The sequence below is a fragment of the Lithobates pipiens genome, unplaced genomic scaffold, assembly GCF_037356315.1.
Source record: "Lithobates pipiens isolate NorthernLeopardFrog02 unplaced genomic scaffold, aLitPip1_a1.2 Scaffold_16, whole genome shotgun sequence".
Classification (NCBI taxonomy): Eukaryota; Metazoa; Chordata; class Amphibia; order Anura; family Ranidae; genus Lithobates; species Lithobates pipiens.
In genome coordinates this window covers 651,928,111-652,000,199 of record NW_027507748.1, presented here as the reverse complement: position 1 = coordinate 652,000,199, position 72,089 = coordinate 651,928,111, and the positions used below count along the sequence as shown (strand labels likewise).

The window sequence follows — 72,089 nt, the reverse complement described above, 5'->3', positions numbered from 1 at the left end:
TGAAAGGCACCATTTTGGCACTTATTTTCTAGAATAAAATAGAAATAGCATGAAGTAAAAATGGGTTGAAGGGGGGTGCGTTATGGTATCAAATGTTTTGTATTTGCTAGCACATAAGTGATTGTCTAAAAAGAAAAGGAAAGAGAAAAGGGAAAATATATATATTTTTTTGTCACATGGGTATGGCACCACTTGGGTACTTATCTCCTAGAATAAAATAGAAATAGCATGAAGTAAAAAATTTATGGGGGGGTGCATTATGGTATCAAATGTTTTGAATTTGCTAGCATGAAAATTGATTGTTAAAAAGGAAGGGGAAGGAGAGGGAAGGAGAAAGGGAGAGAGAAAAATAAAGAAACATTTATTTATTTTTTTGTCTTCTTCTCGCCACATGTTAATTGCATCCCCATGGTATTTATCTTTTAGATTAGGAATGGCACGAAGTAAAAATAGGTTAAGGGGGGTGTATCATGGTACCAATTATTGTTTTGAATTTGTTAGCATGTAATTGATTGAATTTTTTGTAATAGTATGATCGAGCCAGGCTCGTAGATGGACACTGCACGAGGTTTGGAGTGGAGGGGGGTGGGGTGGGGCACTTTGGAAACTGTGTGTGAAGAGTATAAAAGAGCCACAGGAGAGACCCCCAGGGGAAGCCCAGATGGTCAAGGGTGGGGTGTGGGGGGAGGGGGGGTGGTTGGGCATCGTATACTACGAGTATGGGGAGTATTGGGACGTGGCGGGGTATGGGGGTGGGGGGGTGATGAGGGACGGGTTGGTCCACCAATAAGTGGTGGGGCTGCTCCTCCCCCCCCCCCATCCTCCTCCCCTGCACTGTTTTTAATTTTATCTATGCAAATTAATAGAGAAAGCATAGCCTCGTGGAATGTTCGGGGCTTGAGTGACCAAAATAAAAGAGCAATGGTCCTGTCAGAATTGGAGGGGAGGGGACCCGGCCTAGTGTTTTTGCAGAAGACACACTTAACCCCAATTACAGGCTCACAGTTAACCAATTGAAAGTACCAGGCTTACTACCACTCCTTTTTCTCCTCCTATTCAAGGGGAGCGAGCGTCTTTGTCAGGAAGGGAGTGGATTTTCTTTGTAGGGAGTCTTCTATTGACAAAGAGGGTAGGTATGTATTCTTGTACTGCCCCATTGGCAAACAACCATATATACTGGCAAACATTGATATATCCCCCCCTTTTAAATTAGAGATCCTGTATAAGTTATTTGCATTTGGCCTGGATAAACCAGGAATTCCAATACTACCTCTAGGTGATCTTAATGAAGTACTAGACAGGAGTCTGGATAGAGTTCCCAGGCCTGATGGGCTTAAGGTAGTGGGGGTGAGTCGGCTGCAGCGTCTTCTGTTGGAATTAGGATTGAGTGACCTATGGCAAACATGGCATCCACAAGAAAGGCAGTATTCTTGTTTCTCAAGCTCCTATCATACCCTTTCTAGAATAGATACGGTGTTGGGGAACGGGGAGCCGATTCCATTACAGGATATAGAATATGGCCCAAGAGGAGTCTCAAACCACTCACCTCTGACTATTACTATAAGCGCAGGGGGTAAAACCTGCCCGGGGGAGTGGAAGATTAAGCCCTGTTGGCTGAAACTGATCGATAATTCTAATGTATTGATAGATAGGATAAGGAAATTCCTGCAAATCAATGGGGGTACAGCGTCACCTGGAGTAGTTTGGGACTCCCTGAAGGCTTAACTTAGAGGTCTGTTAATCCAGCAAGTGGCAATAATCAAGAGAAATCCGAAAGAGCAGGAAAGGGAAATAAGAAAAAGAGTTGCTCAAGCAGAGAAATCATACATAGAAGACCCGACTTCTGATAGACAGAAGGAATGGTTAAATAGACAACAAGCCTATAAAATGATAATTATAAAGAGGGAGGAGAACAGGCAAATATTCCAACGGCAGCATTACCGTATTTATCGGCGTATAACACACGCCGGCGTATAACATGCATCCCAAGTTTAGGAGGGAATTTAAAATAAAAAAACTTTTAGGAGAGAAGTTTAAGGAAAAAAACTTTCATTTAAATGCCCATCAATGCAGCCTTGTCTGTCATTTGCAGCCTTCCATTGCAGCCTTGTCAGTCATTTGCAGCCTTGCATTTAGCCTTGTCAGTCATTTGCAGCCTTGCATTTAGCCTTGTCAGTCATTTGCAGCCTTGCATTTAGCCTTGTCAGTCATTTGTAGCCTTGCATTTAGCCTTGTCAGTCATTTGTAGCCTTGCATTTAGCCTTGTCAGTCATTTGCAGCCTTGCATTTAGCCTTGTTAGTCATTTGTAGCCTTGTATGTGGCTTTGCCATTTAAAAATGGCGCCGCTGAGATATAGAGCGGATGTCCTGTGTATCTCAGCTGCGCTCGGTAGTTCTTGGCCGCTCTTGGCGGCCTTCAGGTATTTTCGGCCGCACTCGGCCGTTCTTGGCTATTTTCGGAAGTTCTCGGCTATTTTCGGCCACACTCCGCCGTTCTTGGCGGCTTTCCGGAAAAGCCGCCGAGAACGGCGGAGTGTGGCCCGAAAATAGCCGAGAACGGCCGAAAATAGCCCAGAATGGCCGAAGATAGCTGAGAAAGGCCGAGTGCGGCCGAAAATACCAGGAAGCAGCAGAGAGTGTCAGAAAGGGTTAGAAATAGCGGGGGATCAGCGTATAACACGCACCCCCGATTTCCTCCTGATTTTAGGGGGGAAAAGTGCCTGTTATACGCCGATAAATACGATACTTTGGTGAAGGGGAGAGAGTTGGTCGTACCCTCTCTCTTTTTATTGAAACCAATAATTCCCCCACTACGATTCAGGCGATTAAGATGCCAAATGGGGATCTTACTACCAGTCCAACAGAGACAATGAAGGTACCCGGCAATTACTATGAAGTTTTATATAGGTCTACTAAGAAGGGGGGCGAGACAACAATGGTTGATTTTTTTACGCCAACTGACAATTCCAACTTTGTCAGAACATGAAAAAATAGACCTTGAAGCACCAGTTACACTAGAAGAGTTAAAAATTGCAGTAGCAAGAATGCCCAACCAAAAATCTCCAGGCACGGATGGGCTGCTAATAGAAATCTATAAGCGTTACGGTGAAGTACTATTGCCTGAGCTCTTAGAAACATTGAATTGGGCACTGGAGGTGGGCAAATGCCCTACCTCGATGTTGGAAGCTAATATTACTTTAATACCTAAAGAGGGGAAAGACCAACACGAGGCTTCCTCGTACCGGCCAATCTCCTTGTTATGTTCCGATGTTAAAATCTTAGCCAAAGTCTTGGCGACCCGATTAAATAAATATATACATAAATTAATACATCCAGACCAGTCAGGGTTTAACTCTGGCAGGACAACTAGTACCAACATTAGAAGAGTTTTCCTAAATGTTCAAATTCTAACTGATAACGAAAGCTCCAAGGATTCTACTAAAGGCTTTGATAGCCTGGAATGGGATTATTTATGGGGAGTGATAGAGCGATTTGGCTTTGGCCCTTTATTTATTAGATGGGTAAAATTATTTTATAATGAGCCTAGGGCAAAAATTTAAATGGGAACTGTATTTTCTCAGGCATTCCAGCTAGAGAGAGGGATGAGGCAGGGATGTCCCCTGTCTCCCCTCTTGTTTTTTTTTGCCAATGGAACCCCTGGCGATCCTGACGAGAGCTCGTTCGGATATCCAGGGGTTCCGGCGCAATTCAGGGGAAGACAAAATTGCTTTGTTTGCTGATGATGTCTTGTTTTTCATCGGGGATATAAATTCCATTTTAAACACGGTGATACAAATGGTGGGAGAGTTTGGACAACACTCTGGTCTAGTGATTAATTGTAATAAGTCAGCTCTACTACCACTGACCAAACCTGGGGATCAACCTTTCCCCATAATCCCTTCCTTAGATATGGTATCTAAGTAGAAATACCTAGGTGCCTGGATTTCTTGGGATGTGAATCACTATGTTAGTGACAACTTAACACCATTACTAGTGAAACTGAAACAAAAGGTGGATATTTGGTGTCGCCTCCCTCTCTCCGTGGCAGGACGCTGCAATTTAATTAAGATAATTTGGCTTTCGCAAGTATTATACATTCTCCATAACGCCCCAATTTGAATTAACCAGAAATGGTTCAAGAGGATTGAATCTTTCATTTCGGGATTTGATTTGGAAGAAAGGCCAAGCTAGGATTGGCTTGCAAACATTACAGATTCCCACCAGGAGGGGAGGAGTGGCTATTCCACACCCGAGATTATATTTTTTATCAGCTCAACTCCAGCATCTGGTGGGGGGTGGGATTCTGGGGAGTGAGAGCCCTAGCAATAAAATGGCGATCGAGGGAGCACCCCACAATCTACTTGTTGAGGTACTGGAGGCCAACTCTTTTGCCCAAAGGTGTCCCACCATCGACTTAACCACTTCAGCCGGACCAATTGTCAGCCTAAGGACCAGAGGTCTTTTTACAATTTCGCACTGCACTGCTTTAACTGGTAATTGCCCAGTCATGCAATGTTGTACCCAAACGAAATTTGCGTCCTTTTCTTCCCACAAATAGAGCTTTCTTTTGATGGTATTTGATTGCCTCTGCGATTTTTATTTTTTGCGATATAAATGGAAAAATTTTGAGAAAAAAATATATTTTCTACTTTTTGTTATAAGAAAAATCGAACAAACTCAATTTTAATCATACATTTAGGGCAAAATTTATTCAGCCACATGTCTTTAGTAATAAAAATGTCACTAAGCATATATTTATTAGTTTGCGCAAAAGTTATAGCGTCTACAAACTAGAGTACATTTTCTGGAATTTACACAGCTTTTAATTTATGACTGCCTATCTCATTTCTTGAGGTGCTAAAATGGCAGGGCAGTACAAACCCCCCCCCCCCAAATGACCCCATTTTGGAAAGTAGACACCCCAAGGAAATTGCTGAGGGGCATGTTGAGCCCATTGAATATTTTTTTTGTCCCAAGTGATTGAATAATGACACAAAAAAAAAAAAAGTTTACAAAAAGTTGTCACTAAATGATATATTGCTCACACATGCCATAGTTATATGTGGAATTGCACCCCAAAATATATTCTGCTGCTTCTCCTGAGTACGGGGATACCACATATGTGGGACTTTTTGGGAGTCTAACCGCGTACGGCACCCCAAAAATCAATCACTGCCTTCAGGATTTCTAAGGGTGCAAATTTTTGATTTCACTCCTCACTACCTATCACAGTTTCGAAGGCCATAAAATGCCAAAATAACACAAAACCCCCCCAAATGACCCCATTTTGGAAAGTAGACACCCCAAGGAAATTGCTGAGGGGCATGTTGAGCCCATTGAATATTTTTTTTTGTCCCAAGTGATTGAATAATGACACAAAAAAAAAGTTTACAAAAAGTTGTCACTAAATTATATATTTCTCACACATGCCATAGTTATATGTGGAATTGCACCCCAAAATATATTCTGCTGCTTCTCCTGAGTACAGGAATACCACATATGTGGGATTTTTTGGGAGTCTAGCCGCGTACGGCACCCCGAAAACCAATCACTGCCTTCAGGATTTCTAAGGGTGCATATTTTTGATTTCACTCCTCACTACCTATCACAGTTTCGAAGGCCATAAAATGCCAAAATAGCACAAAACCCCCCCAAATGACCCCATTTTGGAAAGTAGACACCAAAAGCTATTTAGTGAGAGGCATGTTGAGTCCATGAAATATTTTATATTTTGCCACAAGTTGCAGGAATATTACAATTTTTTCTTTTTTTTGCACAAAGTTGTCACTAAATGATATATTGCTCACACATGCTATGGGCATAAGTGAAATTACACCCCAAAATAAATTCTGCTACTTCTCCCAAGTACGGGGATAACACATGTGGGGGACTTTTTGGGAGCCTAGCCACGTACGGGACCCCGAAAACCAAGCACTGCCTTCCGGATTTAAATTTAAAACGCTACCAAAAAAAACTGTTAGCGATCGCAGGGATCAGGCCCGACTCTGCGAACGCTGCAGTTATGTGTTTAGTGTTTTGTAAGGGGCAGTGATCGATCGATACTGCACTTGGGTGGTCTGGGCGGAGGGGCAAAACGCAGGTGCTAGCAGGTATCTGGGCTGATCTCGCTAACAATGCGTTTTTTTGGAACCCTAAACTGCTGGGGACGCTAGTATAGATCTGATCAGTCAGATATTGATCTGTTCAGATACTATACCACTACGGGAGGTTTATGCTTTACGCGTGGGTGTTAGCGGTACTGGCACTAACCTAGCGCTGCCTGGGGTGACACAGACCCTGACCCTATAACCTAATTGATATCACCCGCCGGGTGATCAGGGGGTTAAACCTTTATTGGGTAATAAATGGTGGGTGCCCTGATGCTATAAAAAGCAAACTAACTAACCAGAGTCACCCGTAACACTTATACGGTGATCACTGATGAAAGGGTTAACTAGGGGCAATCAGGGGGTTCAAATTTTTATTAGGTAGTATATGGGGGTCCCTGGCGCTATATAAAAACCTGACGGGGAACCTAAATAACTAACTGGCTAGCCAGCGTCACCAGTGACACTTATACGGTGATAGCTGGTGACAGGGTTAACTAGGGGCAATCTGTCACAACTGACACTAAATGCAGTGATCAGTAAATAAATGATCACTGCAATCAGTGACACTGTGACTGGGAGGGGGGATCGGGGGGCGATCGGGGGGTGATCCGGGGGGATTTGTGTGCCTATGTGTGCCTACATGTCAGTGTAGTGTTGGTGCACACTTACTTTCAGTGTTCTCCTCGTAGTCCGGTCAAAAAGACCGCCCCGAGGAGAATGACATCACTTCCTCCCTGCCTGTGTTTACTATACACAGCGGGGGAAGCTTCTCCCTGTCTGTGTTTACTATACACAGCGGGGATCGCTTCACCAGGAGCGATCGAGAGGGGATGGCCAGAAACCAACGGCCATCCCCTCATCCCGGATCACTCCTGCAGCGAAACGGACCGCCGCATCCGATCGGACCCCCCACCCGCTGGAAGGCGAGCACGTACATGTACGTGCTTGTGCCTGTCGGTGCCATTGCACCGACGTACATTGCCATGCGGCAGTCCTTAAGTGGTTAATGAGTAAAGTGTGGCAGGTAACAAAGTCGCTGATTGGATACACTGGTATGACTGAGTATACTCCTCTATGGTACAACAAGAACTTAGTTGAAATAGTAAGTATAGAAAGACCTCAAGAATGGGAAAAGCAGGGAATTAGAAGGTTGATTCAACTATACTAAAGTAATCTTATGAAGCCATTTGAAGACCTTTAATATTTAATATAGGCGAGAATTTAATATTTCAAGCAGGGCGTTTTTTAAATACCTACAGATTAGGCATGGAATTCAGGCCCAATTTAAGTCCTTAACTATCAAAAGGGTAAAAACTCCTACTTCAAGAAATTGTTGAACAGAGGTCAGCGAAAGGCCTGATTTATAAATTATACGCCAAGTTGGGGGATAAAATTCTAAGTGGAAAAGGGCCTGACAAGAGTAGAGAGCGGGGTGGACCAGAGATATAGGGGCAATAACTCAGGAACAATGGGGAAAGATCTAGAACAAGGGAGCCTGGTTTCAATATCCCCCTCACAAAGGGTGTCCCATCTACTTTTTATCTATAGAGCTTATTACACTCAACAAAAAATGTCTAAATTTGGTGTGATACCTAGGGACGAATGCCCTAGATGTAAAGCACCAGGGGGTCTTCTCCATATGGTATGGAAATGCCCAAAGCTGTTTAGATATTGGTTGGAAATAGTCGAGAGGATAAACAGAACTTTTAAGACTACACTGAAGCCAGAGGCTAAGCTCTGTCTTCTAGGAAGCCTTGAGGAGGGTAGAATCCCACCCCCAATAAAGATTGCAGTATTAAGATGTTTATACCAGGCTAGGCTATTAATAGCGTTGAACTAGTCGGTTAAGACATGTTTTCACAGCCCCCCAACTGCCCCCCCCTTAATCTGCATATACACATGCCACAGCTGCATTGCATTGAGACACGGCATGGTAAAAAATATCTCTCTTGACACTTTTGTTGCAGCAACGTGTTTTTCACATTGAGAAAGCCCATTTGGCTGTCAAAGAAAGAAAAAAAAACGGCATTCAGAAGCTGTCAGTATCCTCTTGCTGCTTTGTGAAAAATGCAAACGCAAGTGTAATCAAGCCCTAATACAGCAATGTATGAAGGGCAAGAGTGAACAATGTGCTTGAAAGGCTACATTCCTTCTTTGTGAGACCAGTAAAAATATATCTATAAAAGAAAAGAAAAGAAAAAAAAAACTAGTAACTTATCAAAACATAAATAAGTGATAGAATGGTTGCTAATCCCTGTAAAATTAATAATATTTTCATAGATTGAATGTTAGCAATTATGTCTACAATGAAATAACTAATATTTCAGAGCTGTTTAAAAGTATATATTTATTCCTGCTACATGTAACTAAGTAACATACTGTATGATGAAGAAAAAAATGCAGGGAAATATCAGGTAAATAACTGTTATCACAAATAGCTGTTAATATTGTACCTGGAAATAACCTCAAAGTATTTATACATCTATGTTTTGCCATCATTGCAGCTGTCAGTGACTCAGTTCAGAACAGTTCCGAATGACGTAGACATGGGTTACACTCCTCAATGAAATTTCGTACTAAACTGTGAAATACACTATACTTCACACAAACCAGATAACCCATAGTATGCACAAGTAGGCACACTAGTAATATAGCAGTTTAGTAAATTTATTAAAAAAAAACAGAGTACAATAACTTTTAGCATCCAATTATACTTTAGTTTTATTTATTTTTTGCATTTATGTAGCCCACAGAACACCAGAGTTACAGAAAACTACAAAACAGAATTTTTAAGAACTTAAATCACAAAACCTGATTTAATTATAAAATATGGTGTATATACGTTGTGCTAAAATGTAAAATTACACAGAAAGAATTTATTATTAACTAATATATTATTTATATAATTAGTTATTTTTATTTTCTAGGATCAAAGGGCATAATTTCAGTTTAACAAAGACCTTTCCCAACTCTTTTTCAGGATATCTGTTAAAAGGCAAATAATAGATCTTCATCCAAAAAGTGCCTACAAATAAAGATGATATACTTGATCAAATGACACATTAAATTGATATGATGTATTCATTTTTTTTTTAAATCTAAATTAACACAAATTTGTGATTTGAATTTCTTTAAAATGTGTGGGGTGTTTGAAACAGGCAGTTTGTCTGAGGAAACCAAAAGATATCTTGCAATGCAAGGAATTTTGCATGGAGAAGTGATCAAAAAAATGAAGACTCAATCTCAGAGACTATTGGGTGGTTACACAAAATGCCTACAAGATGTCATAACTGCTATGGAGGCAGTGCGAGCTTCTGAGGCCGCAGGATGTACTTACTTAAGTACACCATTACATCTAGTAATAATTTTGTTGAACAAAAGCATGAAAAGCTCATTTCTAGGGTTGAGCGAACCCGAACTGTAAAGTTCGGGTTCGTACCGGACTTTTGGGTTTTTGGGTCCATTGGGACAATTTACTGTATGTTCGGGTTCGGTAATGTAATGACGTTTTTTTAACAGCTGCAGGGCAGCCAATTAACATTCATTTAACTTGTGTGCCCTTAGAAGCCATCACAGCCGTGCCTACTAATGGCATGGCTGTGATTGTCTAGTGCAGCATGTGACCCAGACTCTATATAAGCTAGAGGCACACTGCACAGCATGTCACTCTGCTTAAGATAGTGTAGGAAAAGGTTGTTGCTGCTGCTTTGAGGGAGAGAAGAGTCCTGATTCAGAAATCTAATTACTCAGCGATCTACCTTGATTTTCTTGTGTGGATGCAGTGCACAATCTTTTTACCCTGCCCTGAGCCCAGTGCCAGAGAAAAGATAGATAGTATAGGGAAAGGTTGCTGCTGCTGTTTTTAGGGAGAGAATTAGATAGGAGTCCTGCTTCAGAAATCGAATTACTCAGCGATCTACCTTGATTTAGTTGTGTGGGTGCAGTGCACATTCGTTTTACACTGCCCTGAGCATAGTGCCAGAGAAAATATAATTTTTATCCGTCTATTAGTTAGGTTGGCATTGGCAGGCATTTTATGCAAGCTCAGTGCACCAGCACTGCATATGTTACTGTGAGATACACCTTTTAGGTACTGTTGCTCTTATCTGCTATTCTAAAAACACACATTTAGGGCAAAAAAAATATTTTACAGCGTTTTCTGCATATCTGTACATGTGAAATACACACTTTAGATACTGTTCTTCTATTCTGCTATTCCCCAAAAAATTATTTAGGGCAACATTTTTTTTTGAATAGCATTTTCTGCATATCTGTACGTGTGAGATACACCATTTGGATACTGTTGCTCTATTCTGCTATTCTAAAAAAAAACATTTAGGGCCAAAATAAATATTTTACAGTGTTTCCTGCATATCTGTACGTGTGAGGTACACACTTTAGATACTGTTCTTCTATTCTGCTGTTCCAAAAAAAATAATTTAGGTCAAAAATGTTTTTTTTGAATAGCATTTACTTCATATCTGTACATGTGAGATACACCGTTTAGATACTGTTGCTCTATTCTGCTATTCCATTTAGGGCAAAAAAATATATTTTGCCGTGTTTCCTGCATATCTGTACGTGTGAGATACACACTTTAGATACTGTTCTTCTATTCTGCTATTCCCCAAAAAATAATTTAGGGCAAAAATATTTTTTTTTTAATAGCATTTACTTCATATCTGTACGTGTGGGATACAACATTTAGATACTGTTGTTCTATTCTGCTATTCTAAAAACACCCATTTAGGGCAAAAAAATATATTTTGCAGCGTTTCCTGCATATCTGTACATGTGAGATACACACTTTAGATACTGTTCTTCCATTCTGCTATTCCAAAAAAAAATAATTTAGGGCAAAAAAATATTTTTTTTGAATAGCATCAGGCTTCCTCCCTGATGGTGGCTTGCATGTGGATTTTGTGAACACAAGTGGATTTGTGAACTAAAGTGGATAGTTAATAACCAGGCTTTGAAAACAGAAGTTAAGACAGGAGTCTCTAACCTCTATCCTACCTCCATCCCCCCCTCCATTTTAAAGATCCCACTGCAAGGGGCAATCAGACCGCTCTCCAGAAACGTCAGGCTGACAGCAAGCCAGATTCACTGGAACCAGACTGTTTAACAGGGACCACCACAGCCAGGTAAGTTTGCACCTCCACTCCCCCCCAGTGATTGTTCCAGGGACTCCGTCCGACCGCCTACGGGGGTCAGGAAGGAATTTTTGCCCCACTGGCGCGTTTGGCTGCTACTGCCAGGGTTTTTTTTCGCCTTCCTCTGGAACAATCAGGAACAACCTTAGGTTAGCATACCCCTACCTCCGGCCTCCATTCCATTTTTCACTCTATCCTAGGACGACTACTCCAGATCCAGACTTCTTTTCTGAGCGGGGACCTTCACCTCAAGTTAAGGTAGCCGGAACAGCCAGCAACTGAATACAACAACTCCTTCCGCATCCATAGGCATTCCCTGATCAACTTGCGCGCTAATAGCCTCAAGCACGGTGGCAAGTCTGATACCTAGCCCCTCCTTAGCATCAATACCCTGATCAGGATCATCATCTTAGGCCCATAGTACCATCAACAGCATCCACAAACCATGTGCCACTTCAAATACTCAGCTGAAGTTCTGCACAGACTGAGGAACATCAACACCACATTGCCATCTTCCATACAAAAAATACTTCAAAGAGAACAACTATTAAAAACCAGACGAAAAGCAACTCCCAACCACAGGAAGACATCTACTCAACCACTACAATTAGATTGCGCCTTGATTAACGCCAGGTCTGCAGTCAAACATAGACTGGAAGTACACAACTTCATCATCGAGAACAATGTAGACTGCCTCTTCATCACCGAAAGCTGGTTAACCTCTGACTGCAACACCATCCTCACCGAATTGGTGCCGGAAAACTACAGGATCCTAACGAACACTGGATAGGGAAAAAAGGAGGAGGCCTAGCAGTGATCTTTAAAGGTCACCTGGATCTCACTAAACCATCATCTCAGAACCCAGTGCCTTTTATGGAAACCCTGACGCTACATCTTCAACCAACACCCCATGACACCACTCATATTCTACTGTGCTACAGACCACCAGGACCAAAGTCCAATCTTCTTTCACCCCTCACGGAATCCTTCGTAATGCACACCCTAAAATTCAAAAATTTCCTGGCACTCAGAGATTTCAACCTTTGGGCAAACGAGCCCAAAGACTCCCATCACGACTGCCTGCATCAATCAACTAGAAGAACTGGGTCTCCAGCAACTGATAAAGACTCCCACGCATGGGTCAGGACACACCCTGGACCTCATTTTCAAACAGAACATTGACGTCAACATAATCGACAACATAACACTGCCATGGATGGATCCCCACGCCATCAAATTCAAAATCGCTACCAACATCACCAACGAAAAACGGAATCCTGTAACAACAACGCAGTGGACCAGATCGCATAAAAAACTGTACTCTGAATCCTTCAAATCCACTCTGTCCAACAAGATAACTACAATAACCTTAAACCACTCTACGGAGGAAACACTCAACTCCCTGAACAGGGCATTGCTGCAATCAGCAGACTCGGTAGCACCAAAACGCAGGGCTCTCATTAGGAAGAAAAACTCTGGATGGTTTAATAGCTCCCTCACCGTACTAAAGCAAGAACGCAGAAGAGAGGAAAGAACATGGAGAAGAAATCCCACCAAGGAAAACCACTTTAACTACAAAGGTCTCACAGAGAATTATCGGAAAGCAATCTTCAAATCCAAAAAGGACCACTTCTCATATACAATCTCAACGCCCGCAAACCAACCACAGGAACTGTTTAAACTGGTCAATTAATCAATGAATCCGATGTGACTAGAACCCCCAGAAAGTGAATCCCAGGATTACCGTGACAAACTGTCGGGTTTTTTCATTGATAAAGTCAAAACCATCAGGGAAACAATTTGTCAGAAGAAAACATCCGACCTCAGCCAGCAAATACATAAAGAGGATGTCTGCACCAACATACCGCAACCCCCAAAATTTTCACTATCCCCAATTACCGTAGACACCACAAAAAACATCATTAATAAACTGCGTGACAGTACCTCACCTATTGACATCATCCCCACAAAACTACTGAAAGAATGCTCCGACATCGTGGCTCCAACCATAACCCACCTCATAAACCGATCATTCCACGAAGGGATTGTTCCCAACATCCTCAAACAAGGCATAGTCAAACCTCTACTCAAGAAACCAAATCTGGACCCTCAGGACCCAAACAACCGTAGGCCAATTACAAGCCTCAACACCATTTCTAAGATCATGGAGAAAACTGTAGTACATCAGCTACAACTCCACCTGGATACTCACATACTCCTGGACCCGCTGCAATCAGGCTTCTGCCCGGGTCATGGAACAGAAACAGCTCTCCTCAAGATATGGGCCGACGCCCTCGAAGCAGCAGATGATGGAGAGCCGTGTCTCCTCGTACTGCAGCGTTTGATACAGTAGATCACAATACTCTACTCGTCCGCCTCACAGAAGTAGCCGGAGTCCAAGACATAGATCTCCAATGGTTCGCGTCCTTCCTAGGAAATCGGTCACAGACAGTGAAACTAGGAAAATTTCTCTCCGAAACTTGGGCAGTCACCTGCGGAGTCCCTCAAGGCTCTCCTTTGTCACCCGTTCTCTTCAACATTTACATTCGCCCACTCCTTCAAATCATAAGATGCTCAGATCTCTGCTTTCACTCTTACGCTGACGACACGCAACTTTATTTATGGATCAATGGAAAAAAGATCACCAACAACAACTTGAAAACTGCCTCAAATCAATAGAGGACTGGATGACCACTAACTCCCTCCAGCTGAACGAATCAAAGACAGAGCTTCTTATCTTACACCCAAATCATAAGCCCGCAACCAAAACCTCCTGGTCTCCACCAACCGTCTTTGGGCAGACTATCTCCCCAAAGACCAAGGCCAAGAGTCTCGGGGTTATTTTAGATGCACAAATGTCAATGGATGCGCAAATAGGAGCAGTAGTCAGTGGATCTCACCATCTGCTGCGCATGCTTCGCAGACTCATCCCTTTTATCCCAAAGAATGACAAAGCAGTGGTAGTTGGAACAATCATTAATTCATGACTGGACTACGCAAACTCGCTTTACATAGGATTACCACAATATCAACTTGCGCGATTACAACTGATCCAAAACACGGCGACAAGGCTGATAACAGGAAGAAAACCCTGGGAATCCATCTCTCCTTCGCTGAAGAGCTTACATTGGCTAACCGTAAAAAATCGGATCACGTTCAAGACCCTTTGCCTCACCCACAAATGCGTGCATAGAGAAGCTCCGCAATACCTAATGGAGAAAATAAATCATTACACACCAAACCGCAGTCTTCGATCAGCCAACAAAAACCTCCTCCTCGTGCCCAAAGCCCGGTATAAATCCAAGGGGGATCGGAGATTCGCTGTCCAAGGGCCTCGGCTATGGAATGCTCTACCAATCAACATCCGCCTGGAAGAAAATCACCTGGCTTTTAGGAAAAAACTCAAGACCTTCCTCTTTTAGCAGATGATCAAAGCTCGCCACAGCGCCTAGAGGCGATTCAGTTTGCATTCTGCGCTATACAAGTATTTCATTCATTCATTCATTCATTTACTTCATATCTGTACATGTGAGATACACCGTTTAATTACTGTTGCTCTATTCTGCTATGCTAAAAGCACCCATTTAGGGCAAAAAAATATATTTTGCTGTGTTTCCTGCATATCTGTATGTGTGAGATAGGCGACAGAGCCTACAGCGGTATTTGGTCGGGGCTAATGCGGCTCTACGAATGTTGAGGCCAGGACAAGTACAGGCGATAGTAGATTGGGTTGCTGACAGTGCCTCCAGTTCCTTCACATTGTCTCCCACACAGTCTGCTTCTGAAAGATCAGAGTTGGCACTTGCAGCCGATGTCCATCAGTCTTTCACCTCACCCCCTTGCAAATCAGCCAAGCAGTCTGATCCTCAAATCATGCAGCAGTCTCTTCTGCTTTTTGATGACTCTGTTAGCAGGGTTTCCCAGGGCCATCCACCTAGCCCTGCCCCAGAAGTGGAAGAGATTGAGTGCACCGATGCCCAACCACTTATGTTTGAAGATGAGTACATGGGAGGACCATAGCAGCATGTCTCGGATGATGACGAAACACAGGTGCCAACTGCTGCTGCTTTCGCAATTGTGCGGACCGACAAGCAGGGCAGGGGTGAAGACAGGGTGGAAGATGATGGGGAGGACAATGAGGTCTTCGACCCCTCATGGAATCAACATCATGCAGGTGACCTGTGTAGTTCGGAGTTAGAGGCAAAGTCGCACAGAGCCACCAGCACAGCAGAAGTGGGAGCAGGGTGCAAAAGCGGAGCGTCCGTCCCCTAGACAGTACGCTTGCTACTGCCCAATGCAGCCAGGGACAGAGCACACGAAAGCCAGGTCCAAGGAGCTCCCTAGCGTGGCAATTCTTCAGACAATGTGCTGATGACAAGACATAAGTGGTTTGCACGCTGTGCAATCAGAGCCTGAAGCAAGGCATAAACATTCTCAACCTGAGCACAACCTGCATGACCAGGCATCTAAGTGCAAAGCACGAGCTGTGGAGTAGACACATCAAAAACCAAGAAAGGTCTCTGGCTCCTCCTGCTTCCTCTTCTGCTACAGTCTTGGCCTCTTCATCCACCTCTGTGGTGACAGTGGCACCTGCCAACCCGAAAACAGAGGGTCTGCCAGCAACACTACCATCTGGGTCACCAACCATCCCCACAATGTCCCATGGAAGCGTTCAGCTCTCTATCTCCCAAACACTGGAGGAAATACCCCCCTACCCACCCGTGATCCCTGGCCCTGAATGCCAGCATTTCAAAATTCCTGGCCTTTGAAATGCTGTCATTCCGTCTGGTGGAGACGCAGAGTTTTAAAAGCCTGATGGCATTGGCTGTCCCACAGTATGTCGTGCCCAGTCGCCACTACTTTTCCAGGCGAGCCATCCCTTCCCTGCACAACCACGCGGGGGAAAAAATCAGGTGTGCACTGCGCAACGCCATCTGTGGCAAGGTCCACCTAACTACGGATACGTGGACCAGTAAGCATGGTCAGGGACGCTATATCTCCCTAACAGCACACTGGGTAAATGCAGTAATGGTTGGGCCTGAGGCAGATAGCAGTTTGGCACATGTCCTTCCACCACCGAGGATTGCAGGGTGCTTCAGTTTGCCTCCTGTTGCTAACGCCTCCTACTCCATTTCCTCATTCTCTACCGCCTCCTCATCCGGTCAGCGTAACACCTTCACCACCAACTTCAGCCCATCTGGAGCTCTGGTGAAAACCGGTTAGTACTTAGACTCCGCACCTCAGGTGAGCCTGTGTCATCTGCCAGGGTGACTGCCTGTGTTCCTATCCTGCTGGTTAGTGGTAGTCCTGCAACTGCTATAGCAATTGGTCTTCGAGCCTGACCCCTGATCGTGACAGGGAGGGTGGGCGGGAAATCCTTCCTCTCTGGCACTCCCTCGCTCTGCTGCCCGGGAAAACCGCACCCCCTTAAATAAAATCGTCCCCCTCCCCTCCTGCTCTCTTCCATAGTCTCCCCCCCTTCCGTACTCCTTCCAAGTTAACCCTTTCCGTGCACCCTTCTTACGCCTGTCATGTGGGCCCTCTGCTCAATTTCTTTACACTACACTCGCTCCCGGCCCCTTCTTTAGGATGATTAGATGCATATTTTGAGCTCAATGTTTAGAGGCAGGAAAAAAAAACCTTCTAATGTCCCAATGTGACCCTAGTGCTGATGCAGAGGGGCAAACAAGAATGCTATGCAGGCACCCGATGTCCTCTTCATCAGCCGATGATGTCATAGAAGGTTGTAAATGGTTCACAATGAAAACCTGTGGCTTTGTGTAACTAAAAGGCAGGCTTGATCCACCCACAGGCTTGTATACAATTTTTGGGCAAATTCTAGGCATTTTGCCAATGCCCCCCTGAAAAAAAATAAAGGCACCCCAGGGTGATGGAAATGGCTGTACTAGATCAACAAATGTACAAATGTACACCCTTACAAATCATTGAGTTCAGGTTTACAGAACCAGGTCCATAAAGAATAAGTTTGACGTAGAAGAACATGGACTGCACAAATTCCTGACCCCAAATTTCGACATCTCCAGAGCCTCCCCCATCCTCTAGAACTGCTTACTCCAATCTGTCTATCTCCTACTATGCCCACCTTTAAACATTTCCTAAAAAAAAACTCTTTTCAGGAAGGCCTATACCACCTCCATTGAAAACGGTATTTTTACCTTCTCTATCAGTTCATCCCTAAAGGTTATTTACCTTTTGTATCACTTGACACCCCCCCCCCCCCCTAGCCTTTTAAATTGTAAGCTCTAACGAGAGGGCCCTCTGATCTCTCTTGTACTGTACCTGTACTCTCTTGCTCCATTTTGTTTTTTGCTGCACAAACTGTTGCCACTATATATGGCAACAGTTTGAAATACTATATATAGTAAATTTGTAATACAGAAATTTTACAGGAAGACCTGACCTTACAAAATAATGGAGAGGGCCAATACATGGCAAATAAGGTTTAATGTGGAGAGATATAAAGTAATGCCCTTGGGGCAAAAGAAATTAATGTAAATTTCTCACGAGGGGGAGAACCTTTGGAGGAATCAAAGATGGAGAAAGATCTGGGGGTCCTAGTAGATGACAGATTGAGCAATAGCATGCAATGTCAAGCTGCAGCTAAGGCGGCAGAATATTGGCATGCATAAAAAAGGGGATATACTACAGAGATAAAACGATAATCCTACCACTTTATAAAACTTTGGTTAGACCACATCTGGAGTACTCTGTCCAGTTCTGGTCACCAGTCCTCAGAATGGATGTGTTGAAACTGGAGAGGGTACAATGAAGCGCAACAAAACTAATAAGGGGTCTGAAAGACCTCAAATACACCTGCAAGCACTACATTTATTCTCACTGGAAAAACTACGCTTAAGAGGAGATATCATAGCGATTTACAAATATCTCAATGGTGAGCCCAGCATAGGAAAAAAAACGATTCAGTCTCAAGAACTGTAAGCCCTTGTACACACGGTCGGAGAATCTGTCGGAATGAGTCTTATCGGACCGCGTCGTCAGATAATCCGACTGTGTGTGGTATGCATCGGACTGATTCCGTCCGAATCTCCGTCCGATCCAAATTTCCAACATGTTGGAAAGATTTCCCGACCAACTGGGCCGGACGGACCTAATCCGATCATGTGTACAGCATTTTCATCGGACCAAGTGCCACGCATGCTCACATTCAAATTCCGACACGGAAGTGCTCGTTCAGGTAAAACTACTGCTCGTAAGCGATATAGCACATTCGTCACGCTGCAATGTTAAAAAAATCAGTCATCAAGCGCATTCTCTTGATCTTTAACAATGCTGCAAGAACGAACTTCTTTTGATGCTCAAAGTCACACACACTTCTCCTAAATGGATTTCATTACTCTTTTTTAACCATTTCAGTACTACAAATTTTATTTTGCGTCACATCTACACAATGTTTGTTTTTTTTTTGGATATTTTTGGGATGTTTTTTTTTTGGGGGGGGGGGGGGGGGGCTTCCCTAAAAATATCCTTTAAAGACACTTTGCTCATTTATCCTTATTTTTGTTTTTATTTTGTGTAAACTTACAACAACATTATTTTATTTTTGCAATTTTGTTTTTCTTTTTTAATCTACAGGAGGTTGTTTATTGTTAACACCCCTTGTTATTTATTTCACTTTGTTTTTTGGAAATGTGCCTGCCTGCTCACAAATAAACTGGCCTTTTGGAAGTAAAACACATACACAAGTATTTCATCCAAACAAAAAATACCTTTATTTCGGTGTCAGTAACAGATAAAGAGGGAGGCAGCAATGTTGAAACTGGGGAGATTTGTGAAGCCTTTGACCCCCAGGGCACACAGCAAATATTTCAAAGCAAAAATTGGTGGCCTGAGGAGTATATATCTGAGGGAGAGAAGTCTGGTCCTAAAGCCCATGAAACCCGGAACAGCAGCAGATGACATCTATGTTCCCAGGCTGTGGTACTACAACAGGATGAATCTTCTGGCAGACCAGACTGAACCGAGGTCATCACACTCTGGTCTTCCTTCCACGCTTCCTTCCAGGCTGTGGCTGTGGTGCTGGAAGTGTGGCAGAAGGAGGAGGAGGAGGAGGAGCAGGGGCATGGGCCAAATGACACAAGTGTGATTCTCGTGTCATTTGGCCCAACAGCCCCGTGTTGAGGGTGTGGATAATAACCTCCTCACACAAGATCTGTTGCCCCTGCTCCATTTTCTCCAGCTTGCACACAATCAAGGCAGCCAAGGCCTCTTGGTGTGTTGTTTTTGCTTGTAGTGCCGCAGAAGCCTCACCAATCAGCCTCAGTGCCGACTCCTCCACATTCCCCTCCTTTCTCGCCCTTCTGCGTGGAAGGCGGAGGGGAGGGACCTGGCATTCGGTGAGGCTCCTTTGGCTGCCCACCGCCTGGCTGCCGCTTACCCCCGCCTCCTCCTGGCTGCCACTTTCCACAGCCACCTCCTGGCTGCTGCATTCCACACCCTCCTGGTCCTGGCTGAGTTCTTCCTGTGTATGAAAAAGGGACATTGTTTGAGTTTTTGGTTCATCAAACACACACAATTTTTACATCAACACTGTTGCAAATTGTTAACCAATAGAAAAGACTATCATTCTGAGCCCAGCATTTTTCTTTCTTGTCCCAAAGGTTTTGGCCACTACTGTCTATTGATATGTGAAACACTTTCTAAAATCAGTAATTAGTGAGCAAAAATCAAGTTAACATCATTCATTTTGACTCCACAAATATGTACAACAATACTATACCTGGCTCAAGCTGGGCTCCCCCAGTTCTTCCTGAGTGGAAGGCCCAGGTTGGGCATTGGAAGACCCAGCGGGTGGGGAATGGAGCATAGGACGCGTGGAAGGAAGAGTAGAGAGGGATTGTCTGGCCTCAGCCTGGTCTGACAGAAAACTCATCCTGTCATAATACCACAGGGTGGGAATATAAACCTGAGTTGCTGAATTTCCTGATTTCATCGACTTCAGCACCTTATTCCTCTCCTTCAGATATGTACTCCTGAGGTTCCCAATCTTCTTTTTGATATATTTCTCATCTTCCCTGGGGACCACCGGCTTCACAAACTCAACCAGTTCCATTATTGCTGCCTGCCTCTTTGCTATGCTACTGTATAAAGGATGTGTGTTTTGCCACAGGACTGGCAGGTCTTGATATTTATCGATAAATAGAGGGAGGAAGCTGTAATCATTAAAGCCGTCCATGTCTGCAAGACACAACACAAGACAAACACTAATGTCAGGCTAAACTCCACTAATGCGGGCCTCAATCTAGAAGCAGTGTAGCCTAGTGATGTGCCAAGTTCAAAATTGTACCTTTGTTGGCACGTTCGTTGCCTCAGCTTCTCCCTCTGTTCACAGATCGTACGGATGACACACGCGTGTTACGTTTTATATACAGTGCGCATGCGTGCAACTCCGCCCGCCCCTGACGTTCTTTCCAGACTATTCCCCGCCCCTTCGCTTCCGGCGCAGTGGGCAGAGCACACAGGTGCGCAATAATAATTACACTAAACGAGGAGGAGGGTGAGGAAAGGCCGGAGCTTGAAACGTCCCGATCCAGGAAGACAAGATTTCAGGCCGCAAATATGTCTTTTGGAGAGATGTTGGAGATGGTCGATATATTGAACAGGACCGACTATGATGGGAAATATGTACCTTACCCAAACCCAAATATCAGAAAGGCCAAGATCATGAATCAAGTTGTGAAGTGTCTTCTGCCTAATTTTGGGTTACATCCATGGATCAACTGAGAAAACGCTGGTCAGACCTGAAACTGAGGGAGCACGAGCAGTACATAAGGATCAAGCGTGTTCTGGACAAAAGTAAGTAGTTGTGTGTTCATATGATTATTCTTGCTTGCACACATGCTCCATGTGCTTTGAGTTCATGTTGTGCATTTTAAAATGGCCACTTTCAAGTTCATGGTTTCATTCATTCGTAGGAAACATCGTTATGCAGATAAGTATTCAAGCTGAACACAGTGTCCCCAATAATGTTCTGACCTTGAAGCTCGGCCAAAATAAACCATTGAACAACATTTCCAAACAATGTTTCATATTGTTAATTATGCCCTCTGTGTGATAATTATTTAATTTTTACAAATCTCATAGGGGAGAGAAGACTCGGCAAGTATGAGGACACCAGGGACCCCACCCCTCACAAAGAAGGACAACTTCCAAAAGAACAAACAGAGGAGCAGGAAGAGGAGGAGGAAGGAGAGATCGTGCAGGATGTGCAAATTGTCACCACAACAGGTGAGTGTCGGAGAACACAGTTTCCGGTAAGCTCATCAATGTATGTCACCATATTTAAATTACATGTTTTTTTCTTTTGTTTTATAGGTGATGTGGAAGACGATTTCCGTTTTACCAGTGAAAGTGCCCAGATCAGGGAGATGCAATGGGTATTGGGAACATATCCTGCAAAACATCAATCATGTTAATTTAAATTGGAAAAACATCATTGATGTTTTGGGGAGAGTGAGAAACACCCCAAACTAGATAGGGTCTTAGTTTTGGAATTTGAAGAACAAAATGTGGTAGTTCTCCAAATTCGACATTTGGAAGATGCACAGAGTGTGTAAACATGCATTATCTCCCATCATGGGGGATCAATGTATGTGTTTGGTGTTTAGTGTCTGAGATGAAGGGGTTGCAGCCCCAAAGCATGTACATTGATCCCCCATGATGGGAGATAGCACATGTTGACACACTGTGTGCATCTTCCAAATTGTGATTTTTCTGGGGTGACACCCCATGTGATGAAGGCAAGATCAGGCCAGTTTGTACATACTCATGTCTGATATTGTCTTCACTTTTCAAAGTGGAACTTTGTCTGTTCCTGTGTTCTGTATTTTATAGTTAGATATATGCCTGTTTACACCCAAACAATAATTAAAACAATTTTTTAATTAAATAGATTTTGAAAAAAAAAAATTTCTTGGTTGGTTGTACAAATCTTTTCAAAACGCACATGTGAATGTGGTTGGATTAAACAGTTCAATTAGCAAAAATGTGTAGCTTTTTTGTTCATGGCACCAAAAATGTATTTGTAGTAGAATTTAAGTTTATACTGAGAAGGAGTGTGATTTACTAAAAGCAACTCCACTTTGCACTCCCAGGGCAGTTGCAGGTGTACTTTTGCAGTGCACTTGTAGTGCATAGTGGATGTGCCTTTACTAAAAAAAAAACACCCACAGTGATGTGTAAATTTGGTCAATCATGCCATTTTCCTGCCATGGTTATGAAAATGAGCACGATTTGGGTCACTAATGCACTACATACATTAGTTACCAAAAAAGAAGGTGTGTGTGTAGCAGACCCACAACATAATAACATTATCTGAAGAAGAGACTGTCCCCTCATCTCGCGCAGAACTTGGGTTTGCACTGTTGGTGAAAAAGGCACAACTTTATCAAACATAATTATACCTAGGAGACACATAAAACCAAGCCAAGCAGTAAATGAAGGAGTTTCATATAAAAATTTAATTTTAAAATGCTGCTCAGACATTGTCGGGCATATCAATGGCCCCCCTACCCACAAAGTAGTCCATGTATTGTGTTCTAACCTCACGGGCGCTTTGGAGGGGCAAGCCAGGATGAGCATGTTGAAGGCCCGTGAGGTTATCTGCATTGTCCATCAAGTCTGCTTCTTGTTGGCCAACTGAGACCGCATAGTTAGCAGAAACTTTTTTCAAAAAATTGTGCAGAACACAGCACACCAGCACTATATGATTGAGTTTGTATTCCGCCATGTGAATAGGCATAAGAAAAAGGCAGAATTGGCTGGCCAGTATACCAAAAGACGAAGACAAACGGGAGTCCTTCCTGATTCTCCTCTGGGGGTGGCAAGCCCAGACTGCCACTCTGGAGACGCCAGTAGAACTCCGTCCGTGAGAACACTCCACCATCCGACATTCGTCCATTTTGGCCCACGTCCACATACAAAAACTCATATGTCGCAGACACCACCGCCAACATCACGATACTATGAAATCCCTTATAGTTAAAATAGTATTGGGTGGTGGAACGATGCGGACATGCTTCCCATCTATTGCTCCTCCACAATTGGGAAAGTCCCAACGACTGGCAAAGTGGGAGGCCACAGTCTGCCATTCCTGTGGCGTTGAAGGACACTGTGGATTGAAACAAGAACAAAAATTATTAGTTTGACCAATCAACATTCCAAGCAGATTACACACAAACATTTTGGGACAAAATTCCTTAAACATTTTGGGAGCTGAGTATTTAAAGCCTAAAGTCTAATGTCCCCTTATGAGAGTCATCACCCCCCCCCCCCCCATCTGATGGGCCCTTGATAAAAAATGAGTTGTGATGTGATGTTTAGGACAGGTAACCCTCTCCACTTGATTGAGAGCTGAATGGCTAAATAATGTGTGATACTTTGGGAAACCCCTCCTTACCTACACTATTGGCAGCCCACCGGACAGGTAAGAAGTGTCAGAATAAAAAAAAAAAATGTAAGCATTTTTGGACATTCTGCTATTACATATCCAGATAATTACCGTATATACTCGAGTATAGGCCGACCCGAATATAAGCCGAGGCCCCCAATTTACCCCCAAAAAACTGGAAAAAATTATTGACTCGTGTATAAGCCGAGGGTGAGACATGCCTGTCCATCCCTGTGTGTCCGTCCATCCCTGTGGGTCCATCCATCCCTGTGTGTGTGTCCATGCATCCGTGTGTGTGTGTGTGTGTGTCCATGCATCTGTGTGTGTGTGTGTGTGTGTGTGTGTGTGTGTGTGTGTGTCCGTGCAGCCTACCTGTGTCCAGCCTGCCTGTGTCCGTCCAGCCTGCGTCCCGTCCAGCCTGCGTCCCGTCCAGCCTGCGTCCCGTCCCGGCCCGGCCCGGCCCGTCCCGGCCCGTCCCGGCCCGGCCCGTCCCGTCCCGAGCCGAGCCTCCGTCCTTCAGCTCTTCGTCGGCGGCCATTCTAGGATTCAAAAGCCGCGCCTCCGTCGGTGATAGGCGGAACACTCAATTTCCCACTGACTGCTGTTCCGCCTATCGGATGTCCGTGATAGGCGGAACACTCAATTTCCCAGCAGCCTGTGTTCCGCCTATCACGGGCATCGTCTCATCCTCGTCCGTAGTACGAGGATGAGACGATGCCCGTGATAGGCGGAACACAGGCTGCTGGGAAATTCAGTGTTCCGCCTATCACAGGCGAAGGCGGAGCCGGAGGCGCGGCTTTTGAATTCTAGAATGGCCGCTGTCTGTCTGCTCGACACGCTGATCGAGCGGGCAGACAGCGATGACTCGAGTATAAGCCGAGGGGGGCACTTTCAGCCTCAAAAAAGAGGCTGAAAATCTCGGCTTATACTCGAGTATATACGGTAATAGGTTAAAAGCCAAAATATATAAAAAAAGTATTGAGGCAGGCCCTTACACTACATGCTTAGGTGAATTCATCCATAAATGTGAGCATCAAAAAGGTAGGTATAGTGTGTATTGGGTTTGGTAAAGTCATCAGATAGAGGATTGCTATCAGCTGGCCTAGCAGTTGGGGGAGGGGGGTTCCTAATGATTTGGGCACAACCCCCACCCCAAAAAAGAAAAAAAAAACACTGCATGAATTGAAGCACACACATCACATTTGTAGACATTTTAGGGTAAAGCAATACTATGGAGCTGACAAAAGACATTGTGAAGTGACTAGACTATAGTTTTAGGGGCCAAGAAGAGCATGGTGGGGAAGTTAGTGAGGCAAATATGCCTGAGGACAAAGGGGCAGAGCATCTAAATTAGAGCATATTGCAATGATGGTAATTAGGGAATGAGGAAAGAAATGCAAGACATTAGCAATCATGAAATACATAGAATGTGATGTTAAAGGATAAAACTTACCTTCATATAGTCCTTCTGCAGGACCTGAATGATGGCAGAACAGGTCTCTGGAATAATGAGCCCCAGAGCCTGGGGGGGGATGCCTGTAGAGAACTTGAGGTCCTGAAGGCTTCTCCCTGTCGCCAAGTAGCGCAAAGTGGTGATGAGCCTCTGCTCCGGAGTGATGGCTTGCCGCATGCAGGTATCCTGCCTGGTGATATAAGGGGTCAGCAAAGCCAGCAGACGGTGAAAAACGGGGTCCGTCATCCGGAGATAATTCCTGAAATCATCAGGATTATTCTCCCGGATCTCACGGAGCAAAGGCATGTGCAAGAACTGGTCACGCTGGCGCAACCAATTCTTGGTCCACAAACGCCTCCCCTCCCTGTTCGTGGACCGGGCTTGTGTCAAAGTAGCAACCCCAACACGAAGCCCCTGCACAGCAGAAACTCTACGACGAGTACGTAGAGGAAAAATGGTTAGAAAACGGTCGGCTGGTCAGAGCGGACAACAGAAAGCACAGATAAACAGCAAAGCCTGAAAGAACAACCTGAATAGCAGAAGCAAGCAGACAATAAGAATTATCTTTCAAAGCGTACTATACCAAGATATAGTCCACAATGATCAACAAATACTTACTGACTGCACGCACTGATTATCAGATACGCACCGACAAGCAGAAACTGAAGAGCTGTAGCGATCTGAATCACAAATCTGAAAAGCGTGAATCGTCTCTCACCAAACTTCTACTAACACGCGATAGACACGAGATCAGCAGAAGGAGCCCAAAGGGTGCTGGACGTGGAGATGAACTTCCTTTTTCTAGTCCCGCCGTACACGGCTTACGTCACCGCGTTCTTGGCCACCTGCGAAATCAGACAACTTGGCCCGACCGTGTGTATGCACCAGTTTCGGACAAGATCTGACGGACAAAATCGGACGGGCAAAATCCCACGGATTTGGTTGCCGAAATCTCCGACCGTGTGTACGTGGGCTAAGAGGACACGGGGCCACACAATCAGATTGGAGGAGAAGTGGTTTAATCTTAAGTTTGACAGGGGTTTTTCCCCTGTCAGGCCAGTAAGGATGTAGAACTCCCTTCCACAAGTGGTGATGTCGGCAGAGAGTATGGATATTTTTAAGAGATTCTTTGATCTGCATCTTAAAGAACACAACATATAGGCCTATGGGAAACAATTATAGACATTGACACACGTACACCTACACAGGTTGAACTGGATGGACTATGGTCTTTATTCAACTTTACCTACTATATATTGTAACTATATATCCTCTACAATAAAATAATAATAATAATTATAATGCAATGATAATAGGTTCTTACATTAAGTAAATTGTGACTAGTTCTTTTGCACTGTTGCAGGTTTTAGGCTTAATTTTCAAAATGTCTGAAATAAGGCCTTGAAATAGTGAATTATACATTTAAAAACCATCCTACCTGATTAATAATTAGTAGAGGCAACACAAACAGACTGATTTACAAGCACTGAGCATCCACAGCTGAATCCATTTCTTTTTGTATTTCACCTTGTTGCTGATAGCAATCAAAGCATTATATGACAGTGGAATTTTGAGCCCAGTAAGATACAACTTCTACTTGAAGTTTATACTACTTGGTATAAAGGAAAATGTGTTTTTTTTCAGAAAAACTCTTGTGCATCTTAAAGCTTCCAATGTGACTTTGATGGCATACATGATTTTCTGATAGGTTAAAGAAGTTGATTTAATGCAACTATACTATCCATTTGGTTGCTTATAACATAGAACTAAAATTTAAAGACAGACTATCACTCAGGTTCATTCAGTAGCAGCACAAAGTTCCCCAGTTAAGTAAACTTAAAGTCTAAGGCCGCGTACACACGGGCGGATTGTCTGCCCAACTAAGTTCGTCAGACAATCCGACAGACAGTCCGTCCAACTTTTGAATGAACGGACTTGACCACACATGACGAACAAACAGTCCGCTGAAAGCTTGCGCGATGACGTATGGCACGTACGACAGGACTAGAAATAGGAAGTCCAAGACACAGCAAAGCACCCTTTGGGCTCCTTCTGCTGACTTTGCGTTAGTAGAAGTTTGGTTAGAGACGATTCGCGCTTTTCAGACTTCAGCTTAATTTGTCCGTTCACTGTGGCGCAGTCTACCTGTGAGGTTTGTATCTGTCTTTCGGTACGCGTGGATCAGTTGTACCTGTTATTAGGCGCTTCTGGTCCGCTCGTTTCTGGGTTTCAGGTCGTTCTTCATAGGTCTGGCTGTTCTTCAGTGCGTTCAGTTGAGCTTGTTTGTCCAGCCGACCGTTTCAAAGCCATGGAGAGTGGACGTACTCGGGAACGAGTTCGTGCTATATTGGGGCTTCATGTTGGGGTTAATACTTTGACCCGAGCCCAGTCTGTGAACAGGGTGAGGAGGAGTTCATGGACAAAGAATTGGTTGGCCAGCATGACCAATTCTCACATATGCCTTTACTCCGTGAGATCCGTGAGAATAATCCTGATGATTTCAGGAATTATCTCAGGATGACGGACCCCGTTTTTCACCGTCTGCTGGCTTTGCTGACCCCCTTATATCAGCAGGCAGGATACCTGCATGCGGCAAGCCATCACTCCGGAGCAGAGGCTCATCGCCACGTTGCGCTACTTGGCGACAGGGAGAAGCCTTCAGGACCTCAAGTTCTCGACAGGCATCTCCCCCCAGGCTCTGGGGATCATTATTCCAGAGACCTGTTCTGCCATTATTCGGGTCCTGCAGAAGGAATATATGAAGGTAAGTTTGTTCTTTTAATATTGCATTATATGCATTGTATGTTTGTATTCATTTCATCATGAATTTTAATATCCATGACAGGAATATGATGTGAATGTCCCCTTTATATGAATGCATGCATTTTTTTTTTTTGTTTTTTTTTTGTTTTTTTTTATTTATTTATTTTGTTTTTTTGTGTCATTTTTTTGAGCTTTTTACCTTTTTGTGTCCCACGTGCATATTTGCTTTCACTAACGTCCTCAGCATTCAATCCTGGGCCCCTATACACCCACAGCCGAGACTGTTCTTCTCTATAATTCATATTGCCAGCTCCATTGTACTATTTTACTGCCCCCCCCACCCTTTGTATACTCTTTGTATACACCCTTTGTGTGTGTGTGTGTGTAGATATAGATATAGATATAGATATATAGATATATATAGATATAGATAGAGATAGATATATATATATATATATATATATATATATATATATATATATATATATATATATGGATTGTCAACTCATTAACTAGTCACCCCACTCAAATTGGTTCCAGGTATTGTCTACTCATTAATTAGTCCCCCCACCCCACTCAAATTGGTTCCAGGTATTGTCTACTCATTAATTAGTCCCCCCACCCCACTCAAATTGGTTACAGGTATTGTCTACTCATTAATTAGTCCCCCCACCCCACTCAAATTGGTTACAGGTATTGTCTACTCATTAATTAGTCCCCCCACCCCACTCACCCACCTAACTTATGTCCCCTGGTCCATCAGAGGGCTGATTAATCTGTGAATTGGGCCGCCTATTTTTTATTTTTTTTGCAGAAATTTTTTTTGCAATATTTCTGTTTAACTTTTGTTCCAAAATGTTTTTGAGTTTTATTTGTTATGAATTGTTTTTATTTAATGACTAATTTTTTTTTCCCTGTGTTTGACTCCCCAGTTTCCTTCCACACCACAGGAATGGCAGACTGTGGCTTCCCAATTCGCTGCCCGTTGGGACTTTCCCAACTGCGGAGGGGCGATCGACGGGAAACATGTGAGGATTGTGCCCCCACCCCATTCGGGGTCCTACTATTGGAATTATAAGGGGTTCCATAGTGTGGTGCTAATGGCGGTGGTGTCGGCACAATGTGACTTTCTTTATGTGGATGTGGGGAAGAACGGCCGGATGTCTGACGGAGGAGTCTTTAGGCAGACCGAGTTCTGCCACCGTCTCATCACTGGTGGCCTGGACTTGCCACCAGATGCCGAGAATGTGGAGGGTCTACCGTTTGTGTTTCTAGCTGATGAAGCGTTCGGTCTGAGTGACCATCTGATGAAACCCTTCCCCCAAAGGACCCTCACCCTGGAGAGGAGGGTTTTTAATTACCGGCTGGCCAGAGCAAGAAGGGTTGTGGAGAGTGCCTTTGGCATTATGGCCAGCCGGTTCCGTCTGTTACTGACAGCGATCAACCTAGCAGAATATAAACTGAACTATGTGATTCTGTGCTGCTGCATTTTGCACAATTTTCTCCGCAAACTTTCAGGGAACCAGTACCTGCAGCCTATTGGGCCTGAGGCCGGACTAATATTTCCAGAACTCACAGGGCTGGATCATGCCCTTCCTGGCTTAGCCCCCCAAACAGCACGTGAGGTGCGTGACCGCTATGTCAGCTATTTTAATGGTAGGGGGGCTATTCCAATGCCAGCTGAGCAATAAAAATTTATTTTTCTTGAAATATGTATTGTCTGTTCAAATTTTTAAGTTTGGTTCTTGTTTGCTTTTCACGGTGCTTGTCTCCTACATTCTCCTAATTCAGGGATATGCAATTGGCCAACCTCCAGCTGGTGCAAAACTACAAGTCAATCATGCCTCTGGGTCTCATGCTTGTGGCTGTCAGTCTTGCTATGCTTCATGGGACTTGTAGTTCTGCAACAGCTGGATTTCCACTAATTGCATATTCCTGTCCTAGTGCATTTGTATTGCAAAGTGGTTTTTGCCAATAGTAAATAAGGCCCTTTGTGACAGAAAACACAAAATGACTTCCCAAACTGGTATTGAGTATTGAAAGAAGTAGACACACACACACACACATCTTTTTTTTGGATTTTTTAATAGTGCACATTCCAACCAGTGCCTCTTTTTTAGATATTTTTCTTTTTGTTTTTTTTGTTTTTTGTAATTTTTTTTTTTTTTTTAGGAAACATAGAAATATATAGATATATCTATATATAAAATACAATTATAAAAAAAAAATACATAAAATCGCATTTTTAACTATTTACAGAAAACAAGGGGTAAAGCCAAATTTTGAAGATGCACACCAAAAATTGGTAATGTCAACATGTGCTATGTACCATCATGAGTGATCAATGGACGTGTTTGGTGGGTGCAATCCCTTCCTCTCACATACTAGAATGAGGAAGGGTTTGCAAACACCAAATGCGTCCATTGCGATCCTCTGATGGCACATAGCACATGTTGACACACCGTGTGCATCTTCAAAATTTGGCCTCTAAAAACAATGTTGTAAAAACATTAAAAAAATTTTGGCAAGGAAATGAAGAACATGATCTTTCGTTTTAGGGAAAAGGGGCTTAGATTCTCCCTAAAACATCGATCATGTTCTTCATTTCCTGCCTCATAGTGACCAGTTGCTGTTGCATGGCATGGATTTGGTGTTGCATGGCATGGATGTTGTTCTCCATTAAATCCATCCTGCCATTCCAGGCCATGATCTGCCCAATTAGCCTCTGGGCACTGTCGGTCGTAAATGGCTCTGCAGCTTGTTGTCCTTCCACAACCAGATCATCACCTAAAAACATGTGTAGATAAAAAATTGGTTAACATATACAGCCATTAATTGTTTACCTTAAGCTGGGTTGTCAGACACTCACTTTGTGGGGTGTGTATCTCCACCACCTCTTCCTCCTCCACATCTAGCCCTGGGCTGGGCTGATCCAGCTCGGACACGGGGCTTGGCTGCTCCCTCACGGACACGGGGCTGGGCAGCTCCATCACGGACACGGGGCTTGGGCTAATTGCCCAATCAGGCTGGTGAGGTCGGGGGGTCCTGGGCTGCTCCGCCTCTTGTCTGAGTCTTTGTTCCCCTATGAGAATGAAAAAAACAAAAAAAAAAGGTATACTTAAAAGCATAGTGATATTTGAGTTCAGAAATTGGAATATGAAACATTGGTTTGAAGTGGTGTACAATTATTAGCTGGTTATAACAAGCTCCTAGTTTAATACATCATTAAAATGACATTTTTTTAGTTAGGCTGTGTTCAGACTGCTGCGATGTGCGAACGCTGCAAATCTACTGTGGTTTCACGCATCGCATGCCTCCCGGAGGCAGTTCACACTGCCCTATGTGACCTGCTGGGAGTGTCAGTTTAAAGTTTTATTGACACCTCCAAATTAGTTCTCATATCACAGTGCAATCTTTAAACTCGGACAGGAATCGGACCACATGGTGTGAACACCCATGTGATCCGATGCGGCTGTGGACTAAAAAAAGGGCCATGTACAAGTTTGGGCCGGATGCGATGCGAATTCAGCCATACTATATGTATGGCTGAAATCACATCACACAGAGATCACATGTGATTTGCACTGCAGTGCGGTGCAAATCACATTCGATCTCGTACATTGCAGCAATGTGAACCTAGCCTTTAACCAAACTGCGATACTTTATATCTTTTGTCCAAGTTTCACAGACGGACACACTCAAATCATCCCCTGGAGTACCTGTGTGTGATTATGTCAAAAAATGTTCTATGATGTCCCAAACTACACTAAATGATTCCCAGTCCAGATGTTGAACCAGCATTTTATCTATCTATCTATCTCATTTTTTTATTGAGACTACATTACACTGAATAAATTTATGAAACTTTATGAAAAATTTATATCCTAAACTTAGGGTGGCACAGTGGTGTAGTGGTTAGCACTCTCACCTAGCAGTAAAAAGGGTCTCTGGTTCAAATCCCAACCACGACACTACCTGCCTGGAGTTTGCATGTTCTCCCTGTGCCTGCGTGGGTTTCCTCCGGGTACTCCGGCTTCCTCCCACAATCCAAAGACATGCAGGTAGGTTAATTGGCTTCTGTCCAAAATTAGCCCTAGTATATGAATGGGGACCTTGGATTGTGGGCTCCTTGAGGGTAGGGAACAATTTGAGTGTTCAATGTACAGGGATAGGGGCAATTGTAGACACTCACTCAGGTTGAACTGGATGGACTGGTGTCTTTATTCAACCTTACTAACTATGAAACTATGAGTGTGACAATTCAGTTTATCATGAACAATACCAAAAAATTAATAACTAATTAAAATCTAATCAAACAACAGATAAATTTACACCATATACAAATCCATGCTATTTACGTCCACATATACGAACAAGCATATTCGCTCATTACATGAACTATTAACCACATGAACGATCAAATTCGCCAGATTTACAAATATGTCGTATACCTATACGAACGATTATGTCCGACAGTCACGATAAACGCAGAGTTTACTTACTTTTTTTCAGGGCCTTTTTGATGCGATGATATTGGTCCGGCTCCCTGGACTTGATGTCGGACCATCGTTTCCGGAGCTGATCCTTGCCTCTTCGTACCCCAAATTTGCTCTGCAAAGTTGTGACGACCATATCCATGATGCCGCTTTTGCGGATATTGGGTTTGGGGTACGGGCCATTTTCCCCATCATAATCCTCCCTTCTCAATATAGCCACCATCTCCACCATCTCTTCAAAGGCCATGTTTGTGGCCTTATATCTCTTCCTTGCTCCGGAAGCATGGGGTTCAGGGCTTTCCTCCGCGCTGCTCATTGAATTTACGTCCGCCATTTTCACCTATCAATCTCCCACAGCGGAACGAGGGTAAAAGGGGCGGGGAAATACGGTCACACGGAACGTCAGGGGCGGGCGACGCAGGCAGAGCTTGAACACATGCGCTGTATATAAAGCGTTACCGCGAGGCCGTACGCTTGTCCGAACGGAAGCAACGAGTACTACACGCGACGGTAAGATAGTTATCTTTTTATTTTATTTTAATTTTAAGCCTGCGTTAGGAATGTATATAGTGAAATTTCACCTTATTGATGGTTAATTGATTTTTATGTGGGTTGGTGGTTGAGTGGGGTTGGTGTTTTGTGTGGTAGTGTGGGGGTGGGTGTATGGGGGGGTAGTGTGTGTGTGTGTGTGTGTGTGGGGGGGGGGAGGTGGGTGTATGGGGGGGTAGTGTGTGTGTGGGGGGGTAGTGTGTGGGGGTACTGTGTGTGTGTGTATGGGGGGTAGTGTGGGTGTGTGGGGGGGGTAGTGTGTGTGTGTGTGGGGTAGCGTGTGTGGTAGTGTGGGTGCGTGGGGGGGGGGGTAGTGTGTGTGTGGGGGGTAGCGTGTGTGGTAGTGTGTGTGTGTGTGTGTGGGTGTAGTGTGTGTCTCGCCTACATTGTCAAATAGTGTGCATTTGGTCTGACATTTTTTTTTTTTTATTATTATTATTTTTTTATTTATTTTTTCAGAAATCAAAATGCAAAAGTATAACACAGACCCCTTTAAGGAGGAGGCCTTCCTCTCCACATTTATTGATCTAATAGAATCACACAGGAGCCTTTGGGATTCCAAACACCCACAATATTCCAGCCGTCCTGGCCGGAGGAAGACACTGGAGACAGTTTTGATGTTTGTGAAAACCCGACTCCCCCAGGCAGACACTGACTTTGTGAACTCCAAAATTCAGAACCTGCGTAACGTGTATAGGCGGGAGCGCAGAAAGATCCTAGAGTCCCAAACATCAGGATCAGCAGCAGGTCAGGTCTATGTACCTAGGCTGTGGTATTATGACAGGCTGCATTTTCTGGATGACACGTCCGAAGCCAGGCAGTCACTTTCCACTCTTCCGTCTACCCGTCCCTCCACCCTTACCTCCACCTCAGGTGAGCCATCCCTGGAAGATCCAGACCCTTCCTTGCTGGACGAAGTTGATGCGCCCAGCTGGAGCCAGGTATATTTTAGTTTCTAAAGTTTGGATTGCTCAAATATTAATGATGTAAAGTTCAATGTTTGAATTGCTTCCAAATCTAGGATTTCATCACAAATTAAATTAGATATAAGGATACAGTAGTTTCCACAAATGTGGCTCAAATCTTGGTGAACTGAAGGAAAAATGATGGTGTCAAAATGATAGCCTTTTGTATTTCAAGACAAATGTATTTGCAAGTGAGAACTGTAAAATTGTTAGTGATTGATGATTTCAAAATATAGACATATTTTATTTATTGATTTCTTTGTTTTTTTACACAGGATGAGCTCACCCAGGAGGAGGCCGGGACCAGTGGTATGGAGGAGGAGGCCGGGACCAGCCACACACAGGAGCTAGCTAGGCCCAGCAGGAGTCGGACCGAAAGCCAGGTCCCTCCCCTCCGCCTAGCCAGCAAAAGGCCCAGGAGGATGACACGTACAGAGGAGGAGTCCTTGGCACTTATACGCCAAGCCACACAAGTGCTGAGCAAACCCCCCAATCCTGAGGAGGCCTACGGTACTTATTTAGCAAGCAGGTTGTTAGAAATGGAGAAGGCACAGCGCAACTTGTGCGAAGCAATTTTTTTTTATGCCATTCAACGGGGTCTGAAGGGTGAGCTAACACCGACCACCAAACTGTATAACACAGACCCTACTGCTCCTCCTCCTCCTCCTCCTACCACAAGTCCACCACCAGAGGCACAGCCTCCAGCGACGCGTGGAAGGAAGACTAGACGGAAGAGTCGGAAGTGACTGCCTGGCTTCAGTCTGCTCTGAAAGAAGACGCAGGCTGTTGTAGTACCACAGTCTGGGGACATAGATCTCATCTGCTGCTGTTCCTGGTCTTTGGGATTCTAGGACCATGTTGTGCTCCCTATTTACATGTTACACAGGTTCTGAATTTTGGTGGCCACTCACTTGATGTGTGCCTGGGGGACAAAAGGCTTCACAAACGTCAAAATTGTCTCCAGTGTTGCCTCCCTCTTGATTTAGTTTTGTTCTGATGAAAAATAAATATTTATTATTTCCAAAAATATTGTATGTTTTTTTTTGTTATTTTGGCTTAAAAAACAGAGTTTATTTGTGAGTAGGCAGGTACATGTCAAAAGACTCTGGGGGTTATTTACAAAACACACGTTCATGTTAATATAAATATCTCTACTTACATAGTCCTGCTTGGCCAAAAAAAACGCAAGTCCATCTTGTTTCAAACCCCCCCCCCCACAAAAAAAAATTAAAAAAAAAAAAAAAAATTTTTTAACTGACAATAGTAGTTCCAAAAATATATAGTAATAGATAAATTCTATAATTTTTTATAAATATAAATATATATATATATATATATATATATATATATATATTTTTTTTTATTATTTTTTTAATATATATATATATATATATATATATATATATATTTTTTTTTAATATATATATATATATATATATATATTTATATATATATATATATATATATATATATATATATATATTATATATATATATATATATATATATATATATATATATATTTTGGATTTTTTTTTGTTTTTTTTTATTTATTTTTTTAAATATTTTTCTAAAATTGGAAGATTAATCATAGGATGAGGATGAATAAAAACATTTGGTATAACTCTGTGTGAATATAAGCAGCAAAGCTACTTCACTTTTCTTGCATTATGAAGAAGAAAAGAATGGGCTATATTAAAAAACCACAAAATTAGCAGCATGACGAATATGCTAGCTTCAATACGAACACTAGTTTTACAAGACCGAGCGCTTCCGCCCTGTCCGCCCTGTAAATCCTTTCTGGGCATGCGTCATACTTAGTCCGTCCAACTTGCCTACTCACGAGCGGACTGTCCGCTGAAACCAAGTTTGGACGGACAAAATTACGGAAATTCCGAAAGACTTAGTCCGTCAGACTGTCCGCTGAAAAATTCCGCTGAAGCCCCCACACGAGCGGATTGTCCGCTGAAACGCGGTTCAGCGGACTAAGTTGGGCAGACAATCCGCCCGTGTGTACGCAGCCTAAGTAAACCCCCCTATTGTTTTTAGCCAAGGAAGCTGCCATCTTTGCCTTTGTTTAATCTACAACTGCCATAATGCTGCACATGTGATCAGTTATGAAACCAGCCATTGGACGGTTTGACAGTTTGGTTGAGAACACAACCAATGGGAGTGTTACATTTCCGGCACATGCTGGAAATGAAACTGTTTTATGGATGGGTTTACTTCTGCTTTAACCAGCCACAATCCTCTCTGCCTCCTGCTGCAATATCCCCACCTGTCTAAGCTCTGGTGTAGATTGATGTCAGAGTTTAAACAAGGGGGGTGACATCATGGCACCACCCCAAGTGACAGTGTTCGGGCCAGGTAATTGGCTGCTTCTGCAGGGTTACAGGTGTGCAGGTACTCGGGGAAGGAACTGCACTCCATGCCTAGGGCATGGGCTGTGTGTAATTTTGCCCTGAATGGGATAAGTAACCATTTCTCTTTAAAAATATTTTAACGAAAGGACCATAAAAAATAAAATACAATATAAAATTGAATATTCAAAAGTGGAATACTAGTGACATCCAATATTACATAAACAAAAACATGCACATATTTGGAAAATGGAAGCGATTTACACAATATTTAATTTTGATGTGTTACAGAAGTGTGTTTTATTAGCTGCTTTAGAAGAAAGAGGGCTATGGGAATACTGATGGTCAGCAAAATATCGGCATCCACAATGGCACTGCTATATATGCTCGGTTAACAACAAGTTCTCAAAAATTTTACATATTTATTTTTTGTCTCATCCTATAATGTGTTTTCTGCCATATATATATTGCATAGGCTACTGTGCAATGTATTTGGAAACAATTGGGTCTTGTTGACAGGTTTGTTTATGCTGATGCAATTTTACATCTTTCATATGATTTCCTATGTTCTCTTACAACGCTTTTTGTAATAACTCTTTTGGCTCTGTCTCAACATCCAATCCAGGAGCTGGATTTCACAACATTGACCACATCTTCTTTCTCAATGTCATACTTGTATGCTTTTGGGCATGAGAAGAAGTAAATGTATCCTGAAAAAGGAAGGACCACAGTCATTAAACTAATATTCTCATATAACAATAAAAAAAAAGAATGATAAGGGAATTAGGTTTTCCCATTGCAATGCATATTTTTATTGAAAGGTAAAGTTTAAGCATGGGCTGTTTTACATAGTTACATTGGTCCAGCTTGGACCAATGAAAGTATGTACACTATATTACCAAAAGTATTGGGATGTGCCTTTACACTCACACAAACTTTAATGGCATCCTAGTCTTAGTCCATAGGGTTCAATATTAAGTTGGCCCACCCTTTGCAACTATAACAGCTTCAACTCTTCTGGGAAGGCTGTCCACAAGGTTTAGGAGTGTGTCTATGGGAATGTTTGGCCATTCTTCAAGAAGCGCGTGTAGCACTGACCACCGAAGGACCTGCTGATTTGAATTGGGCCTGGACTCTACTGAGAACCCCCCTTCTGTATGACTCTGTCCCCTTGGCAAAGCTGTGGTGCAATAATAATACAGTACAGTGTAAAAAGTATAATGTACATGTGTCTACCCCTGAGGATCCTCTGGCTCCACCTGGTGGGGAAAGACAGCAAACCACACACTTGTACTCTTAAACAGAAATACCTTTACTGAAAATATAGCAAATAGGTGGTTACAGAGTTTGCACTGTCATTCCAACGTAGAACGTCAGCACAACATAAGTCAACAATCAAATACAATAAACAGCGTGCAAGTATGTTATTATCTAGACCTAGGAGCTCCCCTTATTTAAAGTCTACGTGAGGCCTCACTTAAGGTATTTCCTCCTTTATCTTCTTTGTTCGCTAGCTTAGATAGTTCCTCAGATAATTGTAATCCAAAGGGGTAAGCAGAGAAGTTAACTTAGAACACTCCAGGTATAACTCCAGAAACTTGTAATCACACTTAGGTACTAAAGTGAAACGGACCTCAAATCTATTAAGTGTCAGTTGCTCAATTATGCTTCCATGGAACAACAGGTTCCAGCGAGGCCTATTAGTAAGTCTAAGTACGTGTAATAGATTAAACGGTGGGCCACAACCCGCTCACCATTCGGATCAGAGTTCTGAGTGATGGCTTGAGTCCGACAACTGCAGCTTGCTTCCGCTGACTAGGCCAAATGCTCCGTGTCACTCCACCGTGGATCCGGCTCTCCGCTGCTCCAACAAGCGGCTCCGATCCCCGTCGATCTGATCACCAGCTCTTGTCTCCATCAAGTCACCCAGCAAACAGTCTGGTTTGCACTCCGCGGCGACTATCTACCGATGCGTCCGAGAACCTTGCACACAGTTCCGCACAGGCAGGCAACGTGGTTCCAAGAGACCAAATATGGCCGCTACAGTCCCTTTTATACCCTACCCAGCATGCACTGCACATCAGAGTGTTCATGGGTAGGTCACACAGTCTCCTGGGTGGATAAGGTCAAATGACCAAAGTAAACACCATCACTTCCTGTTATCTTTCCAACACCATGAAAAGGTCATCAGTGTCACATGCTATCAGTGCCATGTATCAGTGCCACATGTCATTGTTCTGGTGCTCCAGGGCCTTCAAAAGTGTAATAGGTAGTCAACAAGTTAGATGTGTCATTTATGCTCTTAGAATCCGTGATAGTGCTCCCTGCATGTTTGGCCTCTCTAAGTGGCCAGGCTGTGAAAAAGTCCCACACATGTGGTATCGTAATACTCAAGAGGAGTAGCCGAATGTATTTTGGGGCATTATTTGGGATATACGCATGCCATGTGAGAGAAATAATCTATTACAATGACAATTTTGTGGGGGAAAAAAAAAAAAAATAACAAAATCTTAATTTTGCAAAGAATTGTGGGAAAAAATGACAACAGCAAAAACCTCACCATGCCTCTTACTAAATACTTTGGAATGTCTACTTTCCAAAAAGGGGTCATTTGGGGGGTATTTGTACTTTCCTGGCTTGTTCAGGTTGCAAGAAATGAGATAGGCCACCAGTACATCAGGTGTGATCAATTTTTTATGATTTGCACCACAGTTTGTAGACTCTCTAACTTTCACAAAGACCAAATAATATCCACTTATTTGGGTTATTTTTACCAAAGATATGTAGCAGTATAAATTGTGGCCAAAATTCATGAAAAAAAAATATTTTGCAAAATCTTATCACAGAAACAAAGAAAAATTATTTTTTTTCAAAATTTTCGGTCTTTTTTCATTTATAGCGCAAAAAATAAAAAACCCAGAGGTGATCAAATACCACCAAATGAAAGCTCTATTTGTGGGAAAAAAAGGACAAAAAATTAATTTGGGTACAGTTTTACATGACTGAGTAATTGTCATTCAAAGTGTGAGAGCACCGAAAGCTGAAAATTGGTCTGGGCAGGAGGGGGGTATAAGTGCCCAGTAGGGAAATGGTTAAAAAAAAAAAAGTCCCTTTTTTATTTTATTTTTTTACGTTGTTTCCACCGTGCAATGGTATGGAAATGGGTGGGGCCATTTTCCCCTCACTCCTGCCCATACCTAACAGGAAAAAGAATGCGATCGCCCCCTCTGCTGCCGGTGGCTCCGGTAAGCGGCGGGGCCCTCTCCCGCCACCGATAAAAATTATATTGCAGCGAATCCACTGCAGAGACCACTTTTATCTGAAAGCAGACCGCCTGCTGAAGAAGAGGATACTGGTGTTATGGTAGCTAGCTGCTGCCATAACAATGATATCCCTCTTCAAAGTACCGACATATAACGATGGCGGGCGGTCCGTAAGTGGTTAAAGTTTTTCCCCCTCCGCTTCTAACATCTGTGCTGACTAACCGTGTAAGAAAGATCTACTGTATATACCTAACTATTTTCAGGCTGCTCCGGTCTGATCATGCGATCTCGCCTGTGTCAGCCAGTGGCAGCTACAGGGGAGAGGAGAGAGTGCTCAACAATGACTGCTAAAACCTGGAGTGTTGACGTCACCCATAGGCTCATATGGCCCATCCTATATCAGAGCCAGATCACAAGACCAGACCAGAGTAGCCTGAAAATAGATAAGTATTTACATATTTCTTACAAAGATTAGTCAGCATTGGTGTGAGGAGGCGAAGGGAGCATTTTGGAATTAGTTATGTGTAGCCAGGAATTCCACTGAAAGCCTGATTTATTTCCTGTTAATAATATGTGAGGCTGTTGACATGATCAATACACAATAGGTTACATATTACATTTATTATCTGCCAGCTATTACTGGAATAAGCAACTTTGTAATGAATAATTTTTAATGTTATTTTTGCCATGTCATCATGCAAAATAGCAAGACTTTTCTAAAGGCCTTGAAAGTGAGATTTATTACAGCCATGTATGCAGAATAGTTTAGGTGCAATATTAATGATTTAATAGTTGCTTAAAGTAAATTGAAAGTGTTACTAAACCCAGGACCCTGTGTTCACTATATCTGGTCTCCCACAGTACACAGAACATGGAGACACAATGATTTTAATAAATATAAACTGCTAAATACCTTTTCTCATCAGCAGTATATAGCAATCTTGCGACTTCTATCAGTGTTCAGCAGAGCACTGGGTAAAGCTTGTAGGAGGAGATCCTCTGACTGTCCTATGACCCTCTGTCTGGACAGTGCTGATTGGCTCTGTGCCGATCACATGCACTCTTCACAAAAAAAAAAAACTTTCTAGCTGTACACACCAAACTGTGCATGTGCCCCCAAAGCTCTGTTCTATAAGGAAATAGGTTGGGGATAGTGAAAGAAGGGGAGGATCGGAGAAGACACGATCAAACAGCCTTTGCGGAAAAGAAATATGGTGGCTTCCCTTACAAAGGTTAGTCGGCATTGGTGTGAGGAGGCGGAGGGAGCATTTTGGGATTAGTTATGTGTAGCCTGGAATTCCACTGAAAGCCTGATTTATTTCCTGTTAATAATATGTGAGGCTGTTGACATGATCAATACACAATAGGTTACATATTACATTCTGCCAGCTATTACTGGAATAAGCAACATTGTAATGAATAATTTTTGATGTTATTTTTGCCATGTCATCATGAAAAATAGCAAGACTTTGAGATTTATTACAGCCATGTATGCAGAATAGTTTAGGTGCAATAGACAAATGATTTAATAGTTGCTTAAAGTAAATTGAAAGTGTTACTAAACCCAGGACCCTGTGTTCTGTTCACTATATCTGGTCTCCCACAGTACACAGAACATGGAAACACAACTATTTTAGTAAATATAAACTGCTAAATACCTTTTCTCATCAGCAATATATAGCAATCTTGCGACTTCTATCAGTGTCCAGCAGAGCACCGGGTAAAGCTTGTAGGAGGAGTTTTCATCCTCCTCTGACTGTCCTATGACCCTCTGTCTGGACAGTGCTGATTGGCTCTGTGCCGATCACATGCACTCTTCCCCCCAAAAAAACAAAAAAAACTTTCTAGCTATACACACCAAACTGAGCATGTGCAGCTTGCCCCCAAGGCTCTGTTCTATAAGGAAATAGGTTGGGGATAGTGAAAGAAGGGGAGGATTGGAGAAGACACGATCAAACAGCCTTTGCAGAAAATAAATATGGTGGCTTCCCTGTGTGTAGGGTGGAATCAACTAAGAATACAGAGTTGAGAGTATGAATGAAATATTATAGTGTCAGGCAAAGATGTGAGAGGGCTGGTGGAGTTTAGAACATGCTCAGCATTTCTTGTTTAACCACTTCAGCCCCGGAAGATTTTCCCCCTTAATGAAAAGGCAATTTTTTGTGATACTGCAGTGTGTCTCTTTAACTGACAATTGCGCGGTTGTGCAACGTTGTACCCAAACAAAATTTATGTCCTTTTTTCCCCACAAATAGAGCTTTCTTTTGGTGGTATTTGATCACCTCTGCGGTTTTTATTTTTTGCGCTATAAACAAAAAAAGAGCAACAATTTTGAAAAAAACACAATATTTTGTACTTTTTGCTATAATAAATATCCAAATTAAAATAAATAAATAAATGTCTTCATCAGTTTAGGCCGATGTATATTCTTCAACATATGTTTGGTAAAATAAAATTGCAATATATTGATTGGTTTGCGCAAAAGTTATATCGTCTACAAAATAGGGGATAGATTTATGGCATTTTTTTTATTATTATTATTTATTTTTACTAGTAATAGCGGCCATCTGCAATTTTTATCAGGACTGAGACATTGCGGCAGACAAATCGGACATTTTTGACATTTTTTGGGACCATTGACATTTATACAGCGATCAGTGCTATAAAAATGCACTGATTACTGTATAAATTACACTGGCAGGGAAGGGGTTAACACTAGGGGGCGATCAAGGGATAAATGTGTTCCCTATGTGTGTTCTAACTGTGGGGGAAAGTGGCTGACTAGAGGAGGAGATAGATCATTGTTCCTACTTAGTAGGAACACACAGTCTGTCTCCTCTCCCCTGACAGAACCGGGCTTTTTGTGTGTTTACACACACAAATCCCAGTTCTCGCTCTGTCATGAGCAATCACAGGTGCCCAGTGGTCATTGCGCCCGCCGGCATGCACATTGACTCTGGGGACACGCTGCGGGCGCACGCACCTGCTACAGTTCCTTAAAGAGCCAACGTACAGGTGCGATGGCTCACGCAGGGGAGCCAACCTGGCGCAGTATAACTGTTGCGGCTGGTCGGGAAGGGGTTAAACTGTGGGGAATCCATGTTTCAGGGTAAGTAGGAACAGACTTAGCAACCAGCTGAAAAAGTTAGAGGATGCAATACTGTAAGTATGTGTGTGGGGCGAAGGTGTAAAATGGTCGGAGCTCTACTTTAATGGTCTGTAATCAGTGTGGCTTGCCCCTAGGGGGCGATGTGCTTGAACCTCCTGCTTACAAGCATGATCCTTGTAAGCAGAGTGTGATCCCAGGAAACCTGATTGGTTAAGAGTGATCCTCACTCTTCAAGTCCCAGTCTTAGTTCGTTGGGTTCAATATTGAGTTGGCCCAATCTTTGCAGCTATAGCAGCTTCAACTCTTCTGGGAAGGCCGTCCACACGGTTTAGGATTGTGTCTATGGGAATGTTTGACCATGCTTCCAGAGGAGCATTTGTGGGGTCAGGCACTGATGTTGGACAAGAAGGCTCGCAGTCTACTCTTTAATTCATCGGGACTCTGTGCAGGCCAGTCAAGTTCCTCCACCCCAAACTCACTCATACATGTCTTTATGGACCTTGCTTTGTGCACTAGTGTGCAGTCATGTTGGAACAGGAAGGGGCCATCAGAGTCCTGACCTTAACCCGATAAAGACATGGATGAGTGCGTTTGGGGTGGAGGAACTTGACTGGCCTGCACCGAGTCCTGACCTCAACCTTCACACCTTTTGGGATGAATTAGAGCAGAAACTGCGAGTCAGGTCTTCTCGTCCATCAGTGCCTGACCTCACAAATGCGCCTCTGGAAGAATGGTCACACATTCCCACAGGTACACTCCTAAGCCTTGTAGATGGCCTTCCTAGAAGAGCTGAATCTGTTATACCTGCAAAGGATGGGCCAACTCAATATTTAACCCTATGGACTAAGACTGGGATGCCATTAAAGTTCATGTACATGTAAAGGCAGACGTCCCAATACTTCTGACAATATAGTGCATGTAATAGCTCCTTTAGGTTTACCCTGGAAATGTATTTGTGGAATCGAAATGTGTGAAAGGGTTTTTCATCTAATAAAATGTAGTAAGACTTCCCCACCCACCTACCAATATTTCTCTTTCTGTCTTCTTTCTCTTTCTCTCACTTCTCTTCTCCCCCTCCTCCACATTTTTCTCCTATCTTTATGTCTGAACATCCAAACAATCGGCATCATAAATCTTCCGGCAAGCTATTGAACTACACTCCACAGAGAGGAATATATCTGTCAGGATTGAATTCACCTGCTGGTGGCACTGTTGTGCTCTGGACCGATGGCTGCAGTTCCAGTGTCCACCAGCAGGTGTCTCCCAGAAGTCACCAGGTTCTGATCAGCCACACCTGGCTCCAGCTGCCAGGTGGATATTTAAGGCTGCTCCTCCCTTTCCCCAGTGCGTCACTATCCTGTTGATTGCCCCCTTACTGACATATCCTTGTGCTTCCTGTATCCTGATCCATCCTGCACCCTTCTACCTTGCTCCTGCTCCCGTACCCAGTCGTGATTTCCCTCTTTGCATCCCTGTTACCTTTGTCACTTATCAGCTGCTGACACCAGTCACACTCCCATATGTTGTGATAAATCAATAAATAAATATTGTGCCGTGCTGTATAAGTAACTTTGCACCAATAATGCATAATTAATACTCAAACATGATTCCAATCCATTAAGTGCAAATGCGAATGAATCTCCCTGAGGAAGACACGTAACAATCCCTGTGTCGACACGCGTAGAGGAGGGGCCAAGATGGTAGAGGAGTCATCTGAGATGTTGATCTCTCAACACAGCTGCTAGAAGCACAGAACTCTTTGCCTATTGGATTGGGAATCTTGTTTATGTTTATGCTTATTATAGAGTGTTGTGCTGGTAGCACCTCTAGCATGTGAGTGATTGGCCTATTTTTATACAATAAATTCTGAGTTGAGGCGGTATCACACTATCCAGTCTATTTCTTTATGTACACGTATCGAAGACATCAATAATGAAGCATCTGAGGATTTGCAGAGTCCATTAACCTTGAGCCCAATGGTGGTTCTACTGCTTGTCTGACCAAGCTTAGCTGTGTGGTCACATTCCCTGAGGTGAGCGCAATCACACAGGGTGAGCACGGGTGTGAAACTCTGGAGCACCATCACTAGTCACTGGGGAACTTCTTTTGGAGCACTGTGTATAGCATTATTTGATCTTTTCAATGATTGAATATCATGTTTTTCACTGATGATGTTTAGATTATGTGTATTATTATTTAGTGATCATTTGTTCACATTGTTATTTTGCACATTTAGCACTGATATTACTATATACTATTCATTGTTAATTTTTCCGCTTTATGGATGGGAATCATGTTTGAATATTAATTATGCAGTATTGGTTCAGTTACTTATACAGCGTGGCACAATATTCATTTATTTACCTTTGTCACTAATATTATAGATATTGTATATAGTCAGTAGTAAATTTGTTATTTTTGTCTTTGGGGTTTTGTTCTTGTTTTCCAGAGTGGTTTGTTTTCACTGGTTGCTGTGTATGTTTATTGGTGTGTGTTTACTGTTAATAAATATCACTTTAAGGATATATAATTAGTTTGGTCTCAATTTCTGGGTGTAGGTAGGTGTCTGGTCTCCTTGCTGCTGATTCCTGACAAGTGTCCTAAACAGCCACACTAGTGCAGCCTCATCAGTGTCCTGATTAGCCATGCCAGTGCAGCCACAATAGTGCAGCCTCATTGGTGTTCTGATTAGCCACGCAAGTTCAGCCACACCAGTGCAGCCTCATTGGTGTCCTGATTAGCCATGCCAGTACAGCCACACCAGTGCAGCCTCATTGGTGTCCTGATTAGCCACGCAAGTGCAGCCACACCAGTGCAGCCTCATCGTGTCCTGATTAGCCCCACCAGTACAGTCACACCAGTGCAGCCTCATTGGTGTCCGGATTAGCCACACAAGTGCAGCCACACCAGTGCAGCCTCATTGTGTCCTGATTAGCCATGCCAGTGCAGCTACACAAGTGCAGCCTCATTGGTGTCCTGATTAGCCATGCTAGTGCAGCCACACCAGTGCAGCCTCATCTGTGTCCTGATTAGCCATGCCAGTGCAGCTACACCAGTGCAATCTCATCAGCGTAGCATTATCAGTGACCTGATCAGCCATGCCAGTCTATATACACCAGTGCAGCCTCATCAGTATCCTGCTTAGCCATGTGAGTGCATGTACAGCAGTGAATCCTCATCAGTGTCCTGATCAGCCATACCAGTGAAGTCACACCAGTGCAGCCTTATCAGTGTCCTGATCAGCCACGCCAGTGCATCCTCATCAGTGTCCTGATCAGCCATGCCAGTGCATGCGCACCAGAGCATCCTCATCAGTTTCCTGATCTGCCACACCAGTGCAGCCACACCAGTTCAGGTTCATCAATGTCCTGATGAAGCACTTTGTGTAAAAAAAGTTTTAATTTTCTTTCCATATTTTCCAAAAACTTGTGGCAAAAAATGAGATGCTAAAAAGACTCATTATCCCCTATAGAAAATACCTTGGGGAATTTGCTTTCCAAAACGGGGTGATTTTGTGGGTAATTCCACTGTCCTGGTGCTCCAGGGCCTTCAAAAATGGGATGGGTAGTCAGAAAATGAGATCTATATTTATGCTCCTTGAAAGCCCAAAGGTGCTTCTTGGGTTGTGGACCCCTCTATGCATCTAGGCTGTGAAAAAGTCTCACGCATGTGGTATCCCCTTAATCCGGAGGGGTAGTAGAATGTGTTTTGGGGTGTAATTGAATGTATGCATATGCCGTATGTGAGAAATAACTTGTTAAATTGATGATTTTTTGAAAGAAATACAAATGTTATTAAAGGTCTTTCTTTTCCAAAGAACTGTGTGAAAAAAATGACAACTTCAAAAAGTATACAATGCCTCCTACTAAATACCTTAAGAAGTCTAATTTCCAAAAATGGGTCATTTGGAGGGTATATGTACTGTTCTGGCATTTTAGGGCTTAAGAAATGAGACAGTCAGTACATTAGGATTGATCAATTTTCAGACACGTACTGTAGCTTGTGGACTCTCTAACTTTCCTACAGACAAAATAATATACACTGAGTTGAGTTATTTTTACCACAAAAATGTAGCAGATTAGATTTTGGCCTAAATTTATGAAGAAAAATTACTTATTTGCAAATTCTAATCTCATCCCTGAACTCATTAAGAAGTATAAATTCTTATCCATACTGGACATTTTTACTGCTGCTCCTAGAGGTGTCTAGAGTTTTATTTTTCTGCATCTAAATACCCCTGCATGTTAGCCTATGTGTTCATGCATACATAGGTGCTTAGAGGAGCCTAAAGGTAACGGCCTTTGGAGGAATAAATTATTATTCTGGCCAATAAATTAATTAATCTCCAAGTACCTGACGCACCTAAAAGTCTTTCTCTCGTTTACAAGCATCAAGTGTTTTTTTTGTTGCCAAACCACCACAGCCAGAAGGAAAGGTGCTTGGGAGACATAGCAAAACATCCAGTGTATGTGGGGCCTAAGAGATAGGTGGTTCAACTTGCATCAGTCTAAAGCCTCATACACACGATCGGACTTTGTATAAACTTTCCTGTGGATTTTTGTACAAAGGGCGTCGGCCGAGCTCTTGTATTGCATACACACGGCAGGACTTTTTCAGCCAACTTTCACAAAATCATGTGTTTTTTCTGCTCTTTACCGCCACCTTCGGTCAACTTCTATATTGTTGTCTGATCTTTTGCATTGGTTCTGAGCATGCCTGTTTGTACTTTGTACAAAAGTCCGATGGTTTTCTGTACACACGATCAGACTTTGCTCCATCGGACTTTTGTTGCCAGAAAGTTTGTCCGTTCGCACAGCCAACAAAAGTCAGATGAAAACCGAAAAAGTTTGTCTGATGGAGCGTACACATGGTCGGATGTTGCCTTAAAACAGCTAATTTGCATGTTTGTTTCAAAAAGTCAGATCGTGCGTATGGGCCTTAACAAAAAAATATGAGCTATTATTGGACTGTCATTTTAGATCCGCTACACACAATACAGGAGGTTCCTATGGTGGTGTACACAATAAAGATTAGATGGTCTTCAGCTGACGATAGTGTCAGAATCGAGTAAGAATTAGGAGGTCTTAAGTGTTGATTTACTAAAGAAGCATTAATTGTTCACTTGGCAAAATGAATGTTTAGGCCTCATGCACACTTGTCACACCAACGTATAAAGCAGTATGCACCCAGAGATAAATGTTTGGAATGCAGTGTGCCTGGGTTCTGGGCATTTGTTCCTGGGTGCATACCATCCTAAATGTTGGTAGCACTCGGTACACCATCCAGCCCTGTGCTGCCACAGCAGTTGTTAGCCTACCGTCAATTTTTACAGGTTGCTGGCAAAGTGGCAATGGGGCTGGTTGGTGCCCTTCTGTCTTCCACCTGCATTTAAAAGCTGCAGTCTCATGCACAGTTGCTAAATGTCCAGAGATCTTGGTGAAGCAATTTTTACTTTAATCATCCAATCATGCATATGTAAAATACCTATATGGTAGTATTCTCTTGCATATGATTTAGTTTTTAAGTTGCACATAACATCAACTTATTCTCTAAGCTTTGAGAAAATTCCCTTTCAAATGTGAAAATTCTATATTATTTTAGTAAATGTAGACCGGCAAACCCTAAAGGAAAAACATATTAGAATGTCATGAATATTTTGTCCAGTAGCCTACTGTTCCCTGATATTAGAGCCACATTGGAGGTGTGCTATGCATATATATGCATGCCCACATTTTTTTCTCCTGGATTCAGTAAAACAAGTGGCAAAGCATCAAATCAGCTAATTACTGATTATTACAAAAAAACAGACGTATATTCTCTTTGATTAAATCTTTTAATGTAAGCAGGTTTTGGATCAACTAATTAGCTAAACATACATCCAGCCAGTGTAGACAGCTCATTTTTGGGAAGGTCCACCAGTTCCTAATGTGAATGCTTCCAAAATTAGTTCTGATCCTATAAGCAATTATAGAACAATTCAATATTCAATTACATTTTTAAAGCAGCAAAATTTGGCTTAAAAGTGAAATCTTCATTAAATTTCTGTGCATGTGTCTGTTATCCGGAATGCTGATTTGTCTTTAGCCAGAGCTGACCGCCATATTTAAAAAAAAAAAACAGTCATACACACTAATCCTTAACAATGCAAAAAAAAGCAGGAATATCAATCTGTGCTACATTTTCTACCTATGTTGTAAAAATACATACAACTAAAATACAGTAAAACCTTGGATTGTGAGCATAATTCATTCCAGAAACCAGCTTGTAATCCAAAACACTCATATATCAATGTGAATTTCCCCATAAGAAATAATGGAAACTCAATTGAATCAATCATTTTATTCATAGGTCTTTAGGTTATAGCCCATATAAAAATATTATAGCAATGTGACCAGGTTGTGTATTCATAAAATTTCGATCCACAAATGGCAACTTCCACAAGGGGGTTAGAATCAAAATCCAGCAGGAGATACAGAGTATAAAATAGAAGAGAGGCGCCTCTAAATGTAGCAATATGGTTACATTTAATGAAGGTACAACATTTAGCAACTGACATGCTTGATGATTAAAAGCGACACATCTAAGTATGCAGGCATCCGGGGTAAAGCTGTCCACATAGACCATGCTCTACACCACCAGCTCTCACTGCTGTCAGTCTGCAATCGTGACTGGGAAGACTACCCTGCAGTAGAGCGATCTGAAAGCGAGGCTTGAAGTGCTCGTGGAGCACAGCATGGAAGGGATGACATTGATGTCGGTGCGGAGGATGGTCTGTGTGGACAGCTTTATCCCGGATTCCTGCATTCTTAGATGTGCCTGTTTGTACCATATTGCTACACTTAAAGGCACCCCTCTTCTCTTTTATACTCAGTTGTGATGTGACGCTACTTGTATATCAAGACATCGCTTGTATATCAAGTCAAAATTTATGAAAACATTTTGCTTGTCTTGCAAAACACTCTCAAACCAAGTTACTCTCAATCCAATGTTCTACTGTATATGGCAAAGCATGAGCATAAGTAGTACACATATCAGAAATCCTGAAAGCAGGCTCCTTTATCTGGCCTCTTGAGTTATGTTGGCCTTCTCCCATACAGTGCCTGAATCCGAGCGACATCATCTTGTGGCAAGCGGTAACCGTCTGTATTCACATAGCGGTAGGTTGGGAACATCAAAGCTGAAGGCACGTTGGAGTGTTCCAGTCCCAAAGAATGACCCAACTCATGTGCAGCAACTAGAAACAAGTTGAATCCTACCAAGAAATTAATTTAAATATTTTAAATAATAATTATACAAGAAGCATGTTTGATAAAAAAAAAGTAAAACATAGCTATTTTGATTAAAAACCATGATTGTTGGCTAGGTAGACACAGGCTGACTTTACAACATAACATTTATAATTATGTATTGCTGAAAATTACACTTACATTACGCTGCCCCTGTGTTCAAATTCCACTATATCTAAAATATATATAAGCTGCAATGAGTATTGGGGCTTTCTTCAGACTAGTAAATATTCTCCATAAGACAGCCCAAGACATATCCCACTTATCATTAAAAGTAGCCATTAGGTTTGCAGTAAATAAAGGAGCTACTAATAACATTCACAAATGTACAGGAGCAGAATGAAATTACAAGAAAACTAAAACAGAACTGTATAGTGGGGGTTATTTACTAAAGGAAAGTCCACTTTGCATTGCAAGTGCATGGAAAGTGCACTTGGAAGTAAAGTCGCTGTAGATCGGAATGGGGACATGCAAGGAAAATGAAACACAGCATTTTAGCTTACACATGATTGGATGATAAAATCAGCAAAGCTTCCCCTCATTTCAGATCTACCCCTTAGAATTATAGTGACTGCACTTGCAGTGCAAAGTGGATTTGCCTTTCGTAAATAACCCCCAGTGTGTAAATAACGTTATTTATTAGCTTTCAATGAAGTGGGGAACAGGGCAGCTGAATTCTGACTTTAGTGGCAGCAAAAGTGTTCCAGGCAAGGTTTACCCTTAATTCTATGCTGGTGCCTACTTTGACCTACTTTGCATACAGTTAGAACATACCTAAGCAGGATGTGTCCAAAGAGACGCAATGGAAGTAAAACACCTATGTATTCAGTTTAGTAAACAGAAAGGAGAAACCCCCCAAAGGGGATGGGACTTTAAGGGCAACAATATATAATAAGAAGAAATGTGTTTTATTAAAACAAATACATACATAGATACATAAATAATTACAAAAATAGTCAAGAAAGATAAAAACAAAGATGGTGATATTGGTAGGTTCTCATATAAATCCTGACAGTCCGATGCGTTTCAGGAACAATTATATCCCTTTGTCAGGGGCACTTGTCAGGAAGAGAGTCGTACCATAGCACACAGAATTGGTGTTGACTGTCAGACCAATTAGCGCAAAAGCGTCCGTGACCGCACCCGGTTTCCAGCACTGTACCCCCACGTATCCACACGATTCCTCCAATAGCACAACGTAACTAAAAAACTGTGTTCTCTAGATAGATAATAATGGTGTCTCGAAGGTCCTATAGGGGCACCACGAACACCAATCTCTGCCTAGGCTTCCGCCCAAAATTAAAAAAGGGGGAACAGGTTATAGAACACAAGACCACGGCCAGAAAGGAGGACATACAAAGGGCACCAATCCGCAGAAAGATCTTACGCAGATGACTGGACTCATACATGTATCAGCAAGGTGCACATCCGTCTCTGCCGTCTGAGCAGTGATATTCAATTTAAGTCTTTGGGATTTTGCTAACCTATACTGAACATGTGTTCCAAACTCATGTCATGTGGAAATCAGCCCTAATGCCGCGTATACACGATCGGAATTACGGTTGGACAAAAGGTCTGATGGTTTTCCCGACGGAATTCCAATGGAATTCCGCTCAAGCTGTATTGCCTTAATTTGTATTACCAAATTCCGACCGCCAAGAACGCGGTGGCGTACAACACGTACGCCGGGACTAGAAAAAAGGAAGTGCAATACCTAGTAGCCAATAACTTCCATCTTGTAGTTGAATCTGAGCATGCATGAGTTTTTGTGTGTCGGAATTGCATACACACGATCGGAATTTCCATCGGGAAAATTGAGAACATGCTCTCAAATTTTTGCTGGCAGGAATTCGGCCAGCTAAATACACAGCATACACACGGTCGCATTTTCCGATGAAAAGCTTTCATCTGTCTTTTGCTGGTCGAAATTCTGATCATGTGTACGCGGCATTAGGCTTGAACTTGCCTTTGTATGTTGAATCACAGTCCTCTGAATGTATCTCTGCTGGGCACAGTGTAGAGTTGAGGTCTGATTTTTGCTGTTGAGGCGGATGCAGAGGACACATCCTACAATAGAAGCCCCATAGTAAGTCTATGGCCGCGTACACACGGGCGGACTGTCTGCCCAACTTAGTCCGCTGAACCGTGTTTCAGCGGACAATCTGCTCGTGTGTGGGCTTCAGCGGACTTTTTCAGCGGACAGTCTGACGGACTAAGTCTTTCGGAATTTCTGTAATTTTGTCCGTCCAAACTTGGTTTTGTCTGTCCAAACTTGGTTTCAGCGGACAGTCCGCTCGTGTGTAGGCAAGTTGGACGGACTAAGTATGGCGCATGCTCAGAAAGGATTTACACGGCCGAAGGTTGCATTGCAGTGTATTGGATGTCGTTTTTCTAGTCCCGTCGTACGTGCTGTACACGTCATCGCGCAAGCTTTCAGCGGACTGTCTGTTCATCGTGTGTGGTCAAGTCCGTTCATTCAAATGTTGGACGGACTGTCTGTCGGATTGTCTGACGAACTTAGTTGGGCAGACAATCCGCCCGTGTGTACGCGGCCTAAGGGTAACGTCACTTCCCATTCAGTTCACAGCCGTTGTCGGCTGTGTCCTCTGCAGTGCTACCGCCGCTGGAGACCGGACCAGAGCGGCTTCAAAAAAAGTATGTATACTGACTTCTTCATTACAGGGCTAGATAGGTTAGTGTTAGATTGTGGATGTCTATAAATGTAGCAATTTTAGTGTTAGGCTGGACTTCCACTGTTTTTCACCTTATGCATTCTATGCCTTAACCACTTGCCAAACAGCCGCCGTCATTATACTGCGGCAGGTCGGCACAATCCTGCAAACTGTCGTAGTTATATGTTGGTCCCTTTAAGGGGGATAGCAGGCGTGCACACTTGCCCGCTGCACAGTGGGGGTGCCGATGCTCATGACCGCCGGCCACAAGCGATTGTGGGCACAAGAGGTAGAACTAGGATGTGTGTAAACACACACATACCAGTTCTGTGAGGAGAGGAGAGAGTTTGTGAGCTCCTGTGAGCTGGGAACCATGATCTTTCCTCTCCTATAGTCAGTCCCCTCCCCCTACAGTTAGAACACACACATAGGGAACACAGTTAACCCCTTGATCACCCCCTAGTGTTAACCCCTTCCCTGCCAATAACATTTTATACAGTAATCACTGCATTTTTATAGCACCATTGTCTCCAGCTACTGTCAATCAAAAGCTGTGACACGGAAGCGGGGGGCAGGGCCAAGTCCTGCTGTCTGTGCCAATGGAGACAGCAGCGGAACTCGGGAGCGAGCCCACACAGGTGCTCCTATGGAAAGCAGCTTTCCGTAGGGGCACCCGATGAAGAGGCAAGGGCCTGGAGCACCGGCGAGGATCCAGAAGAAGTGGATCGGGGCTCCAGAAGGAGTGGGTAAGTATTGGCATGTTTGTTATTTAAAAAATCAAACGTTTACAACCACTTTAAGGCAGTAGGGGAACCCGTACAGGATTTTTAATGACAGGGTTTTTAAAGGTTGATGGCTCAGTATTGAGCAGATGTGCTACAGCAGTGGTCATCAACCCTGTCCTCAGGGCCCAATAACAGGCCAGGTTTTATGTATTACCTTGGGGAGATGCAGACTAGAATACTGCAATCACTGAGCAGCAAATGATATCAACTGTGATGTATTTCAGTTATTTTGCAAACTTGGCATGTTAGTGGGTCCTGAGGACAGGGTTGATGACCACTGTGCTACAGCACCAGTTTTCTGCTCATTTTAGAGGCCACTTTCTGGGGCCACTTTGGTTGGACTGAGATTTTCTTTACATTTTTCTATTTTACATTAAAACAGTAAGGAAAAATCTCAGTCAACATGATAAAAGAGCAACAGTGCCATGATTAAGCACAGACTCAGGATGTGAAACGCGTTAGATATTGCCCCTACACCTCTGCATTGTATGGACTGATTGCTTGGATTTCATATTGACACAATAATGGTGTTTTATTGGTGTGCAGCCGTCCAGGAATTTTCTTGCTCTCTGATCTACCGCAAAGCCTGCACCTGTTTGCTCCAGCAGGGTTGGTGTGTTACAGGACTTCTACCTAGAGCTGCATTCTTTTCCTTTTTGACAAAATGAGGAACAGTGTAGAAGAAAACAAAACTCATTGACAGGGATAGCCACGGAATGTCACATTTGCTTAATGTCATTTAAGTTTGGCTCCCAAAAAGATCACACAACAGCGTCAGCACCTCTGTGACCCAGTGACTGCAAAAAAACACATATGGCGAGCATTAAAAGGAACGCACCACTCCATATAAGGTGCTTGATATTAATGCATTGTGGAATGTTTCTGTTATTTCATCCACTCACTTCATGTGCATGAAAAGTGAGATATCTGTCATTGTTTGTAACTATCCTGTACAGACTAGCATTCTCCATTAGCTGGCACTAGGCAAGTGATGGTCAATGTTTTTGATATGGGGGCTTCAAGTGCAGCTCCTGACATCGCTAAAGGGCTGCAAATAAAGCTCATTGAATATTTATTGTCAGAGACAGCAGACAAACATCAGGATAAAGTAAAGGACTGCAGGCATAATACAAAGTACAAGAGATTTTCAGATACTGTGGACATTATAAAAGAGAGGGTCAGAGACTGTGGACATAACATGAAAAATGGTCAGAGACTGCGGACATTTTCAAAAAGTTTGTCAGAGACTGTAAACATAATACAAGAGAGGGTCAGAGACTGCAGACATGATACAAAAAGATGGTCAGAAACTGTATACATAATACAGGAGATGGTCAGAGACTGTGGATATTATTAAAGAGTTAGTCAGAGACTGTGGACATGATATAAGAAATGGTCAGAGACTGCAGGTATGATATAAGAGAGAGTAGTCAGAGACTATGGATATGATACAAAAGATGGTCAGATACTACAGAAATGATACAGAAGATAGTCAGAGACTGCAGTCATAGTACAAAAATGGTCAGAGACTGCAGACATAATACAAGAGATGGTCAGAGACTGAGGACACAGGGCCGTCTTTTCACATGGGCTGTGCCAAGAGGGGTGAATGTGTGTGGAGTGGACAGAGCGGGTGATCAGTGCAGTAGGTGGAGAAATTAAATGGGACCGATCCTTTCTGGCTCTCACTGCAGCAGCTTAAAGCCGACACCTCCTGTTCCAGCTGTTGCTGAGAGACACAAAAGATTGTTTCTAGTTAAAGTGGTGTTTTCCGCTCAAAAAAAAAAATTAAAAGCCAGCAGATACACGTACTGCAGCTGCTGGCTTTTAACAATAGGACACTTACCTGTCCTGGAGTCCCCGCGATATCAGCACCACAGCTGTTAGGTGCTGCTGCCGCCATTGTAGGTAAGGGAACCCAGCAGTGTAGTTACGGCTTCTCTCCGGGAACCCTCCTGCACATGCGCAAGGCCCTGCTCCTCTCTCTTACTGGCCCAGCGACAGGGAGAGGAGGAGGGAAGAGGAGGGAGCCCCAGCGCCATGTCACAGGCCATGGCCGGACTCCCTCAAGTGGGAACAAGATATCTGTCAAAGACTGGTATCCTGTCCCCCCTCCCCCCAAAAGGTGCCAATTGTGGCACCAGAGGGGTAGAGGAGACAAATGAGCGGAAGTTCCACTTTTGGGTTATTTCCTGAACCCGCAGCGCTGATCTGGATTTAGCTCGCTGTCTGGACCCCCCCCCCACAGTGCTGCCAGCTTCCCCCCTCTCCTCTCCCGCCAAGAGCAGATGCAGACATCTTCAGGATGGAGAGCAGGAGAAGGGGTCATTAAATATGTTATTTATTTGCCCCTTACTTTTCTAAGTGAACACAGTGAGTGATCCGTACTGATCACTCATTGTATTCATTGTTTACTATAATTCAGCTTATTAATGGAGAGGAGCCTCTGCCTCCTGTTCATTTATCTGCAGTGCAGCTGAGGCTACAGAGAAAGGGACTGGGGAATGTCTCCTCTGACCCTTTCTTTTGTCTCAGAAATTAGATTTCAGGGGTTTGTTTAGAGCCCTGGTATCCCATCAAAGCCCCACCCCAACTGTGTTGTAAAAAAAATGTAAAACATATATATTGCCATTAATTAAAAATTCTAATAAAAAAATGCAAAATGGTAAAAAGATAATTAAAAATCTGTAAAAAAAAATCTGAATAAAATATCCAATCAGGCTAAAAAGCCACAGCCAATGTGTGGCATAATATTTCCACACCCGCTGTGTGCTACAGCATGCTATGCATACCAAGGTCACCATCTCCCTGGTAGGGGCCCCAGTACATTAAAATTGCCCAGGGGCCCATTATGATGTTAAGGTGGCACTGTGCAGACATACAGCCGGAGACATTGGTGGAGACTGGGGACATGCTTCAGGCAACAGTCATAGCTTGGAGACGTATCAGAACATTCAGTATAATATAGGAGTGGAATATGTCAGGATTACTGCTTTTCAGTCATGACAGGGAACCCATCATGAAAAGAACAGGTGTCGCCATTCCCAAACACCTGAATTGGGAATTCGGCCTGTGATCTAATGTGCAGGCGTGACTAAGGTTGGGTTCACACTTATGTGAATTGGATGAAGGCTGTGACCGCCTCTCAATGGTTCCAGTTCACACATCTCTGGGGTGGCTGGAGAGCAGATTTTACAGGGGTCTTGTGCATCTTTGGCTCCATTTCAGGTCAGAATTCAGGCAAAAACTCAGGCCTGATTCGCCCCTGAAATAGAGAACAGGGACGTACCGGACCCCTGCTGTCAGCCAGATCTGAATTACGTGTAAACCCAGCCTAAAAGTTCAATAGAGATCAATAGGAGAGCCATGCTTAGCTCTCCAATCCATCTTTAGTGTACAGAGGGTCTGCACTGAATCTGAGGTCTGATTCTTGCATTATTTTTAATAAATACTGTATATGCAAAGTTGTCTCATTAGTGAACATACTTGCGCTCTACCATACATTTTCTCCTAAGTGAAGAGGAAGTATACTGAGCACACTGTGGTTGAGTAGAGAATTTTTTTTCCCCTTATTTACAATGACAGAAATCTTAGTCAACAGGATGTGGCTTGGGGAATTAGTAACCAGATTTTGTCATTTAATGATGAAATGCCAGAATGATATAGGAGAATCTCTTTGAATGCTGATTAGAAATCAATATTCTTTTACAAGATTTATGGACTTTACATCTTTCAGTGCAGGAACGATAGTCTTTATTAGATGCAACTGTTAATCATAAGAATTATGCCCCATACACACGGGCGGACATTCCGACAACAAAATCCATCAGATTTTTTCAGACGGATTTTGGCCCAAACTTGTCTTGCATACACACGATCGCACAAAGTTGTCGGAAAATCTGATCGTTCAGAATGCGGTGATGTAGAACACGTACGACAGGACTGTAAAGAGGGCAGTAGCCAATAGCTTTTGTCTCATAATTTATTCTGAGCATGCGTGGCACTTTGTCCATCAGAATTGTCTACACACGATCGGAATTTAAACGTCGGATTTTGTTGTCGGAAAATTTTAGATTCTGCTCTCAAACTTTGTGTGTCAGAAAAAGTCAGATGGAGCCCACACACGATCGGATTTTCCGACAATAAGATCCGATCGCACATTTTCCATCGGAAAGTCCGGCCGTGTGTACAGGGCATTACACGTATTAGACACATTAATATCATTATTGCGACAAATGTGTGAATGCCTTGGCATTCGTATGGCAAATTATTTTAGAAATAGACCCCAAATTTGTGTTAGCCAGGGTATCCACTAATATTATACCTGTGAAGAAAAAATGAGGGTGATTCTGTTTGCTATGGTCAGTGCAAGAGTGTGTTCTGTGCTGTACCTGCACTAACCTACTAGTGCTAAAAACTACTTTGTCACCTCAAATGCTGTATTGAACTTATTTAAAATAGAGTAAAATGGAAAATAAAGCTATGAAATGCCTATAGAGGGAACAGCCCAGCTTTAGGTTTTCATTCAGGTAATGCCACAGTGCACCAAGCACTTCCATTTCCCTCCAGTAACTTAGAGTTCCACATAAACCATGATATACGGTACTTGCTCCTCTAGTATCATTGGCTACCCAGTCCCTTGTTGGAAAGGTAGGTAGGAGGCAGTTGACACTCCTGAAATGTTTCTTGTGTAAAAGAGCAGCACACTTTTCCATTTAAATGTTTTCGTTTAGATGTTCTACAAGTGCATAATTATAAAAACCTCCTTAAAGCGGAGGTCCACCCTAAAGTGGACCTTCTGCTCATCGGAACCCTCCCCCCCTCCGGCGCCACAATTGGCACCTTTCAGGGGGGGGGGGTGCAGGTACCTGTACAGCACAGGTATCTTCACCCACTTCCGGGATAGCTCTCTGCGGAAAGGGGCGTACATTACGCCCTTTTCCGAAGGTCCCCCGCTGCCTGCTGGGAAACACACAGATCCCAGAGGCAGCAGGTCCATCCTTATTGCGCAGCGCGACTCGCGCATGCGCAGTAGGGAACCGGGAAATGAAGCCGAAAGGCTCCACTTCCTGATTCCCATACCCAAGATGGCGGCGGCAGCACCCGAGAGACGATCGAGAGATCGGCTTCGGGTGCCGACATCGCGGGCGCGCTGGACAGGTAAGTGTCACTATTTTAAAAGTCAGCAGCTGCAGTATTTGTAGCTGCTGGCTTTTAAAAAAAAAAAAAAAACGCGGAGTCCCGGCGGACTCCCGCTTTAATAGATAATGTACCTGCTCTGCTGTTTGTCCATGTTTCATCTTCATCAAAGTGAGCATCACCACCGATTCCTGAGCCTGGAAAGTAGGCATGTGCTAGCACCCCATTAGGACCATCAAAAGGCCCACCATCATTGTGACCTTTAAAAAAATAATTTTTTCACATTATAAAATAATAAATACTAGTGCATTGTAAAATACATTATGCCATATTTGTTATTTGCCTTAAACAAGAATCGTTTTTCAGTCATTTAAGCTTAGCCTTACAGCCTATTAGCCTAGTGGTTTCCCTGTTTAAAAGGGTAAACAAGAGATATAACATAATTGATAAATTAATGGATTTGTGTATAATATTTAACAAAAAGTCCGCTATGTGATGATTTTTTTGGGTGGCAGATGCTCTTTAATGAGACTTCCAGGTTCTAAAAGACCCTGCATATCTCCCCTGTGCTCCACTGAATGTAATGCAATATATATCGCACTGCATTACATCCTTTCCCGGCCTTGATGGTGGGGAAAGCTGTCAACAGTGACTCGGAAATTACATTATACATCACTTCCGGGTCAACCAGAAGGGGAGGAGAGGAGACGTGTGTCCATTCTCCTCCCCCCCAGCCCTCTACCCGGCAGCACCCACTATGCTGGTCCCAGGCCCACAGATGGGCAAGCAGAGTTCGAGATACATAAGGGGGGGGTAGCAGCCCAGGTGCCAGGTCAAAACTTCTGCTCACAGTGGTAACCTGGCTTTGGGATTTGTTGAGCCCTGATCTTGACTATGGCTTTGCTTCCTGCACCCGCAATTACCTGTGCTCCACCATTTGGCACAAGTTTCAGTCTCCGTATTCCAGCAAAAAAACTATTGTCTGATCCCCCACTGTGCTAGACCTAAAGCAGACACCCGTACCATTCCTTGTCTTGCTACACCCTGTCACAAACTTCATTGTGTATTGGACTGGAGGTGTAAGGGAAGCTCTCTTGTTACCTTGACCAGGTATGTGACAATAAATGTAATACATGGCCAATAATCTAGCCCAAAATGTAACATGCACTGAGGGATAAGCAAAAAGATCTTAGAAAAAGTTTAAAGTGGTTGTAAGGGCAGAAGGTTTTTTATCTTAACGCATTTTATGAATTAAGATAAAAAGCCTTCTGTGTGCAGCAGCCCCACTCAGCCCCCCTAATACTTACCTGAGGTCCCTCTAGATCCTGCAATGTTTCAGGAATGTCTTGGCTGCCTGAAACACCTCTCCTCATTGGCTGAGACGACAGCGAGGCACCATTGGCACTTTCTGCTGTGAATCAGTCAGTCAGTCAATGAGGACAAAAAGGGGGCCGGGCCGCGACTCCGTGTCTGAATGGACACAGGAAGCTGTGACTCATCTCAGGTGCCCCCATAGCAAGCTGCTTGCTATGGGGGCACTCAACAGGAAGGAGGCGACAGGAGAGCCTAAGAGGGACCCAATAAGAGGAAAATCTGGGCTGCTCTGTGCAAATCCACTGCACAGGGCAGGTAAGTATAACATGTTTGTTATTTTTAACTAAAAAAAAATAGATTTTAAAATTACTTTAGGTTTTAAGTATACAATATGAATATATAAAAATAAATTTATACAAATATAGTTTCCAATTTATATCACAATGTACACACACCAAGTTTACAAATAGATATAGTAGTGAGGTATTGACAAAAAAGAAAAAAAATATATAGGTGCACTAAAGTAAAAAAAAAAAAAAAAGAGCAGGTAAATAAAAATGACTAAGGTAATACAAATGGTATTTTCTATAGGTGTGTTCACCAGAAACAAAAAAAAAACCAACTATTCCCTTTACTAACTGCTGCAGCTGATATTAGCGCAATATAAACTGTATGTAGCATCAACTACATACAATATACTGCCCAGTATCTCAGAAGCAGTACGGGGACTTCACGCTGCATACCCAGAACAATTCTGGATGAGCACACAAAACTTGGAGTTAGAATTTAAGAAATGCCTCCATTACCTACACCTCACTTACGGCATGATCTACCCAGGTAAACTGTGGGAGGTTGCTGGAGGAGATAAACATTTTCTTGACAATGTGACTATTGCCATTAAAGATGGTTTTGTTTTACAAAGTTGGAATCAAGAGGCCAATCCAATATGGTAAATGTACAAACAATAAACTGGTTCCTTGCAAGAAAACTTGTGGGGGTATATCAGTGACATCAACCTCTTGGCACACTTATAGGATTGGGCCTTGAAAGCCAAAGAACACATTCAATTCAAGCTGTCCCACAGCTAGGGATGGGCTCAGGCCAGGCATGTACTGGCCATCGGGACTACCGGGAGATTCCCGGTGGGCCGATGGCTCAGTGGGCCAGTCAGGTACAGTCCTGGAGCCGCTCCTCTTTGACAGTGAGTGATTGCGATTTCACTCCTGTCAGGAGGAGCAGCTTCCGCCATATGCTAGAGAGAGCATTAGGTTTTCTGCTCCCTCCAGCCTGCAGGGGGAGATAGATGGCCGGCAGACTTTCCTTCCTCTCTCCCCTATCAGTTATTATCACATGGCTAAAGAGAGGAAGAAGAGAAGCTGCCTTCAGAACTGTAAGTACACGTGGGAGGGGGACACTCTGATGTAATGGGGCTGGTGATGGGGCTCTGATGTAAGGGGGTGCTGATGGGAATCTGATGTAAGGGGGCACTGATGGGACACTGATGTAAGGGGGTGCTGATGAGACTCTGATGTAAGGGGGCTGGTGATGAGACTCTGATGTAAGGGGGCTGGTGATGAGACTCTGATGTAAGGGGCTGCTGATGGGACTCTGATGTAAGGGGCTGCTGATGGGACTCTGATGTAAGGGGCTGCTGATGGGACTCTGATGTAAGGGGCTGCTGATGGGACTCTGATGTAAGGGGCTGCTGATGGGACTCTGATGTAAGGGGCTGCTGATGGGACTCTGATGTAAGGAGGTGCTGATGGGACTCTGATGTAAGGAGGTGCTGATGGGACTCTGATGTAAGGAGGTGCTGATGGGACTCTGATGTAAGGGGCTGGTGATGGGACTCTGATGTAAGGGGCTGGTGATGGGACACTCAAAATGTAAGTGGGCCGGTCTGGATGAAGTCCAGGGCCAAATTTCTGTCCCAGTCCAGCCCTGGCTCAGGCATGTTCGGATCCTAGTCCCAACCCACCTGAACAATCCACTCAGGAAGCCGTCACTGGACACTGCCAATCATAGGCAGTGAGGCATTACTTGGTCCTGCAGCTGCACATACACACGTCCTGACTAGGGTGCTCATGATTGGTGGTGTGCAGTGATGGCTTCCTGGCATGTTTGCTCAGGTAGGTTGGGACTATGATATGTACACTTACACGCCTGAGCCCATCCCTACTCACCACTACACACCACCTGTAAAGGATCGGTTGGGGCTGAGAATAAATGGTTTCCAATAAGAATGTGGCTAGCGTGTCTAAAGCTGCTCCTGGAGTGTTGTGTTGTATGTGCATGCACCAATAATGATTTCAGTGTATTTTTAGGAAAAATATTGTTTTGGCAAACATTTGTTCAATGATCAATGGACCTAAAACATCAGTAGCACCATTGTTTTCTCCTATTGGTCCTGTACTTTCAGAAAATTAATGGTTTGGGGGGTCTTTTACAAACTGTGAAAGCTGTAAGTGAAAAATTATGAAAAAGTGAAAAACTTCAAAATTGGTCTGGCCACCTGAAGTTAAAAGTGGAGCGCAGGGCCTGGCAGTGAAAGGGTTAATGATTTTTATGGAGCTGCATTAATTTGTATTTTTTATATCTACCTAGAATTCATCTAATTGGTTAGGTACTGTATCACTGAACAAAACAGTACAGGTCACCTTTGTGGTAAAGCAGCCAAATGACAGGAGTTCCAGGTGAAGATACCTGCCTCCAATCAGCAACAGGAGACACAAGAAAATTGTAGTGTTTTATTTTAAAGATTTATTTACTTACTTCTCCTGGAGAACTGAATAAGTATATCAGCTTCACCATTTCCAACTTGATTAAATGTAAGTGGTGTGACTTGGCTCCAAACATCAAAAGCTCGCTTTATTGAATCAGTCACCATATTCTGGGGCAGGGTGGAAGTGAAATTCAGGAATCTGCATAAAAAAAGCAATGCAACAATAGAAAAACCTAAGTAGTACATATTCAGGAACCTAAGGTAAAATGACACATACCTTATATCTATAACTAGGACATGTCTTATGTGTACTAGAAAATAGTAGTTAAGAGTTAGAGATGGGCTTAGGTGTCCTCCAAACTAATCTTGAACCCACACTCTAAACTCCCGCTTTTTAGTCCTCCAATGAGATGCGGGCTGGGTCATTCCCCACCCTGCAGTTTACTTGGCAAACAGCTCATTGGGGTATATAAAAGTGGGGGTTTTCGAGTTTGGATTAGAGTTCAGTTTGGAGGACACCCAAGTTTATCTCTACACTATTAGCAGTTATACAAAACATGTGTCTTGGCTAAATGAAACAGTTGCTCCAGACAGTGGAGAGATATACTGATCCCCTTAGCTAAAACTGTGATCATAAGTGTGTGCCCGGAGACTTTCATATATTGTTTTTCTGTTGTGGTAAGTAGCTCTAGGTTACAGTAGATTCCGCAGTGTCTTGATTTCAGGAATCTTCTTTGACTATGTGCCTTGTTGAACAGAGGGTTCTTATTGTAAGTGATAATTCTTAAAGTCCAGCTACGGCCCAAATGTTTTAATTTACCCCGGATAGAGTAGGCTAGGGTTAGAACAGGAAATTATAAGACATCAGAAAAGAAAACTTTACACCAAATATGAAAAAAAAAATGTCTGGAGTTAGGCATTATTAAACCCAAAAGCAAATATTATAATTCTTACATGTAATGGCTTTCTTTTTCTGGCTTTCTGCATTTTATTTTTCCCTGGTGATCTTGCCAGTAAGTCTGTTTTTTTGTTTTTTAACAGAACAAGCTGTCCTACAGGTGCAGCAGTTAAAGAGATGAGACAAACCATTTAACACTGACAGGGGTGCTTACCATGGTCAGCTTTTATTCATTTATGTAAAACCTTTATTCCAAAAGAAAAAAAAACTGTTGCTGTAGATGCTTATAAAGTGGGAGATGGAGTCCATCTAAATCTGCTAGTGCATCTAACATTACCATCTCACTAGATTTATAATGCTGCTGTCAAAGGGTGGCTCCATCACTAATTCAATGAAAGCGTTTGTTACCCCCAAAAAATAAATAAATGGATCCTGTTCCCTTAAAGAATGTTATACAGCACAGTGCTTGTGCTGTATAATTTGGCCTCCCGTATCACCTAAAATACCTGGCTGATCCTGCTTGGCTATACCCTCCACCCTTTAAACTGACCACGGTATATCATGGCTGCTGAGCCCCGACGCAGTGGTCAGTTTACAGTCCTCCCTCACCTGCAGCCCTGCTCTCTGCTCTCCTGTGTCTCCAGTGTCCTCCTCGCCCCTGCCCTCCCTGCCTGTCAGCTCTGTCCTCTATGATCTTCCCCTCCTTGTGCAGTCAAATCTATAATATATGCTTGCCACCCACTATGTTATATAATGCTATGTGTCCCTGTGCTGTATAAAAAAGATGCAGATTATACCGTATATCAGAGCATCTCTCGGTGCTCACGTGACTCCTGAATCTCTCCCCTCTCTCCTCCCCGGCTAAAGTCAGCGGCAGAGGAGAGAGGCCGAGGAGTGCCGGGAGATGCTCTGATATACAGTATAATGGGCTTTTTTTTTTTATACAGCACAGGCACAGGAACACATAGGGGGTCATTTACTAAATGCAAATCCACTTTGCACTACAAGTGCACTTGAAAGTGCACTTTGAAGTGCAGTTGCTGTAGATCCGAGGGACACATGCAAGGAAAATAAAAAACAGCATTTTAGCTTGCACATGATTGGACGATAAAATCAGCAGGGCTTCCCCTCATTTCAGATCTACCCCTTAGATTTAAAGCGACTGCACTTCCAAGTGCACTTTCAAGTGCACTTCTAGTGCAAAGTGGATTTGCCTTTCGTAACTAACCCCCATAGTGTTATATAACAGAGGATGGCATGATCATCATATAGTGGGTTAACAACCACTTGAAGTGGAGACACTCTAAGACAGGAAGTCTGTGAGCTTCAATTTGTAAGTGCACCTAAATCTGCTAGTGCATCTAATGCCGCGTACACACGATCGAATTGTCCGGCGTACTTAGTCCGCCGAAACGCATTTCACTGGACAATCCGATCGTGTGTGGGCTTCAGTGGACTTTCTCAGCATAAAGGACTTTCAGCGGACAATACGTTCGTGAGTATGCTAGTCCGGCGGACTAAGAATGACGCCTGCTCAGAAGAAAGTACGAGAAGGAAGCTATTGGCTACTGGCTATTGAACTTCCTTTTTCTAGTCCCATCATACGTGCTGTATGTCATCGCGATAGCAAACGCCGGACTTTCTGTGTGTCCGTGTGTGGCCAAGTCCATTCGGTAGAAAGAACGCCGGACAATTCGATCGTGTGTACGCGGCATAACACTACCTTCCCCCCAGACTGACAATGCTGCTGTCCAAAGGTGCCCCCTGTGCTCATTCATCCAGCACTCTAATACAGGACGTCTCTTACTGGCCAGATCACTCACCAAGTGAAAACATAGGGGAAAAAAGCTTAAAAAAAGAAAAGTAATGCAGCCCCCACATATAATGATTGGTAAGCTGCAATGAATTAGAATTAGTTTTTGGGTTTAACACTTGTGTAACTGCTATGGCCCATATTAATCTTGTTTATTTGTCAATGCCATTTTCATTACTTAAGGTAACAAAATAATACATATGTAATTTTTTTTAGGACAAAGAAGGCTTTTTTGGTAATATTATCTTGCAAACATTAAATTTTTTTTTGTTTTTGTTATGCAATAAATAGACAACAAACATAAAAAAACAAAGAATGCACTTTTTTCTTCTTTGTTCAGTGTATAGATTTAAAAATTTGTGTTACTGTAGATACAAAGTATACATTTTATTTTTTAATTTGTCCTGATTAAAATTACACTAAATTTGGCACAAAAGCATTCCTAAAGTGGATGTAAACCCTCACATATACCCAGTGAAGTGAACACCCTCAGATGATACACAGGATACACAGAAATGAAAAAAAATCTCCCTACATAAGTTTTACATGTATATCTGCTCTCTTCCCCTTTCTATATTCTTTAGAATTCTCATATCGTGTTAAGAGATTTGTACTTCCTCATTCCGCAGTAAGTGTAGTTTGGATTACACTGGGAGACAGCTTATTGGAGGAAAGGCACACACCTCCTTATAGGCAAAGACTTGCAGCGCTGTCCTGTGAATCGTGCAGATCTGTGCTAATCTATTTATAGCAACCTCCCACGACACAAACTTTATTCTCCTGTCTTGGAGAACTTGTCAGAAGTTATGCTGATAACAAAGCTATGGAGCAGGAGAAAGCCACAGGACTCAGTGCTTTGGAGAGAGATAAGAAAACACTGCAGATATACAGTATGTGCCCAGCTCAAATTTCCTGAATCTGGTTTACATCCACTTTAAGTTAATTAGATAATGGGAACAGGGTAATTACAAAAGTAATATATCTCTCTATCCTGCGTCTGAACAGCATTTATAAACACTCTGCCAGGAGGTCCATTTTTTACCGCTGCCCCAGGTTTCCTGTTTCAGGGTGACTCACTTCTCCAGCAACGTCCTGTCCCTTTCATGCAGGGACTAGAGTTAAGTCTCTCTACACTGTGTTTATCAATAAAAACATACAGCTATATAGTCTAGGATGGGATGGCACTCCCCTGCTCCTCCCTCCCCTGCCTTCTACCTTTGAATTGGCTTGAGACTGCACTGTCCACTGTTAACTCTTTCCTGTGAAGACTGGAAGTTCAGGGAAACAACACTTAAAGAGCCAGAGCCAGCAGCAATGAAAGTTGCAAACAGCAAGTGCTGGGGAATGAATTTTAACAAATAGTTTACTGGGGAATGTTTATTTTATTGTGCTCATTGTGTTAAGCAGTGGTGGCAGGTGGTGATTTTTGTTTGAAGGCGTGGCAAACAGTGCATCCACCACCCCCCAACCCAGTTGGGATGGTTCAGGTCGGGTTGGTCGGTCGGTTGGTCGGTGCATGCACCTCATCCATGGCGGGCAATCATAGGTGGCTTCCCCGGCTCTCCTCCATGGGCATCATGAGCAGCATCTCCTTTCCCTGCTCGGCGGCTTCCATCTCCTCCCTCCTCCTAGAACACTTCTCCTTTTGGCTAATCAGGAAACGGGTCTCAGACCCACACTTCCTGATTGGCAGAGAGGTGATTCAGTGTGAAAATAGTGAATATTTATTTGCTATTCTAACACATCTGGGTGGGTTCCATTCACAATGCTCTGCTACCCAGATTCCACCTAATTTTGAATCCCAGAGCTTCTGGCTCTAATCAGTGCTTAAAAAAAACACCCCCGCCACTGTAATCCATATGCCCGTCCTCCTGAAAGGGGCCAGAAGCAAGGATAGGGGGTGGCGGCATCGATGGAAAGGGAAGGCAGTGCCCGTGCGACCTTAATGGATGGGCCGCCCATGGTGTTAAGCTAAAAAATACAGGCTGTTTAATACTTCTTTAACCAATCAGATTCCATCTTGATCTGGTATGTACTTCAGCAGAGAGGATTCTTATTAAGTGCTATCAGTTACCGTGCTTGAAAAAAATAACTTTGTATTGAGTAAGTGATTTTTGATGGAATTATAATATACCTTCACTGTTGAAATCTGTCCCCAGATTCGGTAATGGAATTCTGTACTGCAATATTATGGGAGCAGGAAAGCTATAGCTGTGTGAACCCTAATTCTGATATATCTTGGTAAAACCTACCTGTAGGTCAGAGAAGTTTGTCCCCATATTGGTCTTCCAGGAACAGCTCTGACCTCTGCCATATCAGGCATGCCACATCGTGGAGCTTTCATCATAGTCATTGTAGCGGTGTCCAGCCTCCCTGTTACCTTCATTCTAAAGAATCTTTGCATTTCCCTGAGCCTCTCCTCAAATGTGTTTCTTGATTTGTTTGCAAATGTGTAGAAATTTTTTAGGTAAACCTTTTCAAAGAAAGAAATTTGGGTTTTATTGGTATTTTGACAAATGGTGTTAGCTTGTGTCCCATTTAAAAAAAAGGATACAATCTGTAACATACAGTATGTATAAACAGACAATTTAAAAAACATAATTAAATTACTATTATATATTAAATGGAATGAAAGCTCTAAATGAACGTGCACTTAAATGAAATCAATGTGCACACATACCTGTATGGGAGGGCCTTCTGTACCCACTCATGATTGCACTGGGGTTCCATGCATCCTCATGCAGGCAGTCCCATTCACGTCAGTTAGGATTTAGTGGCTGTACAGACACAACCACTGTTACCAATTTGAGATCCATGCAGGTGAGGTTGCGTATCTTTGAATACAGAAAGTGTGAATTCAGGGGCGCGCATGGATGTCAGATTGGGACCAGCAGCTGCATCCTATTGTAAAGATGAGCTCCAGGCTCAGGTCAACCTTAGGTCATCACTATTGAATCCTAGGTTTAGGCAAATTTTTTTTTTTTAACACCTTCGCACCTGGTCTATAGTAAAATGATGACCAGGTGGGAGAACTGTTGCTTTGGGATGTCAAATGACATTCTCCCAGAATGCTGCTCACGTGTGGCCTGCCGGGCCGCACAGCAGCACGATCTGTCACCGACAGTGTCCACCGGACACAGCAGATGAATGATCACTGCACCGGTCCACTGCCAGTGTTATGTGATCGCTATGACCAAATACAGTAGATCACATGACAATTGTAAAGAATGGATGGCTTCCTTTCATGACATCCTTTGTATACATTTGTGTTGCTAGCTGTAATTGGTCATAGTGAACACATGGTACAGACAGGCCAATCACAGCCTAAATGTACCATGTGATTAGCTTGAACCAATCACAGCTAATCACAACAAAAGACCCTGAATGAACTGGTGTAATTTAGTAAGAATGGTTGCATATACCAATGCAATGGTATATGCAATCATGTGTTAAAAAAAAAAAAAAATCCTGATCACTTTCCCAGAATAGTACAGTGTAACCTCCACCATCACAAGAGTGAGCTCTTTCTCTGTTTCAAACCTCCTCACATACTCTTTCTCTCCCCTGATGTAATAGCTCTGAGCTCAGCATGTCCTGGGAGTATTCCAATCAGGCTTCATAAGGCAATTAAATGGCCTACACCTATAGCAAGGGTATTATTCAACTTTAGTCAGAGCTGCATAATTAGTTTTTCTCTACAGATGCCCCTTATCTGCATAGGCAGTTTTGTGGTAAAGGTAAACTATCCCTTTAAAGCATCACTTATGGAGATTTTTAAGTACTATAGTTTGTTGCCATTCCACGAGAATGCACAATTTTAAAGGGCGACATGTTAGGTATCTATTTACTCGATGAAACATCATCTTTCACATTATACAAAAAAATGGGCTAACTTTACTGTTTTTTTTTTTTATTCATTAAAATGTATTTTTTCAAAATAAATTGCATTCAAAAGACCACTGCGCAAATACAGTATGACATAAAATATTGCAACAACTGACATTTTATTCTCTAGGGTCTCTGCTAAAAAAAAAAAATATATATATATATATATATATATATATATATATATATATATATATATATATAATGTTTGGGCGTTCTAAGTAATTTTCTAGCAAAAAATACAGATTTTTACTTAAAAATAAATTTAAACAAAAATTGTCAAAAAAAAGGCCTGGTCGTAAAGTGGTTAAGCTCACTCAGAACAACTAAAAGACACAGGGCCCTAACACGATTGGTACCCACTGAAAAGCAAGCAGTTTCTAGCTCTGGAAATGCTTAATATTGGTTCTAGAGACTTTGAAACAGAATGGAAAATCCCTTCAACAGAGTTCACATACAGATATTGCTAATTAGGAATAAAATGACATCGCTTATGTGAATCTTCAAAGTTTGCAGGGATAAGCTGACCTCTTCCAATCTTCAAGCAACACTATTGTTTACATAAACCTCTCGAGAAAAGCTGTACTTGTAAAGTAGATTGTAAATATATTTTTCTGCATTGTTCCATTAAAAAGAAATCCTCTGCCGAAACCTCTTCTGAAACCGACCATTTTGGGAAGGTTTGGAGGTAGATACCACAGTGCACAGTAGGGGGGACAACAGATTGACACTCCTGAAAGTGTTGGTTTCAGAACTGACTTCAGGGGAGGGTTTCTCTTCAATGGAGGACACAGTAAGCATTTACAATCTTGAAAAGCACAGTTTTTATTGACAAATGAATGTAATCATAAACATACACAGCGAACATACCTCTGCAATCTTGCGATCCTCTGGAGTAATGCCTCCTCCATTTTCCTTTGGTGGCATTGGCATTGCCAGTATGCCATAGCACAGTGAACACAGCATCAAGATTTTCACTTGGAGTTTCTGCATTGTGGCAGTCAGAGTACACAGCCTGTGCTGCCTATTACAGCATCTTCTTTTATAGTAGACAGTAAGTCTGGCAAGAGACACATTTCACAATTCACCTGTCCCCTGACCATCCTTCCTTATATTACATTTATTATCACATATTAGCTTTGATTGACCCATCTTGTTTGATTTCATGTAGTCATCTTGCCTATAGGAAACAACCTTTTTTTTTTTTTTTTTTTTTACATAATTCTGTTGCTTTAACTCTTTTGCTGCCAGGCCCTGCTCTCCACTTTTAATCTGAGGGGGACAATTTTTTTTTACTTTTTGACTTTTATTCAATCATTTTTGACTTGCAGCTTCTAGAGTTTTCAAAACTACAGGTATACCCCACTTTTAAGTACACAATGGGGTTTATTTACTAAAGATGGAAAGTGCAAAATCAGGCTCACTTCTGCATAGAAACCAATGAGCTTCCAGGTTTTATTACCAAAGCTTAATTGAACAAGCTGGGGTTAGAAGCTCATTGGTTTCTATGTAGAAGTGAGCCTAATGCCGCGTACACAAGTATCAGACTATGCGGCAGACTTAGTCTGGCGGACAAATCGCCGGACTGTCCACCAGACTGCCAAACGAGCGGACCTGCCCACATACGGGACTTTTTCAGCAGACTAGATCCGGCGGACTATCCGCTGCATAGTCCGCCGGACTATCCGCCGTACTTTTGAAATGAACGGTCCACACACACAGAGGAAAGTCCGCTCATTTTGAGCACGGCTCCAGGTAGCCGGGACCAGCGAAGGAAGCGTCGCTGGTCCCGTCACCTGGTATGGACTTAAAGGGGAATCCCTACGCCGAAAAAACGGCGTGGGGGTCCCCCCTAGATCCATATCAGACCCTTATCCAAGCACGCTACACAGCCGGTCAGGAAAGGGGGTAGGGACAAGCGAGCGCCCCCCCCCTCCTGAGCCGTACCAGGCCGCGTGCCCTCAACATGGGGGGTGCTTTGGGGAAGGGGGAGCTGCGCGCCCCCCCACCCCAAAGCACATTGTCCCCATGTTGATGAGGACAAGGGCCTCTTCCCGACAACCCTGGCCGTTGGTTGTCGGGGTCTGCGGGTGGGGGGCTTATCGGAATCCGGGTGCCCCCTTTAATAAGGGGGCCCCCGGATACTGGCCCCCACCCTATGTGAATAAGTATGGGGTACAATGTACCCCTACCCATTCACCTGTGAAAAAATAAAAAAAACACAACACACAAGGGTTAAAATAGTTTATTGCACAGCTCCGGGGGTCTTCTTCCGTCTTCGGGGGTCTTCTCGCCGGACTCCTCCGCTATCTTCTGCTAGCTCTTTTACTAGCAGAGGAGCCCGGCTTTCTTCTTCGCCGCCGCCGCCCTCTTCTTCCGACTTCGGGGATCCCCACCCCCTTTCCTGGCCGGCCGGGTAGCATGCTCGGATAAGGGTCTGATATGGACCTGGGGGGGACCCCCACGCTGTTTTTTCGGCATAGGGATTCCCCTTTAAGTCTATACCAGGTGACGGGCCCAGCGACGATTCCTTCGCTAGTCCCGGCTACCTGGAGCTGTGCTCAAAATGAGCGGACTTTTCTCCGGGCGGGAAAAGTCCGCTCATTTCAAAAGTACGGCAGACTAGCACACACGGCCATATTGTCCACCGAAATGCGAGTCCGGCGGACAGATTGATCTACAAAACTACTTTCTTAGTCCGCCGGACTTTTGGGTAAAAAAAGTCCGCCGGAGCCCACACAAGGGCGGATTGTGCGGCGGACTTGAGTCCTCCAGACTTTTCCACCGGATTGTTTGTTTGTGTGTACATGGCTTTATTTTGCACTTTCCAGCTTTAGTAAATAAACCCCATTGTGTACTTAAAAGTGGGGTATGCCTGTATATATTTTCTAAAAGCTCAGTAGAAATAGAATAAAAAGAGGGTGCTAC

At 43.1% G+C, this 72,089-nt stretch overlaps 1 protein-coding gene across 1 annotated transcript; it reads right to left on the bottom strand.

Moving 5' to 3' along the window:
- Window positions 1-48,461: 48,461 nt before the first annotated feature.
- LOC143984074 (collagenase 3-like) lies at window positions 48,462-70,189 on the bottom strand. The gene is made up of 5 exons (XM_077484383.1): window positions 70,032-70,189; window positions 67,529-67,749; window positions 62,616-62,764; window positions 58,664-58,789; window positions 48,462-49,899 (listed from the first exon to the last, which is right to left on the bottom strand). Exons 1-5 carry the CDS (start codon window positions 70,152-70,154, stop codon window positions 49,721-49,723), a joined length of 798 nt encoding a protein of 265 aa, XP_077340509.1. The 5' UTR covers window positions 70,155-70,189; the 3' UTR covers window positions 48,462-49,720.
- Between the last annotated feature and the right edge of the window lie 1,900 nt (window positions 70,190-72,089).

Bases quoted from the DNA above. Each gene is read 5' to 3' on its own strand.
- LOC143984074 (XM_077484383.1), bottom strand. From the start codon at position 70,154: ATGCAGAAACTCCAAGTGAAAATCTTGATGCTGTGTTCACTGTGCTAT. The intron at 67,750-70,031 runs GTATGTTCGCTG...TTCTTTGAAAAG, and splicing joins AGGATCGCAAGATTGCAGAG to GTTTACCTAAAAAATTTCTA. The intron at 62,765-67,528 runs GTAGGTTTTACC...TTTTTTATGCAG, and splicing joins CAAACTTCTCTGACCTACAG to ATTCCTGAATTTCACTTCCA.